Genomic DNA, 66,433 nt, shown 5'->3' with positions numbered 1-66,433 from the left:
TTGTCAAACTCGAACCTCTCTAGTTTCTTCATGTTCTTATCAACAATATCTGAACGAAATTAAGGACATTCAAAAGTTTTTGATTGCTGTAAGACAAAACTGACGGTGAAGTGAAAAGAGAAAGCACTAACCAAATAACTAGTACTAGTTTTGGTATATTAAGATGGGTTTAAACAGTTTTGTTCGAATAGAAAAAATAGCTTAAATTGAAAGGATACAACCAGAGATCTTGTCCTTGTCTTCAAAATTTGGCATGATTTTGGTCACTGACACACACATGGAAAGCATATTTCTGCATAGAAATGTGGTCAGTTCATTGCTCTGAGAATCAGGACAACCAATAGAGGCCACGCTACAAGAGTTCAATACAAATTAATTCAAATTCTGCGACAGTGTTTTCCCACAATGACAATGGAAACTCAATGAGCCATCTTTGCTGCTGTTGAGGAATGCAAATACACTCACAATATACTACAAAGAGGAAGATATGGCATCATCCAAAATCCAAATTCGACCAAGAAACTCCAATTGCTCATTTTTTAAACGAATCTTGCATTACAAATATAAAGCATACCATTTGCTGTTGCACTAAACAACAGTGCTAGGCATAGTAACAATTAAGATACTTGCTCTGTTTTGTAATCTGAGTAGTTTTCACACATTTGATTTTAGTGAGGCTATGAAAGTCAGACTGTTCGAAGAATGGCCCGACGAAAAAAAACTGTTCTAAGATTTAATCAACATTGAGAGAACCAGTATCCACTTACTGTGCTTTCATCATTTCCTTTTCCATCTTCCTTAGAGCTTCCTTCCTTTGTTCTATAGAATCTCTTTGGCTATCTAGGTTATCAAGCTCATCACGTACTGCTGTGTTGACAGAAAACAATATTAGGACTTCAACTTCTTCATTACCACAATGCAGCTTTTCAGATGATACAATTTTGAAACAATAACTTATCTTAAATCCTGGCGAAGGCGTTGCTCATCTTGAAGTTTCTCCTCCATCTCTTTTTGCAGAGCATTCAGTTCATCATCGGCAATTGTTTCAGATTTTGTCTTTTCTATCTTTTCTTTGCAGGACTTTATTTTTTCCTGATACTCTGTTTTGCAAAAAGGAAAGATGCATTTAGATGGCAATTATGTTCTCCATTGTTAAAAAATGTGAACTCCCTAGAGTTCATTGTTCCAACTTCCACGTCAGGCTTCAAGCACAGTCAAACATCATTTTGCCCATATTACTGATGCTATGTGAGCATGTGTTTTCAAGTCATAGCAGAAATATAGGTTTATTTGCTTTGTAGGCCTCACAATTGCAGCGAAACAATGACATAATACACTTACCATGAAATTTTTAAGCATGGATGATTTGATAGTGGAGTAATAGAAGAAACTGTGTACTAAAGGCATGCAAATGTTCAGAAGAGGCAACCTGATTGGAAATAGAAACTTCTATGCTGCTGCCATATGTTAACGAAATGAGATTGTTTAATTGAAGCTTGCTTTGACTAATACTCATTCACCTAAATGCCTACTCCTACTTCCCAAGTGATTCATTTAGAAATATATCTCTAGTAAATTGTAGTAGCAGCTGATGCGATGACTCTACCTTCAAAGGTGTTCATTAAATCATTTTTGATATGCAAGTGCTGGAATTTCAGTCTCGCTTATTACTAACTTTAATTTCTTCTAAGTAAATGAAATTGGCGATGCATTTCCTTTTGTGTGAAAAGACCTTATGCTAGACGGTAATTTTTTTTCTGAGGTAATTAACAGTGAGAATTTCTCCCCGTAACAAAAAAACAACAGTGAAATTGACTAAATTTTCCTAATCCTTTTGGCACCGAACAAGAGCAAAAAATAGCTTGAAATTTTAACCACAGTAGGGTCGCAGAGCACGAAATGGGATGAAATTTCAGGAGAGTCGGGGAGACCCGGACCTTTCATTTGCACCTCGAGGTCGTCGGACTCCGAGCGGCAGGCGGAACGCAGCATCCGCGCCCCGGCGCAGGCCTGCGCGAGGGCCTCGCCGTCCTTCCTCTCGCCGAGCAACTCCACGGTGTCGTCCCCGAGGGCGAGCAGACTCGCCACGTTCACGCGCATCCCCGCCTCCGCCGCCATCTGGTCGCCGGCCAAAACCCTAAAACCACCCCGCTTCCGCCCGCGCCGCAGTCCGGCGGAGAGAAAGACGCGCACAGAGAGGAGGGTGTATGAGGCCGAGGTGGTGGTAGGTGCGGTGGGTGGTCGCCGGCGGCTTCCCTCCCTTCCCCTTCAGCTCGCCGGCGTTTAGGTCGCCGCCGACGAGAGTTTTTCTTCTTCCTTTTCTTTTTCTTTTTTTTTTTTGGAAAGGAGCGCACGAGATTTGAACCGCTAGAGTTGAGTCCAGTAGTCTCCGCTCCAGTCTCCGTGGGCCCACCTGTCAGTGACTGAAAAATTGTAGACGTGATTAACAAGGGCCTACGCGGAAACCACCAACCTTCATCGACCAACGGATACTCGATCTTGGCCGCCCATGTTGCATCGGACGGAGGATGGACGACGATGTTTGGATCGCTACCGTGCTAAACGGTATTACAGAACAAAGCAAGGACCACTACGCAAAATTAATCCCGCATGCTTACAACCTACTTTATCTCGACCGCCAAATTCTGATCCAACGGTGGCCAGAGACCGATGCCAGGATCGCCAAATTCTTGGTCTCCCGGACCCGGAGGGAGCTAAACGGTATTACTGCAAAGGGAGGGCCCCCTTGTAAAAGTATATCTTTGACCAACTGGGCGGGCCCACATGTCGGCGTGATGGCGAGAAACGACACTCCAAGCCTTCGTCGCGGCAGCCGCTCGCCGGAGCTCCGCCCTCTCCGGCTAACCGCCGCCACCGGATTTCGTCGACTCTACGCCGGAGATGCTGTTCCACCGGCGCCTGAGCTGCCTGCCAAAAGCAATCGCTCCTGTCAGTGAAGCGTCCGCAAGATGGCGAAGGATGAGTACAAATTGCAGGCAGAAGATGACAAGATCTCCGCATAAATGCATATCACTCGATTGACCCCAATTGCTCGTGTACGTTTGCGTGCACTTGTTAATGACATCACGCGCGATTCGTTCGTTTGTCAGGCAGGTGTTCGATCGATTCGTTCGTCAGGTTTCAGGCTTTCAGCAACAGCGAGATCATCAATCATCATATCAATAATCTGACACTAATCACACGCTGAATTTTGATGAACTTTTATTCGTTTCTTGAGTCTGAACAATGACACACTCAACCAAGATCCAAGGAATTTGCAGCGAATTCGGTTACAGGATGAGGACGATCAGCGTGGCGACGGTGGTCAGGTTGATGGCGTCGTCGTCCACCTTGTGCAGCGGCGACTCCGTGGCCAGCTGGTTGCCTACGCCGCCGCCGCCGCCGCCGCCGCCGAAGCCGAACGCGTCCTCGCAGCCGGTGGCGGCGCGCCGGACGACGCCCATGTCCGCGACGTACGCCTGCGTCTGCCCGGTGTTCAGCGCGTGGATGGCGCTGTGCACGACGTTGAGCGCCTCGATGTACAGCTGCCGGCACGTGGCGAGCGCGGCCCGCTCGCGCTCCGACCAGCCGCCGCGCCGCTGCAGCGCCTTGATGGTGGCGTACGCGGCCGTGTAGTTGGCCAGCGTCAGGTTGGTGGCAATCACGGCGAGGCCGCGCGCGTCGGCGCCGGCGCTCCCCGGCGCGGCCTGCAGGGTCGACACGCAGAACGGGGCAAGGTCCTTGCGGCTGCCGCTCGCCGTCGCCTTCGCGCAGGTGTCCTCCACGGCGGAGGAGGAGGCGGCGGCGGCGAGCGCCGCGTGGGAGCACGCCACGGTGAGGAGGAGGGAGAAGACAAGCCTCGCTGCCATTGCTTGAGCTCTTTTTTTTTTCTTGCGTTGGCCAATGCAAAGCCGCTTATGGGTTTATGTAGCGGCAATTCCTGTGGACTAGAGACTAGAGAGGCTGTTTTTTTCCCCCAAAATTAAATGTGCAGATAGTTTTCTTCACATTTTGGATGCCTTTTAAAATACTCCTAGATCACATTCCCACTATTTTAATACCATCAGTTATCTATTGCATTGATAGCTTAGCTTGCCACATATGACAAAATAATGTTGCAGTAGTGTCAATGAGGCGAGAGAGAATACTGTCAAAAAGAATGTTTTACTACTCCCTCCGTTTTACAATATAAGTCATTCTAGCATTTCCCACATTCATATTGATGCTAATGAATCGATTCATTAGCATCAATATGAATGTGGGAAATGCTAGAATGAATTATCTAGATTCATTAGCATCAATATGAATGTGGGAAATGCTAGAATGACTTACATTGTGAAACGGAGGGAGTAACAGTTAGGGGTACATATATTGAGTATTGCAACCAATAGCTACCAAAAAGGCTATGTTTTGGAGAGTTTCAGCTCCAACTCTGCCAATTCGGGAGGAGTATGCCCAAACAACTTTAGGTCCACCCTGAAACAGCGTGGAGCGGACTCGAGTACTCTCACAAAATGAACTATAGAGGTAGAGCTAGATTTAGGTTGCTCCATATCCTAACTATTCTTAAAATTAAATTTAAGAGTTTGAGCCGCGAAAGGGCCTGTAGCTTAGTGCGATTTTTTCAGGATTTAACGACATTGTGCTTTTAGTGGTAGGCGACGTACCCGTCGACAACGAGGCGCCTGTAGTGACTTCGTCAATCTCCAAGATTTGCCGCCCCAGTCTTTGAAGATGCTCATAGGGGTAGAGTTTGTGTGCATGCGTTTATAGGTGTGAGTGTACGAGCGTTGTGAGTTTCTGCGTTGTACTGTGTAATTAAAAAAAAAAGAGTTTGAGCCCTGCCAAATAGGTCATAGGATTAGTCCCATATTTTAAGGGAGTCCATGTGGACTTAATTCCTAGTGGCAATACTTCACTACTTCATGCAGTCCGTTGGTGGGGGCCTAGCATCAAACCAAATACGGAACCAATTCCAACCCAAAAGGAGCAAGAGAACAAAACGGCGCGCACCATCCCACCGCTCATCGCACAGATGGACGGCGTTGCGCGCGCGGAGAGGATAAGAAACAAGTGGGCCTCAATTTTTACTCCACTTTTCCCTTTTCACCCCCCACGACGAAAAAAATCTGGGCCACGAATCCGAGGATGCGTTCGAGACGCTTCCTCCGCCATCGGCGAGGCCCAAATAGCACTAGAGAAGATCACCGGCCACGAGACCACCACGAGTCCACGACTACTTGAGGATGGCGAGCCCAACAACAATGGTGGGAGTGGCAACCTCGGCGCATCTCCACACCACCACCACCGGCCGCCTCAGCTGCGCCTGTGCACCACCGACGAGGGGAACAAGGCGGCGGCGGCTCGCGGTGGCGGTGCGGGTGCGGGTGCGGGTGCGGGCGTCGGCGTCGGAGGCGATGGCGACGGAGAAGCTCGGCGTCCGTGTGGAGCGCAACCCGCCCGAGTCCCGCCTCTCCGAGCTCGGCGTCCGCGAGTGGCCCAAGTGAGCAAATCACCTTCTCGTGCTCGATTCCCCTCTCGTTCGATTCGCCCGCGCTGATTGATTTTCCTCTCGTTGGTGGGCAAGGTGGGGGTGCGAGAAGAGCAAGTTCCCGTGGACGTACTCGGCCAAGGAGACGTGCTACCTGCTGCAGGGGAAGGTGAAGGTGTTCCCGGACGGCGCCGGCGAGGATTTCGTGGAGATCGCGGCGGGGGACCTGGTGGTGTTCCCCAAGGGGATGAGCTGCACCTGGGACGTCGCCGAGGCCGTCGACAAGCACTACAAGTTCGAGTAGATTTGGGGATTTGGCACGCCAATCGATTTCAGCCATATGACATGGCGATGGTTTGTGCTTCTGCTATCTTCTACTAGTAACTTAGCTCGTGCTCTTATGCGTTATATGCTCCAGTTGTTGTGGATCATCTCCTGCAAATGAAATAAAACTTGATTAGTGGATTAAAATGATGGGATTAGTGGTATTTTTTGCTCTCTTTTGTTTGCGGTTGTTTTACTTGCCAGCTGCAGTTACACTTCTGAAAATCCATTTAGCAAAACAACACGAGGGAACTAGAAGACATAGTGGCGGATGCTCTTCTTAGCTACTCCTATATAATTGGTGTTTTCAGCTGAAGAAAGTTACGTATTGATCAGCACCTAAACCTCATTTATACTATCTGGTGTTCAACAATATCACCCACAACTAAGCCTCATATTCTCATCATAGAGACATTAGTACTCGTTTAGTAGTATACATTTTGGGATATTTCTAACCAAATTACTCTCTCTCTCTCACACACACACACATCATAAGACGTTTTGTCTCTCCATCTCTCATTTTGATTCACTAGCATCCGTACAGACACAAATATGAAGCACATACATACACCGATACATGAATCTATTTCAAAACCTAAAACGTCTTCTAATGTGAAGTAGAAGAGGTAGTAAATAAATGTGGGCTCATTTTGCATTTCTATCAAGTGAATCGGGGGAGTTACTTAGACCCATATATATAAATAATAAATCTATTCAAAACCTAAAATGTCTTCTAATGTGAATTAGAGGAAGTAGTAAATAAATGTGGGCTCATTTTGCATTTCCATCAAGTGAATCGGGGGGGTTTGGACTTTGGAAGTCTGGGTCTGTTTGGAATTTGGATCATTGTCAAGTCAACCATGACAAAAACTTGGCATGCCAAAATTTTGTCATTCATTTGGTTTAGATAAAAAAATTGGCATTGCCAAATTATTTGGCATCCCTTCCATTGCAATACTCCAAATCAAAGCCTAGGTGGTCTTGCCAAAAAAATAAATTGGCGAGAATTCAAACAAAAAATCCTGACAATCTTCCTGATTTGATTGCAGTAGTGTTTGTGTCTGTTAGATATGGCGGTGTATGCCAGTAATTTCTTGTTTATGAGCGTGCAGCGGGGCTTTCATAGTTTCACTTGTTGGGGGTATTTGATGTTGTGGCAATTGGCAACTATGTTGTCAAGTAGTGGAAGTGTGGAACTGTGGAAGTTGGTTCTCTTGCCAGGTGTTTTTGATGAAACCATGAAGCGGTCTGTGAGCTGGAAATGTGTTCTAGCTATAAAGTTTATATCTATGTTCCTAACCGTTTGCGATCTCTGCCATGTGTGTTATTGATAAACGCGACCATGAAAATTCTTAAGGATTTATCTCGATTAAGATGGGGAACTGAAGCTTCTTATTCCTCAGTTAAGATCTGCACAACGATGAAAGTGCGATACATCTTCACATTTTCTCTCCACACGCATTTTATGTACCGGAACATGTGCTCTGCAAACAAGTGACAACACACCACTCGCAACCATAGTTTCCACTCGACAAATTTCACAGCTCAGAGCTCCACCTTCTTGGCCTGCTGGTTCTGCCCCTCGCCGGCGCCGCCGATGCTCTTCTTGCCACCGTCGTCACCGCCGGCGGAGGCGATGCCGACGACGCGCGGGCCCTTGATCTGGTCGGGCGCCAGCTTCCGGAACCGGACGGTGAGCACGCCGTTGTCGAGGGAGGCGGCGATGGAGTCGAGGTCGGCGTTGTCGGGGAGGCGGAGCTGCCGCCAGAACCTGCCGTAGGACCGCTCCTCCCGGTGCCAGTGGTCGCCGCCGCCCTTCTGCTCCGTCGTCTCCTCCCGCCGCCGCTCGCCGCTGATCCGCAGCACCCGGTTGTCCTCCACCTCCACCCGCAGGTCCTCCTTCCTCATCCCCGGCACGTCCACCACGACCTCGTGCGCGTCGCCGGTCTCCCGCCAGTCCACCCGCGCCATCGACAGCATCGCCACGTCGTCGCGGTCGAACCCGAACGGCACGTGCTCCAGGATCCGGAACGGGTCGGCCGCCGCCAGGAGCCCCAACTCCGGCACCGCCTCGTCCCGCGCGCCGCCGCCGCCGAACCACGGGAGCAGCGCGCCGTCCGCCGCCGTGCTCGCCAGAACGACGGCGATGCAGGCCAGCATCGCCGCCGCCGCCGCAGTTCTCATCGACGCCATCACGGACGTTCTCTCGTCGGAATCTTAGCTAGCACTAGCAGCGTGTGTGTATGTGTAAGTGTGCGTTGCGTTCGTTCTCGTCGTGTTTTGCTCTGTGCGATTTTTGGTTGGGCGAGACGTGACGGCGAGGTTGGGAGAGGATTTATAGGGTGGCGGTGGCGCGGCGAGAATGTTCGGCCGGCGAGCGCGGCGAGACGGGAGGGTTCGGGCGGCTTCGCGGCGGGAGAGGTTTCCCGAAGGATCGAGGCCTAGCCGGGCCGGAGCTCGTGGGCCACCTTTTCCTAGCTCTGATGGGCCGTTTGCTGGGCTTCGTTGCTGAATAAATAGGCCTACCTAAGCATGCCCAATGTATTGTTAGACTTTCTGTTTGTATAGGTGATGGTTGGATTAGATTAGACGTAGGATTAGATTAGATGTCAATCGGTGAACAAACCCTATGATAGGCATGTAACTGTGTAAGTTCTCCATGCATTGAAGCTTTTCTCTCCTTTTTTTTCCCCTTCAAACCAAATTGTACAGACCGGAAGAAAAGAGAAGGATCAGGTGTTGATCCCCTCAATCGAAATCGCAAGAATAAACATTGACCAAAATGGGGAGGAATTATCTGCTTTTTCAAGTGCGTTCTACGTATAAGGAGAGGAGCATACAGAAAAGGAGAAGGGCAAAAAAAAAAAAAGCAACATAATGCATGGCTCTATCTTGAGTTAACAAATACGAAGACGCACAGTGGCCCATAATTAGGTTAATGATAATCCGATTAGTGTTGATTGTGTAGGTGACGTGTCTTGATCATATAACACATTCGATATTCCAGGTCATAACAAATGGGACAAATAGGAAATGCTAAAAAAGAATTTCAGCGCTTGATGTTCGGAATGGCCTCCTCCTCTTTAGGGAAAAGGAGGGATGATCTTTTTTTTCTTTTGTGGACGATTTGCATTTGTGTTTGTCCCATTCATTCCATTTTCGTTTTATTATTATTCGTGTGCGTGTGTTCCTCTCTCTATGCTTAACTGGGCAGTTTTATAAAACAAATAATGGCATATAGCATCATTAATCTGGTCTTGTATCTCTTTCAAAGTTTCCTTTCATCATTCAGATAATTCATGTACTGTTCCAAAATATGCAGTGCAGTGAAGGGCTGAATGCGCTATCATTAAGAAGCTGCTAATCTGCTTTGCATGGAACATAGTAGCATTTATGTAGCTAAACCTGCTTGTACGGAAGCTAAAAATCAGTCTGGAACTGTGATAATGATAACTTTATCAAGAGAGCGTATCCTATGTACACAGTCCCTCGTGTGTATACACCCGTGTACACCAACTAAAAATTATCACAAAAAATTCTAGGAAAATTCATACATGTACTTTCAATAGTAATACATCTACGTGCAAAGTCGCATCTTTAAATTCATTCTACATAGAGAATAACAAAAAAAATAAAATTCTGACAAAATTGCAACCTTAAAACTGTCAGTTTTTTTGTTTTTTTTTGTTACGGCTAAAATATAATGAATTTGAGGTTAAGATTTTAACCCTAGGTGTAATACAATTGAAAGTACGTGTATGAGTTTTTCTAGATTTTTTGGTGACATTTTTTAGTTGGTGTGCACGTGTGTACACGTGAGGGCCTGTGTGCATATGATATGTTGCCCTTTATCAAACTCTCATCAGCTTATTAATTAAGTACAAGAGAATTATGTGGTACAATGGGACAATAGTACAATTATGCAGCCGGATACATGTACTAATCAAAATAGAGGTTCAGAACCCTTCATTTTGGAGCCTAAGCATCAAGCACTAGTTTATTAGTGCAAGCAAAACATTAGCATATCATGGTCATACATGATAGAAAAATTAAAGGAACAAAGCAGCTCGAGTGAGTGTCAGATGCACTAGCTGCTACTGCACCTTCGTCCTAATCCGAACACTTAACCTGCTCAAAACCACAACTTAGTAAAGCTAAACCTCCATGAAACCTCTCATTAACTATGAATCATGTATTATTTGTCTAATCCAATTGGCACTCATTAGTGGAACAATCGGCCATGGCCATCCATTTCTCTCCACTAGGACAACATAATGTTGCTAGTTTAAGCCATCATGTTTAAAAGAGACACCAAATGGTACTAGATTAGTTTGGATTTCAGACTTTCAGTCGGTGCATGCAATGCCTTGATCAAAAGGTTTAGAGATCACCAGCTGAATTCAGCACTGTTCTTCTAATGTAAAGCTGCCTCGAGTTATGACAATGCATTACAGCACAGGCAATCTACTCATATATTAACACCCAGTAAGCACCAATCAGCTGTTCATTAGCTAAAGCTTAGTTTGAACCAACTCCTTGAAAGTGAAAGTTTCAGTCAGCTACAATTTTTTTTAGCCTCGTCAACTCAAAAGCTAATCCAAGTGAAAGGCCAGGCTAATTGGCTCATCTAGCAGACCCCCTTGTTGATCTTCTGTGCTCTGAACTCTGAAGATGACACGCACCTGCGCACTAGAAAGATACCTGACACATGACAAGCCTGAAATGGACTGTCCTGAGCCAAGCTTTGATCTGCTTTTGAGTTTTGACCAGTTTTTACTTGCAATTAGTATCTGGTTCATGAACCTGTTGGGTAAGTTTTGCTGGATTTTGGAGAGCTTTAAAATGGTTGGCCGAGCTCCATGATCTTGCTGCACTCAGCGTTAAGGCTAAAAGATTTAGGTAGCCAAACTATCAACCGTAGATTCCTCTGCACCCAAATTATAGTCATGGAAATATTGTCAGTATAAACCAAACGAACTTAATTAAGAGTATAACTTTTACCTTTCACCTACATCCAACTTGATGTACTGTAACAGTGCCGAATGCTTCTGGGAAGCATTGATGCAGTAACCATCCAGATCTGATGAGGCAGGATTCAGTCGATCCCCTTGAGGATCTTTGACCAGCACAAGTGAGTATAAGTGACCTGTCCTTGCAGCTATGATGCCTAGACTACAGCTTGATGTGTAGAACCAGTACCACTTGGCTGCAGTGCATAATTGCTTTGTAGCATGTGAGAATTCTGTTGCAAACTTGCAATGCTGCGGTAAGTTTTTCCAGCTCTGGGCCGGGAGGCGTGCAGCAGCTAACAATAACATAGATAGCTAACCAGTGACGATGCATGCCAAGGTCACTGAATTTCACAACCGAATTTGATGTCTTCTTACATTGCAAGTTGCCTACTTGCAAAGATGCAAACCCCCATTCAGCAAGCAAAAGGTGTCAATTTTAAACGGCCATCCATGTCACGTAGCCGTAGGCGGACGCCGAACTAGTCCAAAACTGCATGGAGGAGAAGAAAAGAAAAATGGCAGCTGCTGATTTGCTCCAGTGAACAGAAAAAAACGAAAAAAAGAAAGCCAGTGCACCATGCTGCAACCATCACCATGTCAATACGAGTAGTTTTGAAGCATTTAAAATGGGGAGGAGAGGAGATGAGGTGATGACAGCATTTGCAACTATTTGAACTGAACTCACCTCACCCCCAGTTGAGTTGAGCCTGAATGCTAGCTTGGTAGTGCCATTTGTGCAGTGCCCAATTGCTCTTCTGCAACAGAAAGCGGCAGGTCCAGTGCTTTGCTTTGCATTGAGAATCTGCAATGCATATATAGAGGAATTTGACACTTGCAAAGGAGAGAAGCAGGCAGAGAGACACAGTTAGGAGGAGGGAGGGAGGCGGGAGGCCATCATGGCTGAAGAGTATGAGCTGAACGAGATAGATGACACCCTGCATGGCTCTGTGGGGAGCAGGCTCTCGCTGTTTGCGAGGGAGCTCAAGTCAAGGAGAAGCAGCAGCTGGCATGGCGGCACCGCCCTGAGGCTGCCAAAGGATCTGTATGAAAGCCTTGTCATACACCCCAATGGCAGGTAAGACAAAGATTTTGATCTCTCATCCAGATTAGTTAAGCCTTAAGCTGAACATCAAACTGTCTTGTCTAGTATCATTGGAGCAAACTGAAGCTTAGCTACCATTGCATGCAAAAGCGATGATCTTTCACGTAGTCAAATTAGAGAACTCTCCTGCATTGAAAAGAGATGATTATAGTGACCTAGTGGTTACAGTGACCTGAGTAGTACCCTAAGGTCCTGAGTTCAAATCTCCTATGGAGCGAATTTCAGATTGGGTTGTTTGCGGAGCTAAGTTCCCTATTTCAATGGCCGTATATATCCGGTTGGATGTAGAGGCCAGGTAAAAAATATCCTTCTCTAAAAAAAATTGAAAAGAGATGATTCTGATTGAGACAGGATGCTGGAACTTAATAAATTTGGATGCAATGTTTGTTTCGTTGATCAGTTTGGTTTACTGGTGATTACTGCAGATGGTACAGGATCTGGGCGAACATGATGTTCCTGTGGTCCATCTACTCCACCTTCTTCACCCCGTTCGAGTTCAGCTTCTTCCGCGGACTCCCCGATCAGCTGCTCGACCTCGAGTGCGTCCAGCTCGTCTTCCTCGCCGACGTCGCCGTCCACTTCTTCCTCGCCTACCGCGACCCCCACACCTACAGGATGGTCCACGACAAGCGCCACATCGCCCTCCGGTGAGAGCAATCACACACCTGATCAAAGAACTGACCAAGAAGTAATCACTGACACCGACCGGGGTTTGTGTTCTTGTCAGCTACATCAAAGGCAGCTTTGCTCTCGACGTGCTCGGCTGCTTCCCCTGGGACGCCATCTACAAGGTAGGCACGCAGCATTGCCATCGCAAGAACAGAGATCTTTGAGAGAATGAGGCCGGTCTCTGAGCTTCCATGGCGTTGGGGCATTTGGTCGAACAGGTGACGGGCAGGGTGGAGGCGGTGAGGTGGCTGGTGTGGGTGAGGCTGTACAGGGGGAGGAAGGTGATGGCGTTCTTCAAGCGGGTGGAGAAGGACATCCGGGTGAGCTACCTCCTGACGAGGATCGTGAAGCTCATCACCGTGGAGCTCTACTGCACCCACACCGCCGCCTGCGGCTTCTACTACCTGGCCACCACGCTCCCGCCCGCGCGCGAGGGCGGGACGTGGATCGGCAGCCTCTCCCTCGGCGACGCCCGGTACATCAACTTCAGGGAGGTCGACCTGCTCACCCGCTACGTCACCTCCCTCTACCTCGCCATCGTCACCATGGCAACTGTCGGTACGTACCCTCCGTCCCAAAATAACTCAACCTAGAATGGGATGTGGCCTATCCTAAAACAACGAATCTGATCAAGCCTTTGTCCAGATTCATTGTTCTAGGATAGGTCACATCCCATCCTAGATTGAGTTGTTTTGGGACAGAGGGAGTACGTCAACTTCATTCCGAGTCTCGTTAGCTTGTCAGGCACGACTAAAATTTAATTGTTTTCTGATTAGTGTTTAGTTCACGCTAAAATTGAAAGTTTGATTGAAATTGGAATGATGTGATGAAAAAGTTAGAAGTTTACATGAGTAGGAAAGTTTGATGTGATAGAAAAAGTTGGAAGTTTGAAAAAAATTTGGATCTAAACACGGTGTAAGATTCATTTCTGCGAAAACTTTTTATATATAAGTTGTTTTAAAATATCACACATATTCATATGTCAAGTTTGTATTAATTAAAACTTAATTAATCATGTGCTAATAATTTTTTTACGTGCGCTAAGTAATCTTCATCTTCATCCGTTTCAAACGCCACCAAAGTGTCTTTTTTTTTCATCTTAGTATGTTTCATGTCAGCTTTTTAACTGCTACTAATAACATGAATATAACAGTTTGAGTTTTTGTTAGTTATTTCGTTTATTTTTTTTTAATGGCTTAGCTCAACAGATCAGACGGTGACATTCATGCTCTCGATCAGCCATAACCAAAAGTTTGAATTTTCAAACTTAATTTTAGTTTCTTTACTGTAGTTTCTTTTGCTACCTTTTTAACCGCTAATAGCATAAATGTTTTACCCTTGGTGGTTTTAATTCGTTCATTTTTTCTATGGCATATTTTTTTATGGTAAATTGGAACCATGCCATCGGTATCTCAATGACATGTAGGAACCACATGAGTCAATGACATGTGGGTCAGGATGGCATATCTCAAATTTTACAAAATTATAATGGCATGGTTCCAATATTCCCTATTTTTTATCAACCATAACTCAACTGATGAGAGTAAACATCCATATGCTCTCAGAGGCAGAACCAGGAGCAGGGCTGTAGCCTGGTTCTAATCATAGGTCTCTATGAAATAACACTCCAAATTTTAAAAAATTAGAAGAAAAAAGATAACCATATGAAACAACATTAATTGAGCCCTAGGCTTGAAAAAAATTCCAAATCAAAGGAATAGGAAAAATAAATGATTAGGATGTCACATACACTCCATTTCTTAGAAATTTTTTCGAGAGGTCTTACCTCATGCTAAGAATCCTATGGAATTAGCTTGTAAGACTACAATTCTTAGAAATTTGGTATGATCCATTCCTATGAAACGAATGATGCATATAGGAAAAAATCATAAGGATTCAATTCCTACAATAATCCTATGAAAATCCTCTAAACCGAATAAGACCTTAGCTCCGCCACTTAAAATGAGACAAGAATCCCAGCTCTCCATCACCTGCACATGAATCAAAACGGGATTTTCAACTCATGATCAGCAAGATCCCAGCTCTCCATATATCACCCTGCACATGAATCAGAATGAGAAATTTTTTTTATATTATTTTATTTTGAGGGGGTTCAGGCTATGGCGACATCCACGCGGTGAACACGAGGGAGATGGCGTTCACGGTGGTGTACATCTCGTTCAGCATCGTCCTGAGCGCGTACCTGATCGGCAACATGACGGCGCTGATCGTGAAGGGGTCCAGGACGGAGCGGTTCAGGGACAGGATGACCGACCTCATCAGGTACATGAACAGGAACAGGCTGGGCAGCGCCATCAGGTCCCAGGTGAAGGATCACCTGATGCTGCAGTACGAGAGCAGCTACACCCGGGACCGCGTAATCGTCGACGACATCCCGGTCGCCGTTCGATCCAAGGTGGGTTTCCGACAGCTGTTTACTCCCTCTGTCCCAAAATAAATCAACCTTGTATAAAATGTGATGTCTCAGAATAAATCAACTTTGTACAGGAAATGACATCACATCCCGTATGAGGTTGATTTATTCGTGCTGAATTTGCTGTTTGTGAATTTTTGTTCTTTTTGCAGATGTCACAGACACTGTACCTGGATATGGTTTCGAGAGTTGGGCTGTTCAGAGGTTGCTCGGATGACTTCCTAAGCCAGATTGTAAGGAGAAATTTGTGGAATTATGTCTCTGCATTTGTCGCTAGTCCAAGTAGAGAATTCATTTAACTCCAATGTTGATCATTTTCAGGTGCTGAAATTGCATGAAGAGTTCTTCCTCCCAGGAGAAGTTATCTTGGAGCAAGGCACCGTGGTTGATCAAATTTACATCGTGGCACATGGATGCCTGGTACTGTTTTTCACTGAAACGAGAGACTTTTGATCTGTTTATAAAATATAAAACTTCATATATCAAGAGACTACACTACTGCGCTGTTTGAGCATGAATAAGCTGTCACTTACCCTGTTCTTTTTCTTACTGTCACAGGAAGAGGTGGCCAATGGGGAAGATGGGTCTGAAGAGATCATCTCAGAACTGCGGCCTTACGGCATAGTTGGCGATGTCGCGGTGATCTGCAACATTCCACAGCCATACACAGTTAGAGTCTGTGAGCTTTGCAGCCTTCTGAGAATTGACAAGCAATCCTTGACTAGCATCTTACAAATTTACTTCAAGGATAATAGTCAGATATTGAGCAACCTTCTAAAGGTACATCATTTTCATTTTTAGATAAATGCTGAAAATACATTTGTATATTGCCATATTAACGAAACTTTGACAGACGATATAACACACATTTTATTCTGCAGGGGAAAGAAACGGAGTCGAAGCGGAAGCAATTGGAATCAGATATCACATATCTGCTAGCAAAGCAAGAATCAGAACTAGTCCTTGGAGTAAACAATGCTGCATATCATGGGGATATATTTCGTTTGAAAAGCTTAATCAGTGCAGGAGCAGATCCGAGTAAATCAGATTACGATGGCAGGACTGCATTGGTATGTGAATGCTTTTACAAAAACCATTGGTCAAATTGCATTCAAATGCAATATGAAGCATTTTCTACTGAATAAAAAAAAATAAAGATAGTATCATAGTACCAAAAATTAAAATTGTTTGGCAATAAGTAGCTGAAGAAAAAAAAACTCTGATTAACTCTACGTATCTAACTACAACTTCTTCCCTTACCTTTGTCTTCACGTCACAGCATATTGCTGCACTGAGAGGATACGAAAATATTGTCAGGTTCCTTATTCAACGAGGAGCGAATGTCAACAGCATAGGTATGAATATGATAGCAAACACTTCAAATGACAAAAGAACAAAACAAAAGCACTTTCATCTATATCTCTGACAATGAATCAACAACACTTCCCATTTGAAAATGCAGACAGGTTTGGAAACTCACCACTGCTGCAGGCAGTAAAATCAGGCCATGACAGGATCACGTCGCTCCTCGTGGAGCACGGCGCGATCCTGAACCTGGAGGACGCTGGAGGTTACCTCTGCAGAGTAGTCAGGGGTGGCAGGATCGATCTGCTGAAGAAGCTGCTCAGATTCGGGATCAGCCCAAACTGCAGGAACTACGATCAGAGGACGCCGCTCCACATCGCTGCTGCCGAGGGCCTGCACCTTGTTGCCAGCACGCTGATAGAATCTGGAGCAGACATACAGGCCAAAGATAGGTAAGAACATTATTCACAAATATTCAGATGTTATTCGCTACTATAGAAGAAGAATGAAATGGCATTGATACTGCTTTTCTTGATGCAACAAAATGATGATGCAGGTGGGGAAACACGCCGCTTGACGAAGGGAGACGGTGCAGCAGCAAACCACTGGTCAGGATACTGGAGCAGGCTAGAACTGTTGCGACTAATTGATGAAAAACAATGTGTATTCATGGGGAAACTAATTGCAATGAAATATTCTTTCTGAGGCAGTGAGAAAGCTTGTCACAGGATTTCCTGAAAATGTTTTCATCTTCAAACATGTAGCTGCAGCATGGTTGTTTAGTCTGCTTGAAAATATAAGCTGATTATTCTCGGTGAGATTGCAGTGGTTGCCATTAAGAAGGCATTGCAATGCTTTAGCAAAACGCAACATATATTCTCCACTGAACACATGCTTCCCACCAACAATCTAATAACAACAGAAGGCAAGAACCGGAGGCATTACCATACAGGCATAGACTAAAAAATCACATCATTAATCAGAGAGTTTAGACACTTAACCAATCCATCCAACCAAGGAGGCAGAAGATGGCCTATTGATACTACTATTACTGTGGCACTACCAACTATGTCCAGTATGATACAAGAAGTAACGTAGCTACTACTAATACAGCGGGGCAACCAGGGCTGCCGCAACGACGGTCACCCAGTAGGAATTGAGGTTCCCCAAGTTCACGGGTAAACTACTATCTATTTTTTGCCACTACTATCAGGATCACATTAGAAAGAAAAAATGGACGCTCATTCTCTGGTCCTCTTGTTGCTGCAGCCAGGACACTTGTAATGCTTGATGTGCTCCGCCTTGGCAGGGGTGATTCGGACACATTTGCCATGGAACCAGGTCTCACAAATGTCACAGCAAATCCAGAACTCGCCGTTTGCGTAGGCCTCACCACAGGCGCCACAAATGGTTTCAGCTTGATCTTCATCACCTCCATTTCCTCTGCCGCCGTTCTCTTCCTCATACTTTGCCTGGACCTGCTTCTGTGGCTTGCTGTCAGAATTGGGCCGCTTTGGTGGCTGAAATAGAAAGGACAATGAATAATCAGAAAGCATGTTTTAGCGTGCGGGCAAGAAGCCATGAAATGTTAGACATATGTTACCTTAGAGCCTGACTTGTTTTTGCTACTGCCGTTGGCGGTTTTTGATTGTGTATTCACACCTCCTGACACAACTTCAAAGACAGTGGGGAGACTACTGGTCATCATGAAGAGCCGTTCCCTGCATCCATATTCAAATGCCTCTTAACAACATCATCAAGTTCCTTAACACAGCTGACATATTTTAGAGAACTAAAAGAACCTTGGATTCTCCTATCTATGTTGCTGTGTAAAAAAGGACAAACCATAAAGCAAGTTTTGTTTAGAAGGTGTGGACAGAAGGTCGTACTGGCTGTTCATATAAATGCATGAAACAGTGAGTCTATTGTGAAAAATATGGGTTTTGTGAGAATTAAGATAGCTAACAGAGCAAATCATTAATAAATGATCAATTATCAGATTTAAATCATGGCAGGTGTCAGTAAAACAACCTAGACTCACAAGTCTACCATGACACTGGAATCAGCATATAAGTACACGCATCCTTGCACATAGTATAGAGCAACGTGGGAATTCTTTAGTAAAGTGATAGAACAGATAGAATTAAAATGACCAGTTTGAGAAAAGGTGATGCAAATCAACAGGGAAAAAAATGAATTAGAAGCAAACCTGGCCTTTTTATCAAATCCAAAACGAGCCCCAAAGTAAAATGCCACAGACAGTAACCATGAATCACTATGGACAGCTATCAGGGACAGCCAATCTTTTTCCTGCATTCCATCACGAGCGAAGTTTATCCCGAGGGCTGGCTCTGGTAGTTCAGGAGGAACTTCATCAGCTGGTAGAGTCACTGCCCAGGTTCCATTAGGCAGTCCATAGAGGCACAAGTTCTCCTTCTCTGGCAAAATAAAGGAACATGTTTATATCAGCACTATCAGGGGTGGAACCATCCCTGCCGCCCCGCCCTGTTTTGTCGCATAATAAAAGTATGGTGAAAATTGATTGAGGCCCATGGGCTTTTAGTCCCAGTCCCAATCCAAGCCTGGGCCCTGGGTCCACACCCAAGCCCTATGGTTACTATAGAAAAGGACAATCTGGCTTACTCAGCAAGATCAAGGACTTGCTCTAACACATACAATGCACAAAGTAGGATTTGAAGGTTCCTTTCTTTTTCCAACTAAGCATTAATTAAATAGAACCAACAAGCACTAAAAAGTGGATGCTGACAAGGAGCACAACATTACTATATGCACTTTGCCACAAATCCCAGGGCAGCAATTCAAGGCAAACAGGATCCTGTGCAGCTCCTAATCCCCAACTATTGACTAATGCTCCAGACCTCAATCTCTTTCACCACACCTTGTCACCAGCCACTACATTTTCTATAGATCGCAGCGAGGTCAAACATAAACATAAGCACAAGTCCAATTTGCTTCCTGCACTTCTGTTGCATCCTATAAGTCACCTAACATGCATCTCTTCCAGCTTTTCAATCTCATGACGTGAATTGATCTAATAGGTAGATTTTTTTTTTAATTCCGGACAAGGCATAAGGAGCTTTACATCAACAATTTACTAATGTCGCCTCTAATCTGATCAACCAATACTGTAAAAATATTGGATGGCTAGCAACTACATGGAATCACCGCGAGAGCAATCAAATACCGTCTCGCTGTACTAAACAGATAAAAATCAACATTAGAAGCAACGGAGGAGACTCACCAGGGTCGCACTGCTTGTAGAACTTCTCCACCTCTGTGCAACAACGAAACCACAAAAAAAAAAACAAAAACAAATCATCAGTCATCAGCGACGAACCCCACACCAAACGAATCCAGAGACACATTAGATAGATTGATCGATAGCGAGAGAGAGAAACGGAGATGTACCGATGGTGAGGGCCTTGACGATGCCGGAGCGGCGGCCGCAGAAGTCCTGGAAGACGTCCTCGGGGGAGCGCGCGTCGTGGACGATTGTGACCGAGCCGTAGCCGCCGTCCATCCTCGCCTTCCTTCACCGGCAGCGAAGGGTTCGCGGGAACTCGGCAGGGAGGAGCGGGAGCCGGAAGCAGCAGGCCTCCGCGCCGCGGCTAGGGTTTCGTCGACCCGGAGGAGGAGGTCGTCGTCGTCGTCGGCGGCGGCGGCGGAAGGAGAGTGGCGCCGCGGAGAGGAGGAGAGAGATTAGAAGCGGAGGTTGGAGAAGGAAAAAAAGGCGGAGGGGCTCTCGCGTAAATTTCACGGAGTTTTTTTTTTTCTGAGTATTTGAAGGTTGGGTTAGGTGTGGGGCCCGGTGGGCATGGAGATATAGTGTGGGTCCCGTTTGTCAGGGGGATCTGGAAGTGGAAGCGACGACCCAGTAGTTGGAACGGGCCCTAGGTTTCACTCGCCCTGTGGGCTCGTCGTTTACTTGGGCCGTATCCGAATAGTCGTCGCTAAATTCGGCCTGTTTGAAATTTTGGCCTAATAACTTGACAATTACTCCGGGTTAAACGGGAGAATCAGCTTTTCACCTCGATTTTAAAAATCAGAAGATATAGAATCCAGAAAATATACTAAATCTAGAGATCGAGAAACTCGACTTTTATAGATTCCTACCATCACTTCCCTTCTTCTCACACTAAAAAGAAGAGTCGTTCTCCTCTTCATCCTAAGCTTCTTTTCCTTCACCTGAGCGTCTGAGAAAACCGATCATGTCCCATCCTCCTAGAAAAGAATAGTTTCTTTATAGCTGTCGGTGACATGGGGCTGGGGGTATCGTGACTAGAGGCTTAGGTAGCCGCGGTCACCCACGTGGCCTGACCCTCTCGGGGGGGTCGGGCCCGAGGATGACGTGGCCACCCCTCCCTCTGTCTCCCCGAGGGGTTGGACCGCTCCCGTTTCGGCCCCGAGGGCTGGGGCGCCCCCGTTTCGGCCCCGAGGGCTGGGGCGCCCCGACCCCCTGTGGTTTTGGCGCCACGTGTGTGGGTTAGGTGAGCACAGCGGGGCTCACCTAACCGCATTTATAGCAGGTTGGACGAGCGCGCCACGCCGCATTTAATACGGCGCAGCGCACGCTTATCCGGTCCGTGACCAGTCGCGGTGTGTGACCGGTCACAGACCGGTCAGATCGCGGGTTAGGTGGCAACAGGCGGCCTGTCACACGCCTCGCCCCGTCCCGTCGGAATGATGAGAGCTTCCTGGCTCTCGTCCCTAGCCGGAGCCGGCGTGCTAACTCCTGGAGTTGGTATGTCAGTCCCGGTCAGATCCATTCCAGGCTTCAGCGCAAGTATGGCAAGGAAGTCGCTGGCCATTAAATGAAGGTTGAAATGGGCGTCCACCGGGAAAGCAGGCGAGCGGGGCAGGAGGCGTGTGCTCTGCTTGTCAGAGGTCACTTCCGGCTGTAGACTAGCCCTCATTGTAAAAAGCATGTTTCCCTTCTTAGGCAGCTAGAGGCCCATGTGGTGACCCCTGACAGATAAAAAGGAGGCCCAGGCCTAAAAGGAGGAAAAGAAAGAAGGAGAAAGGAGGGTTGGGACTCTGGGGAAGGGGTTCTAGAGCCTGAACTCTCCCTCTCGCTCGGGGGCTCTCTGTATTCCTTCACGCACAGATCCACCAGAACACAGGAGTAGGGTGTTACGCTTCTCAGCGGCCCGAACCTGTCTACGTCGCCCGTGTCTTGTGCACTTTCTCTCTCGCTGACGTTCTTCAGATCGAGGGCGAAGAACCTCACTTAGCGCCCCCGGCCGAACCGGCAAAGGGGGGCCTGCGCGGTCTCCCGGTGAGGAGCCCCACGCTCCGTCAATAGCTTCTTTGGGAATATATGTAAAATTATAATGACATAGTTCTGAATACGTGAATACTAATGGCATATTTCAAAACCAGTATATTTTTAATGACATGGATCTAATTAACCCTTCTTTGTAAAACCATCCAATCAAATAAAAGGAGAAAAATAGGAAAACAAAACCATGGTTAATTTATCTCATGGCATATGGCATGGTTAATTGATACTCCCTCTTTCAGGCTATAAGACGTTTTGACTTTGGTCAAAGTCAAACTGTTTTAAATTTAACCAAGTTTGTAGAAAAAAGTAATAACATTTTCAACACAAAACAAATTTATTATGAAAATATATTTAATTAGTGATTTGATGAAACAAATTTAGTATTATAAATATAATATATTTATCTATAAACTTAGTTAAACTTAAAACAGTTTGACTCTGACTAAAGTTAAAACATCTTATAACCTGAAACGGATGAAGTAATAGTTAGTTGGAAAATCCTCAAAGAAGAAAAGAAAAACAAAAGGAAAAAGGGAATGCAACCACGCATCCGACATGAAACTTCATATGACGTATGTGAATTCGTAATGCCTTCACGTATGCTCACGTTTCCGATCATGCAGAATATATACATGCACGCGCCGACGACGGCGAGCTTGTCGTATGTGTAGTGTACTGTACAGGAAACAGGATGGATGGATGGATTTACTATTGGTGCAGGGCCTCGGCTATAATTTTAATCTTTAGTTATTTTATACAGTACATATTAACTACTATTATCAATTAAAAATTAATATGTTCGCCACCTGCGCAGAGTGTCGTACTAGCTCTGGTCTACAGACTACAGGTCGAAGCTGTGGCTGTTGAAATGGAAGACGGCGCCGGCGCGGCGGCGCCTCCCGCCGCGGCGGCCGAGGTTGTGCGACCTGCACTCCCTCGCCACGCTCGCCTGCAGCCCCGGCGGCCCGCACACCAGCACGCCCACGTCCGCCGCGCCGCCGCCGGCCTTCTCCGCGAACGCCGCGAACTCCGCTGAACGCAAAACGAAAACGAAAACAACCGCAGGTCAGGTTTATTAAGCACGTCGCGGCCCGGTCGCCCACAGCGCAGCGCGCCGGCGTTCGCGTCGCGGCATTGGTGTGGTGTGGTGCGTGGTGGCGTACCTTCGAACTGTGGCCGGCACCCGTACCGCGTCGTCTTCACCGCGGCGAGGCTGACGCCGCCGTCGGCCGCGTCGGCGCCGTTCGTTGTCTGCTCGGCCTCCTCCTCGCCGTCCTGTGCGCGCGGGACGGCGGCGGCGGCGGCGTCCCACCTGTCGTCCTCCGCCTTCCGCTTCTCGGACAGGTGCCACAGGAGGACGACGAGGCCGCCGGGGAGCGCGACGCCGGCGGCCATGCACAGCACGAACACGAGGCCCAGGTGCCACCACGCGAACACGTTGAGGCGCCGCACGTAGTACGCCTGCGCCAGCGCGTACGCCAGGACGAAGCCCAGCGTGGACGCGGCGAAGTACATGCCCGCCCAGAAGTTGTTCCCGGTGCCGACCAGCCCGGACATGGTCGTCCCGTTCTTGACGAACATGCCGGTCGCCTTCTGGTCATCCCCAACAATGCCTTCTTCCTGCAACCACAAATTGCCAAATGCCAATTGCCACAAATCTCATGGAACAAACGCATTGATCAAGAACTACTATATGCTCTTACCAATGGAGGTTGGGATTCTTGGGTCACGAAGGCCTGGATGTCGAGATGTAGCTTGTCAGAGACAGACGAGCTGATGAACTGCGCGTCGACGGCAGAAAGGAGCGAGAGCTCGTTGGACTTCTTCACCGACCACAGCACCAGCACATTCTTGGGCATGCATGGTTTGCCTTCCTCGATCCTATGGATTATGTCACTCAGGATCGCCAGGAACGGTGATATGCCGATGCCTCCGGCCACCAGGATGAGATTCTCGTACCTGAACAAATACAAGCACAACACAAAACAGAAATCTTGAGCCAAAATTCAATTGCCATCGGCACCAAATCACCAATGTTACGATTTAACTGAAAGCTCACATCAGGTGGTATGGCGATTCATGCCCGTAAGGCCCTTCCACGCAGGCGGTGATCCGGCCGGTCTCTGACTCAGAGCCATTCCTGCCCTGTTCCTGGGCATCAGTGATGATGCCCCTCAGTTTTTCAGTCCATGATCCAAGCACCTTGATCAGGATCGACATGTGGTATCTTCCATCCATGGGGCTCGAAGACACACTGAACGGGTGCCACTCCAAGAACGACAGCTCCCTCACCTGAACGAAGATGAAGCTGAGAGCATTGTACCGGAGACCTGCAGAGCAGAGGCACAAATCTGTTCAACCAACTGTGGCAACATCGATGGATCAGTGATCAACAGAATGCAGGACATGTTCTTTACTTGCTGGCTTTGAGAAGACTAGTTCCACGGTTCCGCAAGGGCGGCATGAGGCCGAGATGATGTCCACCTTGGCCCTGCATTGCCAGAACCTCAGGAAGCGATCGAGCATGAAGAGGAAGATGGGTCCGGCCGAGAAGCTGAAGATGAAGTCGCCAACGTGAAATGCCAGGAACACGACGAAGATTATGTAGAGCTGGTGGGTGTAGAAGAAGAGCTCGAAGTATGTCTTCCTCACTGGGTGGAGTGATGTCACCCACATTAGCAGGCCGGCTGCCAAGCTGATCACACCGGGTAAGTTTGCCACTCCGATTTCTTTCCATGCAGCCAACTAACAATAACAACAAGAAGAAAAAAATTAGAAAGTTTTCACCAGATGTCTAACCTCCAAAACAGAGTAGATGACACTTGTAAGTTGTAACAACAGGTTTAACAGTTTTTTTTAATATATCAGTGTATTCAGTAGTGTGATTTATCTGTTGCTTATTTACTTAAGAAGATGGACAGTAACTAACACACAGGACATTGGTCATAGCAAATCATTTGCCTGAATGATTCTAAATCATTCTTACTTCTCCAAGTAGATTCCCCTCGAGAGACCATGCGATCACATAGCATAGGCCATGTAATGTGAAGAGAGCCATTGTGAGATGGCCGAGCCAGACGTGGTATCTAGTAGCATGCTCAAATGGAATATCAATAAGCCGGAGAAGAACTGAACCCCTTGAGACAGGGAGGAACAGGAAAGCCATGCAAAACAACCCGATCGATCCGAACCGGAGGCCAATAATGTACAATAGCAACTCGCTGCAAAAAGCATACAGAATGTTAGAAGTGTGTTGAGATCATATCTGAGTTAGTAGTACAATTTTCAGCAATATCATCAATAGTAGCACAAACTGCACATTTTAAATCAGTACTGTACATGTATGCAGTAGTGTCTTCATCCACCAACATTTTTCTGAACATCACAACTTGCCTTACATTCAACTACACAATACTTCAGCATCTTGTTCTCTCTTTTTTTTCTAAAAAAAACTTCAGCACCTATAGGGTTTAGTTACATATTGAAACGAAAAGGATATATGTAATAATCAACTCTTGTCACTCATATACTCAATGCATGCATCAGTATTACATAGTTCTTCAGTTTCAGTGCATCACACCGTTTGCTCTAACTATCTAACACAGAGGCTACTCTTTCCCCAAAAGATATAGTACTAGTACTTCATATACGGTATTTACAGCATACCTGTAAGTAAGCGAAATCTGGCCAAATTTTGAGATGAGACTCACGCTCTCCACAGCGTAATAGGTCATTGAATAGACAACATAGACGATAAACAGGACGATTCCGATGAATTCTACCGCGGAGACAACCCCGAAAGGCCCGTCCACAAGAACAGGGAAAGTCCAGAGCCGGAAACACAGTGTCTTCAGCTTGTTCTTCCTGATATCAAAGAGGTAAATAACAGTGAGCTGTAGGCATGAATCAGGTCACTCTCAAATATATAAGAATACAAAGTATGCAGTGCTATTTTCTGAACTTTGACTGTTGCGAGGTTAGATTTCAATCAACCGTGATGGTCTTCATATCAAACAGGCTCACCTACAGTCTGAATTATATAATTTTATCCATAAAGCAAATATTCACAGAATTATGTGTGCTTAAATCAACAAACAGCCTGAATGTTCAGCGACAGATCCATCCCCAGTGATTTTTGTACTGACTAACCGTCTCCATCCCCGACAATTCAGAATAGAAGTTGACTAGGAACACCAGATTCCCCCACAGAATTCTCAGATACACACGAGAAGATTAAAGAAAGACTTACTCCACATGGATATGGTCACTCGGGAAGGCGGAGATGTAGACGTACGCCAGAGCCGCGACGATCAGAATCGGCGCGCTGAATGCGAGGAAAATACTCCCTGCAAGAACCAAAAAAAAAAAGCTTTAGGTTCTTTCACTTGCTTTTGATTGCAAAATTGGGGAAAGAGAGGGGATGGAAAACTTGGGGAGATTTTCTTGAGAATTCTGTACCGGTGATGCCAAAGAGGGACTGCTTGGTGGCCGCCATCCAACCCTCGAACGCCGCCTGCGCGGGCTTGGTCGGGTAGAAGAAGATCGCGGCGGCCCAGGTGAGGAACACCGCCCACATGAGGACCTTGAGCACGGTCCTGGCCAGCGCCGGCGGCGGCCACCCCTTGGCTCCCCCGCCGGCGGCGCCATTGCCGCTCTGCAGGAGCGGCTCCCCCCGTTCTTGCGCCATCATGGATGGCGTCATGGCGAGCGGCTGTGAACGGTAGAGCCGCGGAATCCACGGAAACTCGCGCCCTCCCCTCGACCAGCCAGGGCCAGGGGGCGCTGCTGCCGCCGCTTTATGCGGCCAAGACGCGAGGTCCTCGCGGGCGCCGGTCGCTGGCAATGGCGACGGCGATGGATCATCGGTGAGGAGAGTGTACGGGAGGCGTCATCGCCAGGTGGTTGCAGTTGGGGACAGTGGCCGAGCGAGCTTGGCGAGAGCCACACATCCAACGTGTGCTCCTGATTCGTGAAGGCCCCAGCCAAATCTCCGTATGCCTCGATTGATTTTTCAGCGGGTAATATATTTTTTTTCACAAATCTTTACAGATGATTTAGTTCGTGAAAAAACCGGACAAATCTGCCACGGAAATCGCCTGAATTATCAGGGGGGAAATTACAGTACCACACGTTGGGGAACGGGAGGGGGAGGGTATGTGATTAAGGGGGAAAAAAGAGAGAAATTATTGGGAGCCGCACCGCACGAACTGTCAAATCGAAATTCAGACGAATGGCTGCGGTTTTCATCTCCTGCGAAGGCGTAAACGCCAAGGATATTCTCCAAAATTAACCGTAGTTGTTGCGCGGAGATTTTCCCCAGCCAAGGGAATTTCCGGTGGCTGGCGGGGTGGGACAGCGCCGCGCGGTGGCGGGGCCTCTTATCCGCTCGTAGCGAAGGATTTGCCAGTTCGTGGGCGTGCTCGTGGTCCTCGGCGATCGACGGGGAAAGAAGGAACCGCGACTCCGACGTCTCCTCCGACGGGAGCAGCAGCGTCAGCGACAGGAGTGTGGAGAGGGGTTACCACCCGCGGATGAGAGGGAGACGAGGGCGGTGGGCCCGGCACACAGCTCCCGCGTGGGGCCCAGTGGCCCACAGGAGTGTTCGGGAGGTAGGAGGGGATGATAATCATTAGCGAAGTACTAATCTCAAGCCGGCCGTTTTGCCGGATTTGGATTGGACCACGTGGCAGGGTTGGATATGAAGATAAACTGGAGCTATATATGAGGTAAAAGAAAAATGACGTGTGAGTTGAAAAAAATGAAACATCGATAGACTTCCCGTGGCCTCAGCTTCAAGGGAATTAATCCACCTGATCATTAGAACCGTTACAAGTCTGTGTAACTGAAATCCCATGTCGTAACTTGATTACTTGTTTCCATGTATTAACATATAGTATCTATTAAGCTAGCTTATGTGAGCTGCTCATTGAAAATTTGACTTATATGTACAATTGTTAAAGAACATCGAATAAAAAAATTATCGGAATTGCTAAGCTTATGTGTCTACAGAAAATGCATTCCAAAATTTTATAAATTTTGGATCAGCGGATGTGCTTCGTGATTCGTGCTCCAGATGCCTCTTCTCCAACACCGGTGATCTTCTCTTCTTTTCCGGCACCGGCAACAACCCAAACTTTGGCAGAGGACCGACGAATTAGGATCTCAGGGTAGGGTGGGGTGGGAGGGGGAAGAATGGGGAGGTGGCCGGGCTTAGAAGGATGGTCATGGGACGCGGCGGCCCAGCAGTGGGCAGCAGATCAGGCGGGAGGCAAGGCGGCGGCGACACCGGAGCCGCAGGGATGGAGGATTGCGGTGGGCTGGCGTTGGCGGCGGGGGCATCTCGCCGCCGGTGGCTCGAGGAGGGAGGAGAAGGAAGAGGGAAGAGGGGGAAGGGGAGGAGGTTAGCCGGGGGAGCGGCGGCGGAGGTGCGGTGCGGATCGCAGCTAGGGAGCAACAGCGTAGTGTCGGGAGAAAGGAGTATGAGAAGATTTTTAGGGTTGGGTTTCTCTGCACGAATCTTAAAGTAATCGGATGGTCCAGAATTTACAAGATTTTTAGGGGTTTTCTGTCAAATGACGTATAGACAGTCCCAAAATTTATATATGATAAATATTAATATTTTTCAATGTTGGGGGGCATGAATTTTTTTTAGAAAGGGCATGAAAATAACTGTATGCTCTAATGGTAATAGCTAAGTGCACGCATTATATGTCCCAAGAAGAGACCGGAATTATTTATGTTGTGAAAAAAAGAAGAAAACTACGAACACATGTCTAGCTAATGGATGAGAAATGAAACCGACTTCGTGATGATTATTCGAGAACACAAACAAATGAATTAAAATTATTTTCTTAAAAAAGTAGGTATTGAGAAATTGATATTTTAAACCATCATAAAACACATGTAAATATAATATACCATTAAAAATACTCCTTGCCTTCATAAAATACATTTTTTACTTTGAGGTGCTAATTTTAACGAACTATATTTTTAATAATCAAATTTTATAACATTAGAGGCACATTGACTCTGGTATGGTTCAGTAAAATTTCAACATTAAGATTACACACGGGCTATGAAAATAGCGCGCCAAAAAGCGCGCTTATTTTCTAGTTACGTACTCCCTCCGTTCCATTATAAGTGCGGCCATAAGTTTCCGTACCAAACGTTTGACCGTCATACATATTTAAAAAAAATATGAAAAATTTCTAAAAGTTAAGTCACACATAAAACACTATTCATATTTTATCATCTAATAACAATAAAAATACTAATCATAAAAATATTTGAAATAAGATGAATGGTCAAAGTTGGACACTGAAACCCACAACTGTGTTTACTATGAGACGGATAGAGTATTAGATAATATTATATTATATATATATATATATATATATATATATATATTAAAGAACTTTTCTATAATTTTTTTTTGATAAAACACATCATTTAGCAGCTTCGGAAGCATGCGCGGGAATCAATGTTCCCAACTTCACTTCTCTCGTTTCACACACGTTTTGTAAACACCGATCACCGTCATCGCTCGGGAGAGCCCCTACATCGACCCTCGGGGCCAAGCCCCACGCAACTGGTGTCACCAAAGAGAACCCACGTAGCCCGCTTCCTCTCGAAGTGCTCGATGGTGGTGGCCAACACCATGACTAGTTAGTGTGCTCTTTCTTAGGGGCTAGGTGGCAGGTTGGTGGTGGAGTTGGCATGGAGGGGGCAACATGAGCCATCGAGCACCTCGTCGAGCGCTAGAGCGCACGGAATGGTGCGAGCATTGGTCTTCTGCGTTGGCCGAGCTTTGTGCTATCGAGGCCGCGTTCCGCCCAAGTTGCACCCTATGCTCCACAATAATTTGCTTCCTCGCTTCCACCATGTTGCAGCTCTAGCACTTCTCGACATCACTCTCCTCTTGTTGCCACCTCCGGGAGGAAGGCCTCATCTCCATTGCCATCGACCGATCTCCACCAAACCATCTTCATCGCCACTGCACCGTCCTGGCTATGCATCAGCTTCTGGTCATTGCCACGATATTCCTCGTCGTCCTTTATATCATTGGCCATCCATCGTTGGCTGTCCTTCGCGGCCCACACCACCGCATGGCCGTCGACCTTGTCTCTTCCGCCTAGGCCCATTCCATAACCCAACGCCAGTCTCGCCACGATGATTTTGCGTCGACCTCAGCCACTGGTCCACCTCCTCGCTTCCACGGTCACTCGTGATCTCTCGGCTTGATGACCTTCCACCTCTGTCGTGGGACGGGCCCCTTATGGCATCATATATTGGCGCAGTCGCATTCCCCTTCTACTATGCTCTGCTATGGTTGTCAACAACCGGCGCGGAGTCTATGGTGGTTGAGCGAGTGTGATCGCGGACAATATGTCACATCAGTATTTTCAAACCATCAAAGAAGCCAATTTACATTAGTTTTTAAAGCTGGGAAAGGGACCACCTATACATTTGTCGACAAATTTTCTCCTAAAAATTTGACAGATGTAATTATAGTACAATCGTAGTGTAATTACACTGTAACTTATATATAATTACATTGTAACTTGCATGTAACTACAGTGTAACTTGCATATAAGTTTCACGTAATTTTGAATCGTTAAATCTATTACAAGATTTGTTTTGGTGAGGAAGAAAAAAAATCACAGCACAAACATATGTGTAAGAATTTGTTCCCACAACCTCCATTTTACCGAAATAACATATTACAAAGAGATTTTTGAAAGTTACATACAAGTTACACTATAGTTACAGTGTAATTACACTACGATTGTACTGTAATTACATCTGTCAAATTTTTAGGAGAAAATTTATCGACAAATATATAGCAAAATCGATTCTGAAAGGTAATACAATACTTTATTATCCTATTAATTCTGACAGCTACCAGTAGCTACACCACCCGGCCTTGTTTGGCAAAGCTCATGTCCTGGCCCATATGATATATGGGCTGGCCTGGGAAAAGGGCAACAGGGCCACCGACCTAAGGCCCACGAGGACCACAAGTGGGTCCTCTCTCTGACTCTTGGACCCGGCCAAAAAATTCGTCTGTCTGATCACTTTGCCGTGTAGTACAGCGGCAACCAGCACAAGCTGAACCGAAGCCGATGATGCCTTGCACAGCAAATCTTACTATCTCTTTTCTCTTCTCAAAGCAAGCGCTAGATCGAGCCATGTGGAAGCAAATCCAAAGTCAAAAGAGCAGTCACGCACACACCTGAAAACTTCACCCCCAATTCATTCTCCAAGCTGATAGCCTCATTACTCATAAGTGATTAAGTTTCATCAGCACAAACGCATCTCACGCATTTCAAATTCAAGCTGATAATAACATCATGAGTTGATTGAATCTCCTGAAAATAAAGATAAAAATTAAGTGTTTTACGCAAAACGAGGTAGAAATAACGTGTAATTAATTAAGTTTTAATTATTACAAACTTGAAAAATGAATTAATCTTGTATTTTAAAACAACTTTCATATAGAAAGTTTTCGCACGAAACGTTTAACAATTTAAAAAGCGTGTCACGAGTATCCAAAAGTGTATCAAGTTTTGTAGGAGAAAAGAACGAGGCCTCAGGACTCTTTTTTTATCAAAATTTGAAAACCAAATCGCACAAATCATCGAGCAAATGTTACCGCCTCGCCGAAAGAGTTGTAAACTTACGCCTAATTCGCGGAGATTGCAAGCTATTCGCACTAACATAGAGAATTAACGTAGAGACGGGAATAGCGCCCGCGCGCGCGCCAATCTCGAGGCGGCGCCACAGCTGGTTTCTTGGCTGCGTTGCCGATCGCCAGCTCGCGTTGGTGGTGGTGGCCATGCACACGTCGACCAAGCTCCGGATCCCCACGTCGCAGCAGCAGCAGCTTGACGCGGCGATTATGGACGGCGCGCACCGCTCGCCGGCGGCGAGGCCGCCGGCGCCGCCGCGGTCCAAGATGAAGCTCCTACTCCTCGTCATCGCCACGAACCTCGTCTCCGTCTACCTCTTCTCCGGCGCGTCGCTGTCGCTCCGCCTGCCGGCGGGGGCGGCGGCGCCGAGCATCCACCTCTGGGACTCCTCGGCGCTGCTGCGCGACCTCGGCGCCACGCGCGCGGCGCTCGCCGCGGCGCGCGCGGAGGTCGCGGCGCTCCGCGCGCAGTGCAACGCGTCGTCGCTCCTCCTCGAGTCCGTGCTCGCCGGGCTCGGCGCCGCCCACGGGGACAAGCCGGCGGCGGCGGATCGGGGATTCGACGGGTGGCCCGAGGAGCCCACCGGCGAGCTCAGGCTCGCCACCGAGCCGCACCGGCTGCCGCTCGGGTTCTCCGCCAAGCTCGGCACCGACGAGCTCCACCCGGGCGTCGGCTTCGCGTGCCGCAACTTCCAGGACGAGCTCGCGCGGTACATGGCGTACGACGCCGGCGGCGAGTGCCCCGACGACGCCGACGCCCTCGAGCTGCAGCTCATCCTCAAGGGGTGCGAGCCGCTGCCTCGCCGGCGGTGCAGGCCGAGGTCGCCGGCGAGGTACGTCGAGCCGGCCCCACTCCCCGGGAGCCTCTGGTCCATCCCGCCGGACACCACGGTGAACTGGTCCCCCTACGCGTGCAAGAACTACACCTGCCTCGTCGGCCGCGCCCGCGCCAGGGGCGGCGGCGGCGGGTCGTACGAGTGCAAAGACTGCTTCGACCTCGCCGCGGGCGGGAAGGAGCGGCGGCGGTGGATGTCCGACAACGGCGGGCCCGGGTTCAGCATCGACGGCGTGCTGGCGTCGCGGGCGCCCGGGACGGTGCGCGTCGGGCTGGACATCGGCGGCGGCGCGGGCACGTTCGCGGCGCGGATGCGGGAGCGCGGCGTGACCGTGGTGACCACGACGCTGGACGTGGGCGCGCCGTTCAGCGCGTTTGTGGCGTCGCGCGGGCTCGTGCCGCTGCAGCTGTCACTGGCGCAGCGGCTGCCGCTCGCCGATGGAGTGATGGACATCGTGCACGCGATGCAGCTCGGCGGGTGGGTGCCCGGCGCCGTGCTGGAGCTCGCGCTGTTCGACGTGTACCGGGTGCTCCGCCCCGGCGGCGTGTTCTGGCTGGACCACTTCGCCTGCGTCGGCCCGCGGCTGAACGACACCTACGCCCCCATCCTGGACCGCGTCGGGTTCCGCCGCCTCCGGTGGAAGGCCAGCCGCAAGCTCGACCTCGGCGCCGAGAGGAACGAGTGGTACCTCTCGGCGCTGCTCGAGAAGCCCTTGACATGATCGAGATCGCCGTCGCCGCCGACGACACGCGTCGCCGGCGGCGATGGTGACGGCGATTGCGCTTTTTCCTTGGCTGTTTCTGATTTTGCGCGCGTAGCAGTTGATGGACAGAGGAATGTTCAGATAATTCAGAAAAAGAAAAGTAGTAGCCTTGTAGGGAAGGTGAGTGATATACTGAGATATTTGTGGCAAAAGGATTCAGATTGTTTCCAGAAACATTATACGACAAATAATTCAGCGTTTGCTTCTTGCTTATCTGGGAGGTGGATTTTTATCACTGGAGGGGATGACCCTTCTTTCGTGTATGTCGTCTAAAAAGTTATTAAAAAAATTTGAAAAAAATAACAAGATATATCAGCATGTGAGATATCACTTCACAAACATGCAAATTCAAATTCAACGTGTACAAGTAGGAAAAAAAACAAATTTAAGTGCAAATAGTACACACTATTCACAATCAAATTTGATATTTTTATATTGATTATCATATCAATTTTTTTTGTATTTATGGTTATTTGAATACCATGTCAAAAATAAGGGGATATAGCCTTAAGGTATCAAAAGAGTTTCCCATTACTTTGCAGTTCTGCTTTGTGCGGATGTGAGATCATACTGGGATTGTGACACGTCCGTCTGTCGAAGAATTTCTCATTGCATTCGATGTTTAGAGTAATAGTATAGAGTGTTTGGTCTCGCTTTTAAGTTGTATCGGCTGGCAATATGCCATAGCGGCTGGTTCAGAATATCCCCTCGCGAACCTCCACCCGCGGACCTAGACTCCAACCGAAGCACAGACCTGAGAATTGGTAGTCGGAGAATCAGTATTCAGATTGTTTTCAGAAACATTTTCGAACAAATAATTCAGTATATTAATTTGTTACAGAACACTAAATGCCTCCTTGCATTAGATGAAACTACAGGTCGCTTCTTATAAATTCAGTTTATTGTGAATAACAGTTGACGAATAGTTGTGTCTCTGATCCACCGGCTGACCAGATTAGCTGACATGATAGCTTTTGTACTTTTGGTGAGAACGAGTTGTACTTGTGCTGATAGTTCAGCTAATATATAAGAGAAACTCCATTAGCGCCACTCATAAATCGAGGGAACACGATCGATGGACAAAAACGGCTTATTATTAGGCATTTGGTATGAAGAATAGATACGGTTATCGCCGCGCGCGGCATGCAAATAGGGATTAAACAAAAGATTTACTCCATTGGCCAAAAGAGTACTCAGACGTATAAAATAGCATACCTTGGATTACACTAGAAAAAATGCCCGTGCGTTGCAACGGTTACAGAAATTTTAATCTTACATATATTAAGTCCGCAGTATATCCTACTTTAAGCTCAAGGTTGATCAAAAGGAACTGACCATTATTTGCTCGATGAAAATGGGAGCCCTGCTATGGTTTTTGCATCGATGCACAACCTACTACATCCAGTTAGATAGTTAAGTCTTCCTTGTTATGAAAATAGATGCATAACGGATACACGAATTTTATATGGAAAGTCCTTATGGGAAAAAACCATGGGCGACGATCGGCAATGATCAGTATAGATGAGTTGCAACAAACGTAGATGATACACTGGGCTATCACATCTTTCCCATGCGGTATACAAGAGATATATAAAGGAGAAATCTAGAAGTCCTAATATGCAAAGACTCTAAACCCTATTAGGAAACTAATCCTGTAATACAAAGTCCTATTAGGTAACTAAGGCCAAGTTTAGATCTAGGAACTAACGTTTAATCCCTGTTGCATCGGATGTTTTGACACCAATTTTGAGTATTAAATATAGATACTTACAAAACTAATTGCACGGATGGAGGCTAATTTGTGAGATGAACCTATTAAGCCTAATTAATCTATGATTTGACAATGTAGTGCTACTGTATATATGTGCTAATTATGAATTAATTAGGCTTAATAGATTCATCTCGTAAATCAGTATCTATCTGTGTAATTAGTTTTATAAGTAGTCTATGTTTAATACTCTAAATTAGTCTCCAAATATCCGATGTGACAGGGATTAAAGTTTAGTGCCCAGGATCCAAATAGGCCATAACCCAAATATATTGTATGCTGAAATTCAGATCACATATTTCGCAATCTCCACCTTGAGACGAATTTCGTCTTGTAGTATAAAAATCTTTAATCTCCAAACAACCTCATGATGTTACAAAATCATTGTGTGCCAAATAGTCACTTAGACAATAAACCGTAACACCCTTAATCCAGAAGAGGTATACCATACTCCAAACTCATCATTGGGAATAAATTCTATTTATGAGTATAAACCTGTGTGAACCTAGCAGAAACGCGATACACTTTGGGTGAAAAAAGAAGTATTTTGATCTTCATAAAAACCTCCTAGTAATTTGGCATGTGAGCTTAGCAAAAACTGAAAAAAGCTTGGGTGGACATAGCAGTGTAGATGAATTAATTCCCCGCTACATGCACAAAGCGACAATCTGAAAAAAGCTTGGGTGGACATAGCAATTTGCCACAAAATCACCACTGTACGGTGACAGGGGCAGCGAATTATGTGAGCCGTGCGAGTAGATGGATTAGCCGGCCTCTGCTTTTCCTCTGCAGATGCGTGCCCATCGCTGTCTTGCCTCCGGACAGAAACTTCGGTCGGCGTGTTCAACACGGAAAGGACAGTCACACAAGAATCGGACGTGAACTGCTTCGCACGCGGAGACGATATCAGGCGCAATCGGACTTAGGCGACGTACGAAACTTAATACAAAAACATCTTAAACTTATAATAGATAGAGAGATAGATGAGTACTTCAGTTGAAAACTGTATATGACTAATTTTACGTTATTGAGTGGCTTCAAACTTCAAAAGAACAAATTTCGTCTAACTAATACCATGATCTCACAAACATTGTACACAACTCAAAAGTTTGGCAACAGAATGGCTCTTTAAATAAATTGAACAAAATTCAAACAAACAAATCTCGTGGAAGCATTCGCTAATGGAAACTTGCAAACATATCTGGACTGGTCAATACCCAAAATATCACTCTTAAAACTATCCTTGCATTTGTTCATTACATGTAAGAAATAAGCATGGTCAAGAACTCAAGATGTGAAAGGCAATGAACCCCTATAGGAAAATGGGCAAAAGGAAGCAACAAGGGGAAAACTAACACAACCCAAAAATCCACATGAATAATTGCCGATGAGTCAATGACTTACAACAGCCTCTCAAGGCCACATCATCACAATTACAGTGCTCCATTTGACATAAAGAAATCTGAAGAATGCATCTCATATTTTCAATTCTGTGGACAAAGACTGCGAGGTAGTGAGGTAGGCATCTATTACCTTTTATTCTTCCTAGTCTCAAATTCCTTCATATGTTCATACAAAATGCATTCATTTGCAAGTTAGTTTCTTCAAAAAGAGAAATATTTAGGGCAACAAGAGAACTCAAGTCACTTCATCAGTTGAGAGGATGGTTATTTGCACAGACAGCTTGAGCAAGCCATCGACCTTAACATCCAGCTTAATGGTTTGTAACCAGTTACTATTTTTCCTTTTTTTAGAAAGAGAAGTTTCAACCCAGTCAGAAATACATATTAAAAAAATGAAAAGACATCAGCTAGTGATCAATCTAGAAAATTAAATATCAAACAGCAAAGGATGTCAAACAAAAGGAATAAAGCCTAATTTCTGACATTGCAATGCTCTACTTTCTGAAATTTCTCTTATGAACCAAAAAAAAATGCATGCTCTAAACAGCGATGCTATGATGGGAAAATTAGCATGCTTAGCATTTTCTGCTGCTTCCTGCTAGCCTCCTTTTTACTGGTTGTTTCTTCCAGAGGAACTGGGAAATCAAATGGCAGCTACAACAGCTGAGCATGGAGCTGTCATCTCCAAGTGGCCATTTTCAGTTCCATGTACTTACCTTTGTTCTTCCAAGCTTGACTAAAGTAGTCAGTGGATATCACCATCTGATTATATCACAAATACTGTAAAGTAACTTATGCAGAGATTTAGAAGATGATTAACAGCATAGTCAATCCACGGACCTTGTACTAATCTGCAATTCATATAAAAGATAATTGGACCAAGAAACATAAACACAAAACTCGTAAACCTAATCCTTATGTCTCAACAGTCAAAAGCCCAAAGCAACTACTTTGCATTGTACATCTGGAAATTATTTCGAAAGGAGCATACTTCGATGCCAACATACTCCCTCCGTCCCACAAAAAGCCAACCTAGGTGGGGATGGGACTCCACCTAGGACAACAAATCTGGATATGAGCAATCAACAAAGCAGGGCATGGACACAGAGCCAGCAAACAAAGAACATGCAAAGCGACACCTACACCGACGAAAACAGTACAAACCCGCCAACACACCATGTAGAACAGTAAAAATCATAATCAGTTGACACGCACGAAGCAACAAATATCCACACAAATCACCGGTAGATAGAAACATAAAGAACCACCGCACAGAACAACCAAAATGAAAAGTAATCGGCATAATTACCACCGTGCCTGAGCTAGTCAAAGATAAAAAGTTAAGGGTAAATTACCGTATGGTAAACCAGTCCTATAAAAAAGATAAGCAGCAAATCGAATCCAGCTACATGCATGTCATAATTACCCCCCAATAACAATCGATCATCACTAATATAGTTCATGGGGTTGCTTTATTCATGATATATTCACCAAGACCAAACCTTCAACAGAAAACAGAACAGATAAAAACATAGTTCATGGGGTTGCTTTATTCATGATATATTCACCAAGACCAAACCTTCAACAGAAAACAGAATAGATAAAAACATGTACTCCCTCCGTCCCAAAATATAACAACTTTTAGCCCTCAGGATTTGTCCCAAAATATAACAACTTCTCGACCAACATTCTTTTCCCAACCAATCACAACCCTCCACAATTCACTTTTCCACCTACCTTCATTACTCATCCAATCACAAAACTCCACCATTCACTTCTACCTACTTTCTTAATAACCATGTCCAACTCTAAAATTTCTTCTATTCTAGGACCTTTCTTAATAAACGTGTCCAACTCTAAAATTTCTTCTATTCTAGGACGGAGGGAGTATCTATTGGAAGACTACCATCAATGAAACACAAGCATGTTCATCAGAATTTTTACATGCATTACCAAGCACATGTTCTTTCCAGCAATGTTCATCAATGAAACACAAGCATGTTCTTTCCAGCAATGACAGCCAGCAATTACTAAGCGCACATTGTGACATCAAAAGGTCATAAAGAAGCTAACCCGGCATTCATGACATAGGAAGTAAAGAAACAGCAAATTGTATTTGTTCGCATTCAAGACAGGGTACCTTTTTTAGCTAGGAGAGACCAACATGCAGAACAAAATGTCAATATGCAGGATTAAATGTCTGTGGAGACCAACGGGAACTGAAGCAATATGAAATAATAGCCAACATAACTAGCACATGACTGTAAAGACATTTTGGCATTTAAGCCATGATCTTGGCAGACCTCATGTAAAGACTGTCGACGACCTTCCCAACATTTGAAATAGTTTCAAGTGTAGCAGGGAAGATTGCCTCGGTCTTGGGATCCTCAAAGATAATGAGGCAGCCAGCACCTTGATCCAGAGTTCCTGCAAACTTCTTGTCAAGGATCATCTGCGACAGCTTCTTCTCAACATGATCAACTGGCAACTCAATCATCTCCGCAATATGTGCAATCTCCACCCTTGAGTAGGGCTCAATCAGCCTGCACAGGTTCTGCTCCAGGAGGGTATCATACAGAGATGAAAGATGCCTGTGCACAATAGGGTCCTCCTCCAGTTGAGACTTGTAATCACGAAGGGCAGTTTCAAAGTACTTGAGAGATCTTTTTGAGTAGGCATCAGCAACAGCTTTCATAGCATCAACATCAGGACCCAGATACTTCAAACCAGCCTTAGATGAGATTATTCCTGCGACATCATCAGCTTGGTTAACCATAATCTTGCACAGGAGCATGTACTTCAAGCTGAAGATCGCCTTTGGGTCTTCTAGGGCACTGAATGCTTCAAATGCTTCAAAAAAGTAGCTGTATGCAGTCTTGTAGTCCTTTTCTTCAGCATGAAGGATTCCACTCTGCAGATCAATAGTACCCTGCTGTGCTGGTGGAACATAAATGGCATTCGCTGCTGTTCTAGCAGCAGTCAATGAAGCTTTGGCCTTTGGCAGGTTTCTCAGAGAAAAGTGGAGTTTACTCTCCAGAAGGTCAATGTCCACAAGAAGCAACTTGTCATCAAGCCTCCTGACTTCCTTGATAAGACCAGTAAGGAGAGTAAGCGCTTCAGTGTACTCCTGATTCTCTAACAGAAGGGCTGCTAGCCTTGCCTCCACACGCTGCCTGAGGAATGTCCGCTTCTCAGCACGGGTCCATTCAACCATCTCCTTGCAGAGTGAGATCTGAAGTTCAGATGTTCCTGGTATCTTGGCAACAGCATCGATGATTCCACGGACAATTTTTGCAGTCTTTGCCTTGGGAATCAACGAGAAAAAAGGCCTGAGCTGGGTTAGAAGGTTTCGCAGCTCCTCAGCCCGGTTCTCTTTAGTGAGGTAGTTGGTAAGATTTGTAATTGCAAGTTCCTTGGTTCTCAGAGCCTCTGCAGAAGATGACGGGTCTTGTAGAACACGGTAAAGGATTGAAATGGACTCCGAAGCATCTTTAGCTTCCTGAGCCTTCGCTATTGACTCAGTGGTTGCAGGGAGGTACGATGATTCCATAGAAGACATGATCGCTCTGTCAGCAAAATGAAAACAAGTTACAATGAGAGTTACAAAACAAATCAGAAATAGCCAGAACAAACGTGAAAACAATCCAAAGTGCACATTACTATCAGGAAAATTATTTTTCAGTTTGGTGGTTTTCATTATTACATCTGTGAATTGTCACAGTGCCCAACTGAAAATTTACCAATACTCAGAGAACAATAACACCAGATTATATAACCAAACAACTTCTTCTGAACAATTTTTATCCTCTACAGCTAAAAGACTGGGACTTCTATAACTCTCTTTGCTTAAGTGTTGCAAAATTTATCCGAAAATTTCTGCTAACGGGCATGCCAAGATTTGTTCCTAATTTTGGGGCAAGCAAACAAAGGCGCTATCCAAATAGACACAAGAACTCATCAGAGTATTTTATCAGATAATGGTTAAACCAGCCGCTGCATCTAAGATACACCAAAGCCACAATCCTCGAGAGTATCAATTCACACACACACACACAAAAAAAAGAAAATATCCAATCACCCTTGTTCATCTAGATGCATCGCAAACTAAAGACTGCCCCTAATAACTCCCGGGTTTGACGATGAACCCTAGGTCGCAACCAAAAATCTCTAGTAACTCAGCTCTCAACCCCAAAATTGGGTCGGAAAAAGGCGCTGGATTAGGGCAAAGAGTTAAAAGGGCTTCCAGATCTAGAGCATCGCCGTGCGGTGCGGGCGCTCACCGCGGCGGCGGCGGCGGAAGCAGCAGCTACACCTGCTACCCTCGCGGGCGGGACGTAGATCGGCGCAGGCGGCGTGCGGCTGTATATATATATATATATACGGAGGCGAGATCGAGTTAGGGCAGGCGGCGAGGAGGAGTCGGAGACCAACTCGATATTCGGGCTCCCAAGATTTCTTTCTTGGAGAAGAAGAAGAAGAGGAGTAGGAGATCTGGATGCGGAGGAGGAAGAGAGGGGGGGGGGGGGGGCGTGGCTTACTTACCAGCTTGCTTGCGGCGGACGCCGACGCCGACTCCGGCGGAGGGAGAGTTGCGGCGGCGAAGGCGAAGGCGAAGGCGAAGGCGGCGGCGGTGGAGAGAGTGAGAGCTGCGCGAGGGGATCGCCTGATTGCGGCTTTCGGCGGCGTGCGAGATACTTGGGGTTGGGGACGAGGCGAAGTCGGAGGTAGCGAGGCAGGTGGGACCCAACGCCTCTCGCCGGGATAAGTAAAGGCTAAGGCCCAAGCCCGGTAGATTTGGGCTCCCGTGGCAAAATATTTTTTTATGGCCCGTTTGTGTTTTCAAAAAAGAAAGGAAAAAAAAAGTAAACCTTTTCCTTTTAAGATTCTAACTCTAGTTCGAGTCTAGTAATAACTCAGTCGGAGTCTAATACAATCCAAGCTCTATGTCGTTATGGATCTAAACCCACCATGAATCGAACAGGTGTAAATATTTCTTTTCTCTCCGATTAATTTAGGGATTTTCTATACTCTAACGGCCTGTTTGGTTGGAGGGAGTTGGTAATGGGGAATGGGAGTTTATGATATCTGGGAGTTTAAGTCTGTAGTTTAGTTGGAAGACTTAGAAATTCGAGGGGATTTGGGATGGGGAATTAAAAGGTCGAATTCCCACCAAACTCTTACCTGGGGGAGTCCCGTTAATTCGTGAGACTTGGAGGGAATTCGATGTGAAACCAAACAAGGGATGAGGACTAAAAATGTAACTCCCATGACCAATCCCACCATCAACTCCCTCCTTAAAACTCTCATTCCTCTTCCCTTCTCTTGTCAAACAGGCCGTAAAGTAAACACGTTTTTTTCTTTTCGAGACGATCAAATAATATGATGGATAGACGTCTAAAGAGATCCTTTGAAAAAGGAATTGGATCCTTTTTTTCTTCTTTTAGAAGACGTATGGAATGTCAGGCCTACTTTGAAACACAAGATTTTCAGAAATCAGAACACAGGGATGGGGAAAAAATGTACTACCTCCGTTTCAGGTTATAAGACTTTCTAGCATTGTCCACAATGTCTAGATTCATTAGTATCTATATAAATTTAGGCAATGCTAGAAAGTCTTATAGTATAAAACGGAGGAAGTAGGAATCTAATATCTTAAATCCTATAAATAGAACAGTATATAGGAAAACTACACATTATCTAAAAAAATATAGGAAAACTACAAGAATAACCGGGATGTAATATAGAACAACATAGAAATCTTCATAAGAGAGAAATAAACACAGAGAAATTTTTCCAAGGGAGATCAAACCTCATGTTGAAAATCCTCTAAAATTCTTATGATTTGAGGCAATCCTATGGAATTTTAAAGGGATTTAAGAGAGCCATTCATTCATTCCAAAGGATCACAAGGAATTTTTTAATAGGAATCCAATCCTTCAAAATTCCCGTGTTCCTTCAAAATTCATTTGTTTCAATCATATAGAGAATTTGAATGCAACTTATGACTCATAAGGTCATTCCTCTTTTTTTTTCTCGTCATTTGGGCTTGATGTGTGTGTTTTTGGAGTAGGATTGGATAAACTGGCCACTTGATTTAAATGTTTTTTTATATTCCTATATTTTGAGTTTCATGCATTATGAAAAGGGTCTAGTAGGGATCTGACGACGAGGACACAGCTAGGGTGACATACGGTGAGCGTAGGGCGAAGATGGTGACGGCGTGTGAATTCAGTGGCTCCCAAGCTGACTGCAACAATCTGGAGGGGTAGATGATGATTGGAGATGAGTAAGGAGAGAAAGTCGATAAAAAAACTATGATAAAAAAGTATTAATATATTTAGTTTTAAAATTTAAATTCTGGTTACGGACAGCAATGCAAAAGTGCAAAAATGCTCAGGCAGGCAGGTAGGGCAAGTCTGTCTGTAACTCCGCGTCCATGGGAATCAATTGAAAAAACAAAGTGGCCTTTATGCTTGCATATGCCACTTTAATAACTAACTAAAGAAGAGCATCGGTACAGCTATACCTATACTCCTCTCAAATCTTTTGGTAGTAGTGGCTGAAACACTAAACTATATAGTATATAGTCTTACTTAACATATATAATCACCATCAAGAGAGAACATGATTAATGTGTTCCTTAACCACGAAGAAGCCCATGTCCACTGCACATATAAGAGCTAGCTATAGCTTTATCTAGAAGGACACTGACGAATAGCTGGCTTAATTAGCTCGCCGGAGAGGAGCCTGCCATTGCCGGACGACGGGGATGGCGGCGACGGAGGCGACGACGATCGAGGACACGCCGACGTGGATCGTCGCGGCGGTGTGCTCCGCCATCGTGCTCATCTCCTTCGCCTTCGAGCGCTCGCTGCACTACCTCGGCAAGGTGGACCGAACAAATCAAGAACCAATTAACTAACCAAGCTAATTGATTGCACATTTTTGCACTGCTTATTTCAGCTTCAGCTCATTAATTTCTTGCAAAGCTTTGCAGGCGCTGGAGCGCCGGAGGAGGACGCTGTACGAGGCCTTGCTCAAGCTCAAAGAAGGTTGGCCTCGATCGGTTGATTAATCGCGCGCTGACACTAATGCCAGAAAAAATTAACTGAACTTTTTAATTCGATTCAGTTTTTCTTCCGAATGTACATCTCCTGTCTGTGTGATCCGTAGAGCTGATGCTGCTGGGGTTCATCTCGCTGCTGCTCGTCGTGTTCCAAGAGCCGATACAGAGGATATGCATCGCCGAGAGCCTCATGGGCCACTGGCTGCCTTGCCGGAGCGACGGGAAGGCGTCGTCGCATCACGGCGTCGCCGCCGCATCGGCTGCCGTCGTCTCCGGTGCCGGCGCGAGGAGGCTGCTCGGAGAAGGGACAGCCGGATCTGGGCACTGTTCGAGCAAGGTATATTATTTTCTCTCTCTTTTGTTTTAATGTAAGTTCGAGCAAGGTATAGTTTAGCTTTTGTACTTTTGCTTGCGTTGGAAACGATTTCAGACTCTCATGACTTTGGTATAGTTGTTGGCTTGTTGCTTAGAAGGCTTTTTTATTGAGGCCCTATTCAGATTGGAGGAATTTTGAATTTTGGAGGAATTGAAGTGTTTTCTAAGAAAATCCTGTAAAATTTCTACGTTTTGAAGGAACCCTAAGAAAGAAGACTTCAAGCTGACTGAGGTCAACAGTCAACTGATGCTCCATTGTTAGGGTTCTACACCGTGCACCTAATATTATACATTACCACAAGTTAATACTAGAAAAAGTGATGACCTCCGGTATCAACCACAAGTTAAAGTGCATTTAATGACAAACCAAGTCATTACAAAATAAACGATAATTATATGATCTTTTTAATGAAACGATGGTCAAATATATGTATCATTTTGTTTGGTCCATAAGGACTTTGGCAATGCAGAGTTTTTTCTTTCACTTTTTCTAGAACAGATGTGATATGCAGTGCCTGCACGGTTTCTGTCTCTCATTTTGAAACAAATTCATAAATTGAGATTTGAAATAACACATCTCTTCTCATCTTGTGTCAGGGAAAAGTTCCATTGCTCTCGCTCCATGCCATAGAACAGATACACATATTCATCTTTGTTCTAGCCATCACCCATGTCGTCCTCAGCGCCGTCACCGTTCTTCTGGGACTTCTGCAGGTTAGGCTAGCTGAAATATAGTACTCCCTCCGTTTTAAAATGTTTGACACTGTTGATTTTTTAGCACATATTTGACCGTTCGTCTTATTTTAAAAAAATTGTGAAATATGTAAAACTATATGTGTACATGAAAGTATATTTAACAATGAATCAAATGATATGAAAAGAATAAATAATTACTTAAATTTTTTTGAATAAGACGAATGGTCCAACACGTACTAAAAAGTCAACGCTGTCAAACATTTTAAAACGGAGGGAGTATCATATCAGCCCATGCTAATCCAGTAATCCTGTTAGCATATGCTGGTCCATTTCTAATTTTACGTGTCCAGATGCGAAGATGGAGGCATTGGGAGAACGCCATCAAGGCAGATGGAGACTTTGGTAGGACAATTACGATGAATATTTATTTTCTTTAAAAAAATCAACCTTGAATGCAAATTAGGCTCACTAGGAACACAAGAAAATTTAGGAACTATCTCCTATAAACTGTGAAACAATTGTGCTTCAAACGGGAAATTGATAGATCCCATTTTGAGATGAATGCATAGATGCAGCTGTTCTGGGAGGCTGGGACTATGTTGGTGTCGCAGCATAAGAAAGCTAGTTTATTTTGCCATGATCAGCTGCAGGTCCTAAGATGATCAACAGAGCGCAGCAATTCAAGTTCATCCAGGATCGGTACAAGGGGTTCGATAAAGTCACCATGGTCATAATTTGGATGGTATGCGTGCATTAATTATGCAATCAGCAGTACTCTCTTTGTCCCATAAAAAACCAATTTAATACTGGATATGATACATTATAGTACTACGAATCTGAACATACTAGAATGTGTCACATCTAGTCCTAGATTTTTTTTTTTTGACGGAGGGAGTAGGCTTAAGCCTTTTTGTGTTGAGCATCACCTGATGTATTGATCATGTATGTATCTCTGGAGTCTGAACTTCAGTAACGGTTTGCTTTTTTCAGCGTTCTTTCTTCAAGCAGTTCTATGGATCGGTAACCAAGGATGACTACACAGCAATGAGGCTTGGTTTTGTCATGGTACACTGATACAATGCTTGGCATTCATTGATTCATATGTTAGCCATGTGGTCTTATTGCTGTCTTCTGATCCTGAATGCATTTTATCTGGTTGCGTTCATTTGTTCTTTTGATCATAGGAACATTTTAGGGGGCACCCAAAATTTAACTTTTACGACTACATGATTAAAGCTCTTGAGAAGGATTATAAGAGAGTAGTTGGCATAAAGTAAGTTTGTTCTATGTTTTTCCTATTATTTCCGATCGTTTATACACTGCTAATTGAAAGCATGTATTTTTTTTGTAAGCAATAGCAATACAATCCATCAGTCTCTACCAACATCAGCTACAGCTGCTAGCTGTATTAACAGTTTAACACTGACCATCATTACAAACTGCCACTAATTACTCGTTTTGCTGCAACACAGATGGTATCTCTGGATATTTGTAATGATCTTCCTCCTACTAAACATCACTGGTTCGTGGCGTGACTCTGCTCATCCATTCAGTAAAAACCTGTTCCTGGAACACTATTCAGAGATGAAACTGACCATGTTGCATATGATTTTCTCTGTGAAAAGGTTGGCACTCCTACTTCTGGATCTCATTAATCCCATTGGTTGTAAGTAGTACTACTTCTTTCATATATTATGCTGCAAACAGTTATGTACTTACTACTATATGGCATTTAGCTATATGCACAGTCCTGGAGCTAGCTTACTGTTCATGTTCAGAAGTTCAGAATGTGATTGCAGCTGCTGCTCCTGATCGGAACGAAGCTGGAGCACATCATCACTCAGCTAGCCTACGAAGTGGCCACGAAGCACACCGCCGTGGAGGGGGACATAGCCGTGAGCCCGTCAGACAATCTCTTCTGGTTCCACAGCCCCAGGCTCGTGCTCGCCCTCCTCCGCTTCATCCTGTTCCAGAACGCGTTCGAGTTTGCGTATTTCATCTGGACAATGGTAAGCGTAAAACAAAACGTACTCCCTCCGTCTCATTTTAAGCGTAGTTGTGGGCTTTTGTGTTCAACATTTAACTGTCCGTTTTATTTAAAAAACTTATAAAAAATAAGTCATACATAAAATACTATTTATATTTATCATCTAATAACAATAAAAATACTAATCGTAAAAAAAATTTTAAATAAGACGGACAATCAACTTGGATACGGAAACTTACAACTACACTTACTCCTAAGTTACTCCCTCTGTCTCCTCCTAATATAAGAGATTTTGATATTTTACTTGCACTGTTTGATCATTCGTCTTATTCAAAAAATTTAGAATTATTATTTATTTTTTTGACTTACTTTATTATCCAAAGTACATTAAGAACAACTTTTCGTTTTCTATATTTGCACAAAATTTTTGAGTCAAACGAGCGGTCAAATAGTATAAGCAAAATATTAAAATCCTTTATATTATACTACGGAAGGAGTACTATCATGGGTTATCTGACATTTTCAGTTTCAGTGATCATCGTATCTGACATCCCTGTGCAGGCAACGTTCGGCTTCAACTCCTGCATCATGGACAGGCTGCCGTACAGAGTGTCAAGAATTGTCATATGGTAGCAAGAACCATCAATTTGGTTTCTCCTGTTTCAGATTAACAATCTCAGATTCAGAGATTCAGTTACCATCTGTTAGTTACATATCTCACGTTTATTTGCTTCTTTGTCCTGTCATGCAGCGTCGTCGTCCAGGTCCTCTGCAGCTACAGCACGCTCCCCCTCTACGCCATCGTCTCCCATGTCAGTATACATAATTGACACAATTAACTTTGACTTTTTTTAAGTTAAACTTTATTAAGTTTAACTAAGTTTATAGAAAAAATTAGCAACATTTTAAACACCAAATTAGTTTCATTAAATTTAGTATTGTATTATATTTTAATAATAATAATTGTTTGTATTAAAAATACTACTATATTTTTCCATAAATATAGTCAAACGTAAAGAAATTTAATTAGAAAAAAAACCAAAACGACTTATAATATGAAACAGGGATTACTTATTCTAGACATAGATAAGCTGATGTTTTCCTTTTGTCCATGCAGATGGGGAGTTCGTTCAAGAGTGCCGTCTTCTCAGACGACGTCGCGGACAATCTAAGAAAATGGGCCGACGAAGCTCGGCGGCGCACAGGAAGAGCCGCCGCCGGTGTTGGCTGCCTAGGTGCGGCGGCAGGATCATCAAGGCGGGAAGGGATTCACATACAAAACATGTGAGAGGGGCCAACAAAGGGAAGCAGATCCGCTGATGTAACAGCACATGCACATGCAGTTAAGTCACTTATATGTGTGGATTCTACTTTATTGTGACTCACATGTCAATGGCTCAACTACAGAAGACCCAGTTCCCAATAAAGCTGTTCATGCTTAATTAGGCCTGTCTCCTTTGATGGGCTGAAATTACGATATTGAGAGACCAAAATTTGTACATTAACACGCACTAATGGACCAAAATTAGAAGCGCATATAGGCCTAAGTGTGCGCATAACGGGGAATAAGTTCACTTGAGGCCCCTCAATTTGCACTGAATTCAAGATCGATCCCTTGAGCCCTACCTTACAAAACCGTGCAAACGAGGTCCCTCGGCAGTATAATGCCCGGTTTTGGCTCACGTGGCGCATACGGGGCTCCTTTGACTAGGTCTTTGTCCCACATGGCATTAACGTGGCGCTGACGTGGCAATTTGATCCCCGAAAAATAGTTAGAACCGTGGGACCCACGTGTCAGCTACATAGGAAATAATAAAAATGACGGGGCCCAGGTGGCCCACATGTCATTCTCACGCTTCCCTCCTCTCTATCGCCCTCTCTCCCCGTGCATTGCAGAACGGTGGAGCGGTGCCGAGGGGCAACGGGCGGAGCATAGGGCGGCGGCGGGCGGCGGGTGAGCTCCTCGCCCTCTCCACCTCCTAGTCCTCCCTCTTCTCTCTATCATGTCTCTCTCTTTCCCTGCACTGCATGAAGAAGCAGAGCGGCGGTGGGCAGCGCGGAGGGGTGGGTGGCGAGCTCATAGCCTCTATGGCCATCCTCGGCCAATCCCAACCCCGTCGGTGACGCCGAAGTGGCCGACCACTGCAGCACCGCCCTCACAACGGGCACGGTCTCCCCGCCTCGCCAAGGTCGCCGCCCGCCGTTGGTTCGCTCCGCCGTTCTCGTTGCCGCCCATCCTTCTTGTTCGCGTAGATCCAAGCCACAGTCGTCCCTCATCTCGCCGTCGCCCCTTTGCTCCGCCGGAACCAGCCACACGCCTCATAGAGCTCAAGGAGGATCACGCCCGGGACGCACTCGAGGCCGAGGCGGCGGAAGCGGGTTCCTAGCGGCGGCGAGCTGCTGGAACAAGGGAGGAGGGAGGATGAGGAAGGAGAGAGAGAGAGAGAGAGGGGATAGAGAGGAGTGAGGATTGACATGTGGGGCCATATTGGCCCCACCATTTTTTATTATTTTCTATGTAGCTGACATGTGGGTCCCACGGTTTAAATTATTTTTCCGGGATCAAATTGCCACGTAAGCGCCACGTCAATGCCACGGGGATGAAGACCTAGTTAAAGGAGCCACGTAGACGCCACATCAGCCAAAGCCCGGACACAATACTGCCAAGGGATCTTGTTTGCATAGTTTTATAAGTTAGGGGATGTGTTGTATCTGGTTTTGCACTCAAGGGACGAATTTCGAACTCAGCGAGAAATTAAGAGACCTCAAGTGAACGTATTCCGCATAACGGTGGCAAAAGTAGGGAATTAGTTCACTTCAGGATCTTATCTTGGCGTCGTATTTCAATCGCATTCTTAAATCGTAATACCAAATACAGTACATCTTTTAATTTACATCACCAAAAATCCAAAATACCTAAGATCCTAGGACAGCATGGTGCCCGATTTCAATTAACATGACAAGTTAACCGCGATCAACCCAACTAAGTTAGCGTGGGTTCCACGTGTCAGCGGTCATGTCTTATTCCTCCCCTTTCTCCCCTCGTTCCTATATCTGTTCAGTGGCAAAGCCATGTTAAAGCTAGAGGGTGCACATAAAAATACTAAAATATACAATATTGCATTGAAATTTTGTTGATTTTTAATGGCAGTGTACCTCTTATTTTGATGTTAGCTTCGCCCTGTCTCTGTTCATGCCACCAGGGCGGTGTGGAGCTGAGGCAGCGGCCACGTCACTTCTCCCGCCCAGCCGATGCTGCGCCCGGAGACAGATCCCGTCGCGCACTTCTGGACCGAAACTTACGTTCATGGGCTAAAGTTGCCCTCGCTCGCCGGCCCAATTTCCGCACGCTTAGGGGCCCAATATACTGGCAATTATGGGCCGAAACTACGCGTACTTATGGGCCAAATTTACTCGCACCCACGAGTCAAACTAGTTAAGGGCTTTCTTAACCATGCAGATGAGTCAACCGAACAGTAAATCAGTAATGCGGCGGCGGAAGAAAGAAGAAGAATCAAGCCGCCTCAACCTATAATTCACAAGATCAAAGTGATTCATGATTCAGAAAGATCCCAAATTTTATAATTGGGACAATCGTGTGCTAGTTTTGTTTACCAAATTAAAGAAGTTGTGAGCGTGTCGAGAATTGAATACGGACCTTGGTTCAAATCACACACCTCCAACCACTATACTATGATTAACCGAACAAAGACAACGATTGGATGAGATTGATGAAGAAGATGCGCACTAAGTAATTAATTAGAGAGGGAGCTTCTCTACACCTCCAAATCCAAGGGAAAGAAAAAAAAACAAGAGAAAAACGATCGATGCAGCTGTTTATCTACAAGACTACAAGTAGGGAGCATGTCCCGTCGTCGCCCCATTGCGGCCGCCGCCGCCGCCGCCGCCGGCGGACGACGACGACGACGTCGTCGTCGGCATGAACGCCAGCGCCAGCAGCAGCACCAGCATCGCCACCGGCACCAGCATCAGCATCGACGGCGGCGGGGGCAGCGGCGGCAGCACGAGCGGGAGGATCACCAGCGACGCCGTCACGCACACCAGCAGGAGCAGCGACTCCACCGAGAAGTACTTGCCCCACACGCCGCCGCCGCCGCCGCTAGCCGCCGCCTCCCTGATATTGCTGCCGCCGCCGCCGCCGGATTTACCTGACGACGACGGCGGCGGCGGCGGCGGCGCCGTACTCCCGCCGCCGCAGGCTTTACCTCTTCCCTTCTCCATGTCGCTGCCGCTGCTGCTGCTGCTGCTGGCTGCAGTGGCGCAGGATGCCAACTTGAGATTGGGCGGCTCGTCGTCGCTGATCAGCTCCTGGATTTCCTCCTGTTCGTCCTCCTCGTCGCCATTTCTTGGGCTCAACAAGTACATGAGCTGATCGAGCGAGCTTGAGCTAGCTTAGCTCAGGTGCAGTGCATCCGATTCGATCGTATGCGTCTCTCTCAAGGAAGTATCAAATATCAATCACACTATCATATCACGCTAGCTGCTGGAGCTTAGAAATGAAGTTTTCATATGTAGCTCGATTTCTTGATACTGAACCAGATATATATTCGGATCAGATCTAAGCTGTTCCTGCAATCTCTGCATGCGGTATCTGCCAAGAAAGATGGATCGAATCAATTGTCAGCATGTGAAGCAAGCAATCGAAGCAGGTGATAGTCACTAATCACAGTATCTATCTATCTATCTATCTATGCGTAAGCTTTACGTAGGACAGGTCACATTATATTTTGTTACTACTATACCAAGGAATTGAAGTTGAAATTAAAGTTGGTAAAGCTAGCCGGCCACAGGAAAAAGGACTCAGGATATCATAACAAGGGAGACAAGGGAGATTATTCCTTGTCTTTTCAGAGAAAAGGGCCCATGCATGCATCCTAGCTCGCCAGCTAATTCGCAGAATCAGTGACAAATTACAGGACGAAAAAACAACCAGTGATTACCCAATGAATCAATCACCACCCAGATCGATCGATTAATAACAGAGAATCAGAGATAAATATGATGACCAGCAAATTAAACTGATGTACAGCTAACAGCTCTGCACTACACATCTCATCTCATGCATGTCTGTCAGTCTAAGCTATCCATCATCATCATCTGTAAGAATGAGTCAGACGATTGCATGCAAGGATCTATTACACATGAACACTAATCAGCTGTAATTAATCACGAATCAGCGAGCATACTGCATACGACTTACGAGCATATATATATATATATATATACCTGCTGATTCAAGAGACGGGATGGCAGGCATGCATGCAGCAGCTAGTCAGCAGCATATAGATCGATGGATCACCTGATCATCACCTCGATCTCTTCACGCCCAGGCAGCATCCCGATCGATCGATCCGAGCTAGCTAGCTGGCTGGAGTATTCCAGATCAAGCTGCTGCTAGCTACAGATGCAAGCAAAGGGAGGAGAGACAGGAGGCGACAGCAAGCAGCAGCAGCAGGAGGGAGGCAGTGGTGGGGTAGCTAGCTAAGCAAGAAAGCAAGCTGGGTGTGGGGGATGCAAAGAGCGGCGGATGCAGTGCATCTGGCGGCCGGGGGTGGGTAGGTCGTCGCCATGCAAGTGGAGGATGATGGTGGTGGGAATATAGTACTTAGTACGAAGGGGGGAGGGGGTTCGTCTCCCCTGGTCTCTTGGCCGCCCTCGTACGCGCCCTTTTTTTGGGCGTTTCTCTCTCTCTCTCTCATGGATCATCATGCATGGATGACCCAGCTCTGCTGCCAGTACTCTATCTGCATGTACACCCTCCTTCCTAAAAGATATCTATTTTATAAGTTTCTGTATCCAGCATTTGATCATCCATCTTTAAAAAATTAAAAAAATGAGTCACGCATAAGTGTTGTTTATGTTTTATCATCTAATAATAGAAATATACTAATCATATAAAAAATTTAAATAAAACGGACTGTTAAATGTTGAATATAAAAACCCACAGATAAATTTATTTTAGGACAAGGAGTGTACAGTACACATGTATAACTCGCCTCGATCGGTCAGTCGGTCAGACGGCGCGCACGATGTAGTATATGTATATCCATCCAGCTGGAGAAAATTGGCACGTATATATGTTCATACTCCAAATTGTCATTTTTCAAATTTGAGTCGGGGAGAGAACATGTAAGCCATTGATGCATCATTAATTAAGTAGTAATTATTTTAGATTTGAAAAATAAATTAATATGGTTTTCTAAAGCAAGTTCCCTTTAGAAAAAGAAATTTTGCAAAAACAAGCCATTTAAAAATTTTGGAAGCGTGTGCCCGTAAGAAACAAGGTAGCTTTTCTCTCAGTCCGTTGCTGCCGAATGCAGCTCAAGTATCGTTTTGATTCAATGCATATTTCTATGTTTGTAGACGTATCAGGAGATATCATGTTTTCTAAAAATAAAATTTGATACCTTTCAGTAACTAAATAAAGTGTAAATTTTGGTATCTCTTCGTAATGAAAAAAATGGAAGATTTTGGTGCTTGAAAAAAAAACAAAATGTGGCACATTTTTTTTCTTCTCAAATATCAAGCCACTCCTTTTTAAAATGATGCGAGCGTGTGGTGTACGTCAGATTGGTGTGAAAAATGATGACAATATACTTGGGAGCTTTTTATGGGCACTGCTCGTAACCCGATGACACGTAATAAAAACAACAACAAAAAAAATCAATTTTAGGTTATGAGTATTCTTAGTTCAAAAGGTCAACACTGAAAAGTAATGAAAGAAACCCTCCAAACCAATCCTAAGATTTAAAATTAGCACAGCTCAAATAAGCAAGCCCCTGAAGCAATTCACTTTTTAGAAAAATGCAGTACTTAAGTTAGCTCGGACTTGATCGGAGTGACAGGCCGGCAATCGTTCACGAACCAGATTGAGTGGTATTCTCCCCCTCGCGCATGGATTAGTTTAATCGCAGCGGAAATCTAGGGGCTGGACCGTGTGGTGCATCGTACTAGTAATCCTTAATTTAATTTAGTTAGGGGTTGGATTAGATAGCTCTTGATTGCCTGCCAGGGGCAAAGCCTTTGGCTCTTGGCAAAGCTCAGCAGGGGAGGAATCGATCGGTGAGCCATCCAGCCACGGATCAGTACGTAATAGTAGTACTTATATTTGTATTTAGTATTAATTCTGGTAATGCGAGTACTTCTTCACTCGACAATTAATTAGTAGGACGAGCAGACTAATTAGATGGGTGTCAAATTGTCAATAGAAAATGGAAGTCGCGGTTGGTCTAATGCCTAACTCGATTGGATCCTTTTGATTTGCAAAAGTACAATGATTAGGTGTACCACGCACCGTGTGATGCTTCATTCTGATTTTCTAAAGCCATCCTTAAGTTCCTAATAACCGCCGATTTGCTCGGAATATTGCAACTTCAGGTAGAAATTAATAAGCCGTTCATGTGAAATTCACTTTATAAGAGTTGATTAATAAACAGTTTGTGTGAAACCCATTCCTAAGAATTGAACAGTTGAGTATGATGTTGAAACATGTTTTGATTGTGAATTGCTTTTTCAGGGGAATGCTTTAATGTGATGCTCAGAAATGCAATAATGTATACTATGACTACCATTTTGGTCCAGGACAAGAGGATGGCGACATGCCTCCTATCACTTGTGTTCCCAAAACCTCCAACAAATAAATTTGCACAGTTCGGATCAAGGATTGCATGTAATACAACAGGGCGGACTAGCAAAACTTACATAATGTCCATCAAACAGCTATACAAACAACGGGTGTCCATTTCATACTAATAAGCTCGTCATGTGGACCATCCTGGCCTGGTGCATCGCTGAGCCCATTTCTTTCATCAGTAAACATAAATATCAACAGTACTATTGTACAAGACCAGCCAAGAGAGGCGTGTTACCATCTGTCCAGACTGGCCAGGCCTCATGGTCCATAAGATGAACACTCCGGACGACCTCCGCTAGGCTAGTCCTCCAGCTCGACAAGCTGAGCTCTTCTCTCGGCAGCTTTCTTCCTCACAAAGATGCCCCATCGCATAGCGGCCTTAATCTTAAGCCACCCAACAACAGCCTTACCAGACGGGCGAGCCCGGTCATCCTCGTAGTTGAAGGCTGGTGCAGGAGACGGCATGAAGGGGGAGAATCCATCTCCATGATTCATGTTGGCTGATGATCCACCCATGCTCAGGATGCGCAGCATTTGTTGCATGTCCTCTTCGTTCTCTAGTATCTCGTGGCTCCTCACCCGTATCTCCTCCATCAAGTAGTCGTCAACGCCTCCACGGTTCTCCTGCAACCGGGACCAGTCATCAAAAGGATTGAGGGGAGAAGGCTGCATGGACTGACCAAGTGCTGAGAATTCAAAGTTTTGCTGCTGTGTTGGTCCCAAGGCTAGCATGTTTGAGCTTCTTGAAGCTTGAGTTTGGATTGAAGAACCAGCGAACTGTTCTTCGGGTCTCAATGAACTCATGTCATATGGCATGGTGATACTTTGTGAGATGTCCTGAGGATTGGCTGCATATCTTGCTGCTTGGCTCCCGTTGGACATGTTTCTAGTTCCATCTGCATAATAACAAGCAAAATAGTTTATATATGCAAGTTACTATGAATTACTTAGAAAGGTGAATAATAAAATCGTTAACTGAACTTATAAATGCAACATCATATGCTATTCTTGGGAAGTAAATTGATGAAAGCAACAGCAGTAACAGATCTTCTTTTGCACATGAAGTTAAATGTAATTTAGTAAAATGACTACTTTAAAACAATTTGCACAGATGAAGTCAAACAGAAATATTAAAAATGTTTTTAGTTGTTTGACTAAGTAGAATTAAAATTGTACGTATATCAAATACATCAATGAAATCCAAAAGATACAATATTCACAAATGAGCATTCCTGTAAAGATAATAGAAACATAAGCATGCAGTTCAGGCCACAAGAAGGGGAAGATATTTTTGTTTTAATAGATAGAAAATCACTGGCCAGGAAGAATGGCTAAAAAAAAGGTGAAGAAAAGAAATTCATATACCTTCACTCATACTGCTCATAGATGATTGCTCAATATTCACAGGTCCGCCTGTCAATTGTTTATGTGAGTGTGTCGAACCATATGAAGAAGGGTAGCTAGTTGAAGCCTTTGCTGTATCACTTCTTGTCGTGACAGATTTCTTTTTCTGCTTGAATCTCAACAGTTCCTTGCCATCATATTCGACAACGTTGATCCAGTCATCATATGCTTGTTTCACTAGTGTATCCGCAAACAACTGCAGTTGAGTAAAATGAGATAATGACAAAAGGTTAAGTATTTCAGCCATCGCAAAACAAGTATCAGTAAAATTTAGTGTAGACATCTTATAGTGGCAGACTGGCAGTGACTTAGGTGATAAGAGGGGTAACAGAGCTGAGAAAACTCAGATTTCAATGTAGCACGGAACAATTTGAGATATTCTCAGATCACTATACTTTGATTATGTAATGTGGGCAAAGTGGCATAATGGATACAAACCACGATTGTGAACAATATATATCTTAAGAAAAGCTTTGAGTTTTTTTTCTTGAAATAGAATTATGACAATTTAATCATCACCATTCTCTGTTCAGATAGTGCAAATGGCCAAAATAAGCATCTACAGGTCAACCAGTACTAGGAATATATTTCAATAACTGGTGCATATTTTTTTGGATATAATGAAGTGGTTAACTATATTATGACCATTCAAATCTTGGTGTTGTGCTCTTGAAAAAAAAATGCTTCCAAGCATCAGAGCTTATTGGTAATGAGCACCTCAACACAATAAGTGTAGAACTGCTTGGGTGCTTTTACGTACTCTGCCTATGCCAAAGAAGTATGGCACTGTAGCAGACATTCCAATCAAGAGTGATGATGGGAATTTGTTTGTCAGGAAAAGCGAACACTTTCAGAATGGGCAAAAGAGACCAGACAAATAAAATTCAAGATAACTGGTGCTAGGATATTTAACTTCCATTGTTAATCCTTAAAGGAACATTAAAAATATACTAACCCTCTGGTTTTCAGAAAGGTTTTCAGCTGAAATGTACTGATCATCAGCAATCAAACCAGTGAACTCATATATGTTATTGAATATTGCTCCAACACTTCTTGCATCGCTTGAGTAATATATATAGTGTTTGCCACTCAAAACACATGTCTTCGCATGCTCAACAAGACTTTCCCACATCTTATTTGACATGTTACTGCCAAGAATCTGAAAATATCAGAAGAAGAAAACCAAATTTTAGTTTTAAAGAAACAAAATTCTTAATATAAGTTACAAAGAGGAATAATAAGACTTACAGTTCTTAGCTTCTGTTGATCTCTAACAAGAAGTTGAAGAAAATGTTCAACTGTGTATATTCCATTTGAGTTTAGCTTCTTGTGAAATGCACCATCCTTTCCAATCTTCTCCAATCTCCAAACATCATCCTTTAGGGCAGGAGGGTAGTGTTTCTTGTACACTACAAGAGGGATTATAATTTAAGATCTATATGTTAAGACATGTAACAGTTACACAAGATCAGTAAAGTATATGGAATCATACATTCTCCTCTGTGATCTTTAACAGTAAAAGCCTCCGTTTTCGCCTCCTTAACACGGACACCTTCACAAAATCCTGAAGAGACTCGCAAACCAAGTCTAAATTTCCTGCTTCTTATCCAGCTTGAATTGTCAGTGAAGATAAGCTCTCCAATCGTCCCTACACCTTCTTTGAGAGTCACCTGGAGGTCACCAGTTAAAAGAGGTCTCTTCCCTTCACGTTCTTTCACAATATGGTTCTCAAATTCCTCTTCAGTCCAATCTTCATCTTGCTCTTTATTAAAATCACCCTCAAGCACAAGGACATCCAGTTTTGCAAACGACTCGGGTCCTGAAGTGACTACACGTCCAGTGTTTGCATCCAGCAGCACAACATGTATCGCTGCTCCCTGCTCACCTTCCACTTTTCCTCCTGTAAATAGTGGTAGTGATAGCCTAGACCTAAACTGAAGCTGGAGATTGATACCACTAGGACCTTCAATTCTTTTGGGAGAGCTCCTGTTTTTATTTGGGATATGAAGGTCAACTTAATGTGGAAAATCCAGATAATACTATAGAAACATGTATTTGTATTCCTGCATTAGATGCATTGACAGGCGTAACCATAATGAACAAGTTCCACTATCCTGTACCTTCCTTGAATTCTAGCAGGAGTTGCAGCTGGACCCAATTTGGCTAAAGCACGCTCTACTTCTTCACTAACCTACATAGCAAATATGGGTGACGATCAATCATGAAAGCAGCCATATGGGTAAATAAAAAGGTTCCACAGCAGATAATAAAAGGATATTTTTCAACTCACAACTCTTCGCAGAATCGGCTCAAGTGATGAACAAAGCTTTTGTAAACTGTCTACTTTGAGGGCTTCTACAATGACACTGCAAAGAGACAAGTTTCTTAAGTAAGCTAACAGAGAAGTATTAAAACATGGTAAAACAAAAGTCAAAGATGCAGAGTAACCCAAAGGTATCATATTCAACCCAACATAAATGATGTGAAAAAAAAAATCTTAGGTTTGTCATTGTGTGCCTTTGTTATAGAACTGGTGATCAAGATAAAATGCATCAACTGAAGTATGTTTCACATGGTTTTCATACAGCCCTATAAAATGGATATTCAATAGTTGATTGACAATTGTCTATTAGGAATTGTGTCCGTCATTCAGAACCTCATATCATGACATAAAATCTCCTGTAGTCATTTGGAAAACAAGGGCTGAATTGTTGCTACATTACCTAAAAAAACGAAGTAATGTAAGTCCTCATTAATTGCAACAAAGAAAAACTAGAGGTTCCAATAAGAAATACCCATAGTATGACAGTGCACTTAAAAAGTATAGATTTTAGTACGACAGTACACTGAAAAGTATACAGGAAATGGATATCACTGTTGAACAGACTAAACCAAGGCATAAGCTATCTGATGAATTGTGGATGGACTACAATTTTGAGCATACCATCCTTGTAAGCACTAAGCAGTTCCTACGTTTAATCTGACTGTCCAAAAGTTGTTCTCACTTATCTATTGGTAAAGAAGAGGGTTAGCTTAAATAAAAATCTGAGAAAACTAGCAAGGTGGTACTGCCAACAAACGACAACAGGAACATGGATTACTCGCATAAAGGGTTAAAGAAAATCTGAGAGGAGCCTTGGTCCCACACTCTCACTAGGCACCAAGTTCGAGCTTCCTCTTTTATCTTTGCAGGAAAGGTGGTTAGAGCTACAGTTTTGAGCAACGAACTCTCACTTCAATCCTACCCTTAATTTTTGTGCGGAAGAAAAATCCAGTGAACTAATCCATCCAAATGAAACTAAGACACTCAACATATACCGCCTAGTTCTAACTTTTTGAAAGCATAAGAACAGATTTACAAATCCAAGTACTACTCAAATACAGACTTGACATTATCTACACAGCTACTAATTCACTATATTTGCTAGGCCGGAACCAATGCCACATGAACAAAAAATCTGAGCACACCTGCACCTTCACACTATAAATTGCAGTTACCATATCTAACTCACAGTCAAACCAAGTTAGGGATCAAAGTTCCAGCGAATCTAAGCTACTATACAAAGTAAAGTAGCCCGAACTAACACCCGCAAATCCTCCCGCCAGCCAAATGAAACCATTAAACCATCCCACACCACATCAGGGTTCCCCGCACCCACCTCGCGAGGGCCGGGACGCGCGGCCGCTTGGGCGCACGGTCGTCGTCATCCCCGCCGCCGCCGCCCGCGTCGAGCGCCCGCTTCGACCCCGACCGCTCCAGGTGCCGCCCCTGCCTCTGCATCGCCTCGCCTTACCCCCCACTTCCCTCCTCCCAGCCCAGATCTGCGACCACCCAAATCAATTATTAAAAACAAAAACAAAAAAAAAACAAAGCGGGGTAAATTAAAACAACAACAATCCAGCTCGCCCAGACCACGATCGAAGGAGCGCCCGCGCGCGGCGCGGGGTACCGAGTCGCTCGCAGCCGCCGGCGAAGAAATCCGCCGCCGCGGCGCGTGGAGGAGGAGGAGGAGACGCTCGCGGTGGTGGTGACTAGGCGACGACTTGGGGGGCGCGAGCGAGACAGCGGCAGGAGGGGGAGAGATCTGTGGACTTGGCTTGTGAGTGGGTGGGTGGCGTGCCCGCCTCCTTTTTTTTTTTCGTTTTTCTTTTATTCTTTTTGGGCCTTTGGCCCGCGCCGCGCCGTCCCAAGTGTTTTGTTTAGCCGGTTTTTGTCGGGGGATGGCCCACGTGAGTGCTTATTAGAGCAAGCATAATACAGAGAAATAAGATGGCTGAATGCTAAGGTGTCCTAGAGATGAGAGAAGATATATGAGAAGCGGGGCGTAAGTTTATAGTCAGCTTAGATATAGAAATTAAGCAAATCTGTGAGACAGGCAGATTGACCATATATTTATAGTGAATAGTTAACCACTATATGAGTGAGCTGAGAGATATATAGGCTATAAAGATCTATACAGTAAGCAACTGTTTGTATTATTACCTTTGCTCTTAGCCTCGCGCAAGCTTGACTGACCGGTGGGGGCCAGTGAGAGGTGAGACCCAGGTGTCATTGGGAAGGGTGGGCGTCATTCATGGCGGCTTCGCGGGGATAAGAAGAGCAGGTATAATACAGACTATAACCCATCCATAAACATATATCAAAGAGATAAAAAAGAACACTGAAGAGTAGCGGGCTATGAATTTATAGCCAGTTACAATATGGACTGCAAGACAAAATGTGTGTATGATATGTGAAACTATATATTAATAGTACAATATATATTTATAGATAAGTATTATATGAATTGGTTATTAAATTGACTAGTAGTTGGCTGTATTATTAAACTTGCTCCAATGATACACTTGATCATTGGGCTTGTTTGGATGCTTCGGGCTATTAAATATCCCTTCGGAATCTTGCTATTTAGGAGTATTAAACGTAGATTACTAACAAAACCAATTCCATAACCCCTAGGCTATTTTGCGAGACGAATCTAACGAGGTATATTAATCCATGATTAGCGGATGATTACTGTAGCATCACTGTAGCAAATCATGGATTAATATACCTCGTTAGATTCGTCTCGCAAAATAGCTTAGGGGTTATGAAATGGGTTTTGTCAGTAATAAACGTTTAATACTCCTAAATAATAAGATTTCGGAGGGCTATTTAATAGCCCTCCGGATCTAAACAGGCCCATTGTATTTTTCTTTCCGTATATAAGGGGATTGTGCACTGACTTATTTAGCGGCGTCTATCACCGACATGTGGGTCCTATGTAGTGGGCCCTACGGTTAGTACTCCGCCCCGTGTGGAGTGTGGACGTGGAATTTTTTGGTGAAAGAGCACTCACTCACTGGTCATTGGTTGTTGTAGATTGCGTTAAGTAACTGAGGTTGCGTGGATAATACACGGGTGGCAATGCTGCAACTTGTTCCAATGATATGGCTCTAGTAAAAAAGTCCAAATTTCTATTATACAAGTGTCGTAGTTTTGCTCTTCAATTAAAGAGAATATGTATGTGGGTGTGATGGTGACAATTTTGCACTCTTCTCCCTCCAAAAATCTCATAGAATTAATACAATACAAATCATTTGTTAAGCGCAAAACAAATTATTTATGTATTCTAAATATTTATTAAGGGCATTCCTAGAGAGATACTCGAATGGTACTATCTTACATAGTAGAAAAAAAATATGTGCGTGTTTCAATGCGGTTACTAATTAAAAATTAGATGTGCCAAAACTCCTTACAATTCACTAAACTACAAATGAGAGAGTGATATCAATTAGTTAAGTTCATGTGCATCACATTACTCCGAGCTATACATAGCCCAGCTCGATCAGCTTTGAGATTTATGTGCTAACCTTAGTACCTTACATAAATAACCTCTATAAAATTACTTTGCACCGATAACTTCTATCCATATTTGCATTTTGGTGCTTGTTTGATTCCGATTTAAATGCTACTGCAATATGAATAGAGCAACTAGCTCTATGGTCGTTGTTTCAAGTAGAGTACTCTATACATATATACAATACGATCCAGTTGTACAACTCATATACAACTAGAGACACGTAATCCATAGATCAATTAAATGAAAGTATGTTTATATACACTGTATAGTTATTTGTAACCGTTGATCAAATTCCATCATACATGAGTTGCACAGTAGGGTTGTGTCAGGGTTATGGATACCACATACCTAATAGTAGTTGACTAAATCTCGGCGGGACCCACCACATACCATGTCTTATACGGAAACAACCTATAGGAGGGGTTCCACATAAGGAAGGATGAATAGAGTTCTACATGGAAACGATAAGGACTACTCGGATTGTATCCATATTGGTTTCCCTAGTTCTACTTGGACAAGGGGACACCTATAAGTATAAATACAAGGCCCCCTAAGAGAAGAGGGGACATGGAACAATAAATCAAGACACAAGATCAACATACAAGCCAATATATGTCAAGACAAGACGCCGTATATCGACTTCAGAGATAGGCATGGCTAGTCCCCTACGGTGCCTACGGATACCGTTAGGAGAGATATAGAGCTGTCTCTGATCTCGCTGGATGCGGATTCAAGGAGGAAGGCTACCCTGTTGTCGACTACGAGTCAGACTTTCAAACCGCCATGTCGACAACAGTTAGATAGGCTACCCCAAATATTGTACTGGTATGATTATGATGAATAAGAGCAACGACCGGCTTCGACCAACAGGATGTAGGGCTATTACCTGACATTTCAGGGGCCCGAACCTGTATAAAAATCCCTGTCTCCATCTCTTTTACCTCAATCTCGCATATATCCTAGTACCAACGATCCCCATACTATGCAAATACCGGAATCGCAACATCAAACGTCGACAGGTTGTACTCCTTATTTTCCAAAAATGTTGCCAATGGACAACCATTGTCCATTGATGCACTCCAAATAATTTTTTACATTGTAGTCTCATACTAGTTAATTAGAATTCCTTTTATTGAAGAAAATGTACATGCATGTGAAGGACCAGTTACCTTATTAACAATATCAATGTTATGAGATAAATTACAATAGTTTCTAGAAATTAGATAGAAAATGTCCAGATTAAGTTAGCACACGCGTGCGTTCAGTCACTTTTTCAAAAATCTTAGGTTTGTCGATAAACTATAAGGATAATGCCTTTATCTTGTCATTAAAAGGTTTAAATCCCATTCAACTAGCTTAGGTATAGAAATAACCTAATACTAGCATCATGCTTTTAATTATTTAACTATATAAACTTTCTTGTTGGATAATTAATTGTACCGACGGTACACCGACTTGTGGGATATGGATACATGAATTTGCAAAACGTTTATTCCAGTGCAAGAACTTATCAAGACCAAATGAGTATGCCATGGTTAAAATCTTACCGAGTTAACTTGGCACGCATATCAAGATAATTCCTTCTACACATCTTGTGCTCGGATAAACGTATATGCTGCATATGTGCCATCCTAATTATCTTCCAACTTAGCATTATTAGTCACAGTGTGTTCGCATGCATGAGATAAGTCTCTTAACCAAAATAATATTTTACAAGTTCACGTACTAATTAAATTGTTACCAGACGTAGTCCGGTATCACCAATGGTTAAAAAAACACAATACTTTAAATTTTTTTTATCTTGATAAGATGATTTTACTTCGGTCAAAAACTTGATATTTGCAGGTCAAACACTTGGAACTTAAATATAATATATGCTCACCTCAAAGAATAAATTTAAGCTAACTTGGATTGAAAAATCCAACTTAACAAAGTAATAGTTTTCTGAAATGCTAATTCAAATGGCTTTTGTCTCTGTCCTTTTTACAAACTTCTTGTTCAGATATTGAAATTTTAACTTAACAAGCTACTCATAAGATACAAATCAAGTTGGTTGAATGCACCATAAATTATAAGATTCGAGTCACCGATAATATACAGTATATGGCTTTCATCACCCTTCGATCAATTTTAAATGAATGAATGAAATGGATCGGGGACCGGATGCAACGTACCTTCATTCGCCGGCCCTCATGCTGATTATTTGAGAGTTAAAATTAATTACATCAATCCAGAGGTGTGTCGGCCCTATTATGAAGAGAAATCAAAGGCAATACAAATGAAACACCGCATATTCATGAGTAACATATATAGCGCTCAACCCTCTCAAGGCCATTCACGGGCTCTTGATCACTCTGAGCTGATTCTGTACTTACAGTCTTTCCACAGTTACACTGTGGTTTTTTTGTCAGCTCATCTGCTATAGTAACATGAATTACTCGACAAAGCATATGGCTGTGACAATATGTGGGGGATACATAGTCTGAACTGAAGCAGTGCACTGAAAAGATTATTCATTTCAAGGTTGATCTGCAATTCTGCATCTCTGTCTGTACTCTGTACTAGATCTCTGCGACACAAACTCATGGCTCATGCAGGCTTTGCATGTCTAGCTAGGAAGAACAAACCAACTAAATGCAGCAGCAACCAGATCTTTGTTGCTCTAATAAGTGCACATCATGCAATCACCTGGTGCGTCCTATTCTAGATATGTCTCTGAAACACATCATATCGAATCGTAGCTGTCAGTTTAAGCTTGAATCCTCTCATGGCACAGTACATATGTACATATATGCTACTAGGAAACCTCATGTTTCAAATGGCCAAGAACTATTAAAAAGACTGAGATGTGAGTGTTGTATACTGCAGAAACTAAGGAGATTAAGGTGATACTACTACTACTACTACTATATATAATCCGTGCCCATTGTGTCTGATTATCATCCCTACTAGTAGTTCTTACAAAACAAAAAAAAATCCTAACTTAATACTACCTCCGCCCCATAAAAACTGAATTTCTAAGGAATTAAGGACATATTAGCAGGATAAAAAAAATGACTACAATAATCCTATTTAATGAACACAGTACATGCATACATGCCATATATAAACTTGATTAAAAGGAATGTTGAAACAATGGGTTAGAGATGGGATGGAAGGAAAGAAGATTACAATGAAATGTAATCAGTTTAATATGTCCCACATTAGTAGAAATATAACTTTTATGGGACAAAGGTTCAAAGGTAAAAATTTAATTTTTATAGGACGGAGGTAGTAGAATGCAACAACACAAAGCAGCTGGATAATTAACCGCAACTGAAAAGGCAATTCTAGGACAGAACATTTACAGATGACAAGTACTACAAACAGGCATGCAGCTCCACATGTAAAAAAAAAATACCTTCTGATCTGTCATCAGTGTACCTAACAATGCATGCACGAATGTTCCCCCCTGAACTGAACACTGCAATCACTCAAATCACAAGTCCCATGAACCACACAGATGACAAGATCGACCAGATGGCACAAAGAGAGGAAATTAAATTAAGGAAAGAAAGCACAAGAAATAACGGGAAAGGGATTCAAGCAAATTAACGGACAAGAGCTAATTAAGCTAGGGACAAGAAAAAGCACACAAGAGCGCTTCATAGCTTCAGGGACAGGTCAATCATCTCGTCGGCGAGCTCCCCGTTGCCCCTGCCACCGGCGGCCGACGAGCCGCCGGAAGAGTAACCACCCTGCATCAGGCGGTGGTGGTGCGCCGGCCGGCCCCTCATCCCAGCTCCTCCCCACACGCCGGCGCCGTCGAGATCCGCGGCGGCGCGAGCAGCAGCAGGCGGCGCGCTCTCGCCGCCGGCAAGCACCGCCGCCGCCGCCGCCGTCGTCCTGCCTTGCTGCTGCTGATCCCCCGAGGAAGCGGCCGCCGCGGCCGCCGCGGCGGCGGCGGCGGCGAGAGAGGCGGCGGCCTCGCGGCCCCGCCTGGCGAGGTTGCGCTGCAGCTTGTGCGCGTTCTGGTGGCCGCCGAGCGCCTGCGAGCTCCGGAACTTCCTCGGGCAGTAGCAGCAGGAGAAGAGCGCCTGGAACCTCGGCGGCGACGGCTGCAGCGACAGGCTCAGCGTCAGCCCTTCCTCCCCCGCCGCCGCCGCCGCGTCCTCCACCATCCCAAACTCCATACGAGGTCGAAGCGAGAGAGAACAACAACAACAACAACAAGAAGCTATAGGGAGAGACAGCAAGCTAGTGCGCGAGGAGAGGGAGAGCTCAGCTCGCGACCGATGATATTATGGCGCGCGCGCGGCGTGGGGTTGGGCCCTGTCGGGAACACGGCTGTTACAGTTACATCCACATCAACACTACACTCGTCGCAGTAAAGCTCACGAGGTTAAACCGTGTGTGTACATGTCCATGTCCATGTCGTCGAAAAGGCGACGGCGACGATGTATGGCGGGCGCGCGTCCTCAGTGTATCAGAAAATCGATTCGTTGGTGTTATAACGTATCTATCGATATCATAGTAGCAATTATATTTAGATCATAATATTATAATATATAGATAAATAATTTTGCTATAAGTTTTATTAAAAGTCGTCGGTATCGTCTGTCCCTAGGCGACACGGGCCGAGGGGCTAGCTAGCCAGCCCACCTACGTAGCTGGGGAGATAGCATCTGCATCGATGTGCATGCATGCATGTAGCATGCGCGCGAACGTACGATCGACGAGCTCTCTGCCGCTGTGACTATAGCTTTAGGTTGGTTGATTCGCTGTGGCTAGCCAGCAAAAAAGCTATGCATGTACGTACGTGTGCATGCGTGTACGTGTCGCGTAGACGCTGGGCCAAGGCCACGCCGGGCGCGCGGCCCTCGTCGTACGTCGTCGTCTCCCCGGCGATGTGGATGGATGGATGGATCGATGAGGCGCCATTACTGTTGATCTGGATGTGTGCATGTGCATGGCACTGTGCGCTCGCGAGCTACTCCTACCTAGCTAGACAGCCACAAGCGCATGCATGCACTGCAATCCCCCCCCCCCTCCCAACTACCTACTCTTATTTTTCATGCGTACGTTTTTCAAAATATTAAACAGTTTATTTTTTTAAAAAAGTTTATATACGAAAGTTACTTTAAAAAACTATATTGATCTATTTTTTTAAAATAAATAAATAAATACTTAATTAATTATCTGCTAAGAAACCGCTCCGTTTTTCATGCGTATCGTTTAGGTTAGGAACCCAAACCTGCGAACAAAGGAAATGAAACGAGAAGGAGGGGAGAGGGGGCTGGAAATCGAAACCTCGCATTTGCTATACCTGGCAACG

The 66,433-nt window shown here is 44.8% G+C and overlaps 13 protein-coding genes across 16 annotated transcripts in view; 4 read left to right on the top strand and 9 right to left on the bottom strand.

Annotated features, from left to right (window-relative positions):
- LOC4335959 (kinetochore protein SPC24 homolog) overlaps positions 1–2,332 on the bottom strand; it is a 2,820-nt gene extending 488 nt beyond the window's left edge. Inside the window, exons 1-5 of the mRNA XM_015778884.3 lie at positions 1,938–2,332; positions 959–1,100; positions 768–869; positions 219–292; positions 1–49 (exon numbers count right to left, since the gene is read on the bottom strand). The exon at positions 1–49 is cut by the window's left edge and continues 488 nt beyond it. Coding sequence (XP_015634370.1) covers positions 1–49; positions 219–292; positions 768–869; positions 959–1,100; positions 1,938–2,118 — 548 coding nt within the window. The 5' untranslated portion in view covers positions 2,119–2,332. The remainder of the gene's footprint in view (positions 50–218; positions 293–767; positions 870–958; positions 1,101–1,937) is intronic.
- Positions 2,333–3,200: 868 nt separating this feature from the next.
- On the bottom strand, positions 3,201–3,898 carry LOC4335958 (putative invertase inhibitor). Its single transcript, XM_015779669.3, has one exon. It carries the CDS (start codon positions 3,867–3,869, stop codon positions 3,291–3,293), a length of 579 nt encoding a protein of 192 aa, XP_015635155.1. The 5' UTR covers positions 3,870–3,898; the 3' UTR covers positions 3,201–3,290.
- A 1,317-nt stretch (positions 3,899–5,215) lies between these two features.
- Positions 5,216–5,962, top strand: LOC4335957 (uncharacterized). Its single transcript, XM_015778219.2, has 2 exons — positions 5,216–5,503; positions 5,588–5,962. Exons 1-2 carry the CDS (start codon positions 5,247–5,249, stop codon positions 5,793–5,795), a joined length of 465 nt encoding a protein of 154 aa, XP_015633705.1. The 5' UTR covers positions 5,216–5,246; the 3' UTR covers positions 5,796–5,962.
- Positions 5,963–7,174: 1,212 nt separating this feature from the next.
- Positions 7,175–8,117, bottom strand: LOC4335956 (23.2 kDa heat shock protein-like). The gene has a single exon (NM_001419362.1). The coding sequence runs from the start codon at positions 8,006–8,008 to the stop codon at positions 7,361–7,363; it is 648 nt and encodes a 215-aa protein (NP_001406291.1). The 5' UTR covers positions 8,009–8,117; the 3' UTR covers positions 7,175–7,360.
- Positions 8,118–11,676: 3,559 nt separating this feature from the next.
- LOC4335955 (potassium channel KOR2-like) lies at positions 11,677–17,152 on the top strand. The gene is made up of 12 exons (NM_001419361.1): positions 11,677–11,902; positions 12,355–12,576; positions 12,657–12,720; positions 12,817–13,156; positions 14,716–15,014; positions 15,185–15,265; positions 15,354–15,452; positions 15,591–15,812; positions 15,914–16,102; positions 16,312–16,387; positions 16,495–16,789; positions 16,894–17,152. Exons 1-12 carry the CDS (start codon positions 11,724–11,726, stop codon positions 16,985–16,987), a joined length of 2,160 nt encoding a protein of 719 aa, NP_001406290.1. The 5' UTR covers positions 11,677–11,723; the 3' UTR covers positions 16,988–17,152.
- Positions 17,153–17,285: 133 nt separating this feature from the next.
- On the bottom strand, positions 17,286–20,102 carry LOC4335954 (PHD finger protein ALFIN-LIKE 4-like). Its single transcript, NM_001419358.1, has 5 exons — positions 19,767–20,102; positions 19,600–19,632; positions 18,547–18,775; positions 17,941–18,058; positions 17,286–17,857 (listed from the first exon to the last, which is right to left on the bottom strand). Exons 1-5 carry the CDS (start codon positions 19,876–19,878, stop codon positions 17,579–17,581), a joined length of 771 nt encoding a protein of 256 aa, NP_001406287.1. The 5' UTR covers positions 19,879–20,102; the 3' UTR covers positions 17,286–17,578.
- Positions 20,103–22,196: 2,094 nt separating this feature from the next.
- Positions 22,197–26,517, bottom strand: LOC4335953 (ferric reduction oxidase 7, chloroplastic). The gene is made up of 9 exons (NM_001419357.1): positions 26,098–26,517; positions 25,889–25,985; positions 25,306–25,503; positions 24,626–24,860; positions 24,057–24,384; positions 23,699–23,969; positions 23,343–23,598; positions 22,803–23,259; positions 22,197–22,671 (listed from the first exon to the last, which is right to left on the bottom strand). The coding sequence occupies exons 1-9, from the start codon at positions 26,339–26,341 to the stop codon at positions 22,481–22,483; spliced, it is 2,277 nt and encodes a 758-aa protein (NP_001406286.1). The 5' UTR covers positions 26,342–26,517; the 3' UTR covers positions 22,197–22,480.
- Positions 26,518–31,398: 4,881 nt separating this feature from the next.
- Positions 31,399–33,112, top strand: LOC4335952 (probable methyltransferase At1g29790). Its single transcript, XM_015779364.3, has one exon. The coding sequence runs from the start codon at positions 31,475–31,477 to the stop codon at positions 32,882–32,884; it is 1,410 nt and encodes a 469-aa protein (XP_015634850.1). The 5' UTR covers positions 31,399–31,474; the 3' UTR covers positions 32,885–33,112.
- A 5,080-nt stretch (positions 33,113–38,192) lies between these two features.
- Positions 38,193–40,831, bottom strand: LOC4335951 (26S proteasome non-ATPase regulatory subunit 11 homolog). Its single transcript, XM_015781043.3, has 2 exons — positions 40,640–40,831; positions 38,193–39,663 (listed from the first exon to the last, which is right to left on the bottom strand). Exon 2 carries the CDS (start codon positions 39,654–39,656, stop codon positions 38,379–38,381), a length of 1,278 nt encoding a protein of 425 aa, XP_015636529.1. The 5' UTR covers positions 39,657–39,663; positions 40,640–40,831; the 3' UTR covers positions 38,193–38,378.
- Positions 40,832–42,719: 1,888 nt separating this feature from the next.
- LOC4335950 (MLO-like protein 1) lies at positions 42,720–47,720 on the top strand. 2 transcript variants are annotated; one of them, XM_015779583.3, is made up of 14 exons: positions 42,720–42,986; positions 43,095–43,149; positions 43,271–43,500; positions 44,136–44,252; positions 44,585–44,636; positions 44,879–44,976; positions 45,225–45,299; positions 45,419–45,507; positions 45,707–45,756; positions 45,860–45,900; positions 46,034–46,243; positions 46,783–46,850; positions 46,973–47,033; positions 47,339–47,720. In XM_015779583.3, exons 1-14 carry the CDS (start codon positions 42,867–42,869, stop codon positions 47,507–47,509), a joined length of 1,437 nt encoding a protein of 478 aa, XP_015635069.1. In that variant the 5' UTR covers positions 42,720–42,866; the 3' UTR covers positions 47,510–47,720. The 2 variants fall into 2 exon arrangements, with proteins under 2 accessions (XP_015635069.1, XP_066165403.1); XM_066309306.1 differs by having other exon boundaries at positions 42,900–42,986; positions 43,229–43,500.
- A 2,162-nt stretch (positions 47,721–49,882) lies between these two features.
- On the bottom strand, positions 49,883–51,818 carry LOC4335949 (protein AUXIN-REGULATED GENE INVOLVED IN ORGAN SIZE-like). Of its 2 annotated transcripts, none has more exons than NM_001419354.1 (2): positions 51,469–51,818; positions 49,883–50,833 (listed from the first exon to the last, which is right to left on the bottom strand). In NM_001419354.1, exon 2 carries the CDS (start codon positions 50,605–50,607, stop codon positions 50,071–50,073), a length of 537 nt encoding a protein of 178 aa, NP_001406283.1. In that variant the 5' UTR covers positions 50,608–50,833; positions 51,469–51,818; the 3' UTR covers positions 49,883–50,070. The 2 variants fall into 2 exon arrangements, with proteins under 2 accessions (NP_001406283.1, XP_015634099.1); XM_015778613.3 differs by having other exon boundaries at positions 49,950–50,833; positions 51,542–51,807.
- A 1,955-nt stretch (positions 51,819–53,773) lies between these two features.
- LOC4335948 (calmodulin-binding protein 60 D) lies at positions 53,774–59,349 on the bottom strand. Of its 2 annotated transcripts, none has more exons than NM_001419356.1 (9): positions 59,193–59,338; positions 58,939–59,101; positions 57,570–57,645; positions 57,400–57,470; positions 56,772–57,265; positions 56,528–56,688; positions 56,235–56,438; positions 55,241–55,475; positions 53,774–54,771 (listed from the first exon to the last, which is right to left on the bottom strand). In NM_001419356.1, exons 2-9 carry the CDS (start codon positions 59,058–59,060, stop codon positions 54,176–54,178), a joined length of 1,959 nt encoding a protein of 652 aa, NP_001406285.1. In that variant the 5' UTR covers positions 59,061–59,101; positions 59,193–59,338; the 3' UTR covers positions 53,774–54,175. The 2 variants fall into 2 exon arrangements, with proteins under 2 accessions (NP_001406285.1, XP_015636322.1); XM_015780836.3 differs by having other exon boundaries at positions 53,813–54,771; positions 59,196–59,349.
- A 5,048-nt stretch (positions 59,350–64,397) lies between these two features.
- LOC9268617 (uncharacterized) lies at positions 64,398–65,350 on the bottom strand. The gene has a single exon (XM_015779928.3). It carries the CDS (start codon positions 65,289–65,291, stop codon positions 64,764–64,766), a length of 528 nt encoding a protein of 175 aa, XP_015635414.1. The 5' UTR covers positions 65,292–65,350; the 3' UTR covers positions 64,398–64,763.
- Between the last annotated feature and the right edge of the window lie 1,083 nt (positions 65,351–66,433).

This window comes from Oryza sativa, chromosome 4, assembly GCF_034140825.1.
Source record: "Oryza sativa Japonica Group chromosome 4, ASM3414082v1".
Lineage (NCBI taxonomy): Eukaryota > Viridiplantae > Streptophyta > Magnoliopsida > Poales > Poaceae > Oryza > Oryza sativa.
The sequence above is the reverse complement of the archived record's forward strand: the minus strand, read 5'-3'. Positions and strand labels throughout refer to the sequence as shown.

Bases quoted from the DNA above. Each gene is read 5' to 3' on its own strand.
- LOC4335958 (XM_015779669.3), bottom strand. From the start codon at position 3,869: ATGGCAGCGAGGCTTGTCTTCTCCCTCCTCCTCACCGTGGCGTGCTCC.
- LOC4335957 (XM_015778219.2), top strand. From the start codon at position 5,247: ATGGCGAGCCCAACAACAATGGTGGGAGTGGCAACCTCGGCGCATCTC. The intron at 5,504-5,587 runs GTGAGCAAATCA...TTGGTGGGCAAG, and splicing joins GGCGTCCGCGAGTGGCCCAA to GTGGGGGTGCGAGAAGAGCA.
- LOC4335956 (NM_001419362.1), bottom strand. From the start codon at position 8,008: ATGGCGTCGATGAGAACTGCGGCGGCGGCGGCGATGCTGGCCTGCATC.
- LOC4335955 (NM_001419361.1), top strand. From the start codon at position 11,724: ATGGCTGAAGAGTATGAGCTGAACGAGATAGATGACACCCTGCATGGC. The intron at 12,721-12,816 runs GTAGGCACGCAG...TTGGTCGAACAG, and splicing joins CCTGGGACGCCATCTACAAG to GTGACGGGCAGGGTGGAGGC. The intron at 15,813-15,913 runs GTACATCATTTT...TTTATTCTGCAG, and splicing joins TATTGAGCAACCTTCTAAAG to GGGAAAGAAACGGAGTCGAA.
- LOC4335954 (NM_001419358.1), bottom strand. From the start codon at position 19,878: ATGGACGGCGGCTACGGCTCGGTCACAATCGTCCACGACGCGCGCTCC. The intron at 18,776-19,599 runs GTGAGTCTCCTC...TTATTTTGCCAG, and splicing joins CTACAAGCAGTGCGACCCTG to AGAAGGAGAACTTGTGCCTC. The intron at 18,059-18,546 runs GTTTGCTTCTAA...ATATGGATGCAG, and splicing joins GGATTTGATAAAAAGGCCAG to GGAACGGCTCTTCATGATGA.
- LOC4335953 (NM_001419357.1), bottom strand. From the start codon at position 26,341: ATGACGCCATCCATGATGGCGCAAGAACGGGGGGAGCCGCTCCTGCAG. The intron at 25,986-26,097 runs GTACAGAATTCT...TGGTTCTTGCAG, and splicing joins GTCCCTCTTTGGCATCACCG to GGAGTATTTTCCTCGCATTC. The intron at 22,672-22,802 runs GTACGCCACCAC...TTTTGCGTTCAG, and splicing joins GTGCCGGCCACAGTTCGAAG to CGGAGTTCGCGGCGTTCGCG.
- LOC4335952 (XM_015779364.3), top strand. From the start codon at position 31,475: ATGCACACGTCGACCAAGCTCCGGATCCCCACGTCGCAGCAGCAGCAG.
- LOC4335951 (XM_015781043.3), bottom strand. From the start codon at position 39,656: ATGTCTTCTATGGAATCATCGTACCTCCCTGCAACCACTGAGTCAATA.
- LOC4335950 (XM_015779583.3), top strand. From the start codon at position 42,867: ATGGCGGCGACGGAGGCGACGACGATCGAGGACACGCCGACGTGGATC. The intron at 44,637-44,878 runs GTAGGACAATTA...TGCCATGATCAG, and splicing joins CAAGGCAGATGGAGACTTTG to CTGCAGGTCCTAAGATGATC. The intron at 45,757-45,859 runs GTTCGTGGCGTG...CTCTGTGAAAAG, and splicing joins CCTCCTACTAAACATCACTG to GTTGGCACTCCTACTTCTGG.
- LOC4335949 (NM_001419354.1), bottom strand. From the start codon at position 50,607: ATGTACTTGTTGAGCCCAAGAAATGGCGACGAGGAGGACGAACAGGAG.
- LOC4335948 (XM_015780836.3), bottom strand. From the start codon at position 59,060: ATGCAGAGGCAGGGGCGGCACCTGGAGCGGTCGGGGTCGAAGCGGGCG. The intron at 57,266-57,399 runs GTACAGGATAGT...AAATAAAAACAG, and splicing joins CCTGCTAGAATTCAAGGAAG to GAGCTCTCCCAAAAGAATTG. The intron at 54,772-55,240 runs GTATATGAATTT...GTTATTATGCAG, and splicing joins TATGAGCAGTATGAGTGAAG to ATGGAACTAGAAACATGTCC.
- LOC9268617 (XM_015779928.3), bottom strand. From the start codon at position 65,291: ATGGAGTTTGGGATGGTGGAGGACGCGGCGGCGGCGGCGGGGGAGGAA.